This window comes from Bidens hawaiensis, unplaced genomic scaffold (genome assembly GCF_021521415.1).
Source record: "Bidens hawaiensis isolate Kalapana, Puna unplaced genomic scaffold, B.hawaiensis_p1.1 tig00041907_1, whole genome shotgun sequence".
In the NCBI taxonomy this organism is placed as follows: domain Eukaryota; kingdom Viridiplantae; phylum Streptophyta; class Magnoliopsida; order Asterales; family Asteraceae; genus Bidens; species Bidens hawaiensis.
In genome coordinates, this window is record NW_027505750.1 from 185 (window position 1) to 57,002 (window position 56,818).

The 56,818-nt window shown below is 38.5% G+C and overlaps 3 protein-coding genes and 1 pseudogene across 3 annotated transcripts; 2 read left to right on the top strand and 2 right to left on the bottom strand.

Annotated features, from left to right (window-relative positions):
* The first annotated feature begins 15,845 nt into the window (after window positions 1-15,845).
* LOC143615125 (protein FAR1-RELATED SEQUENCE 5-like) lies at window positions 15,846-16,540 on the top strand. The gene is made up of 2 exons (XM_077088346.1): window positions 15,846-16,022; window positions 16,103-16,540. The coding sequence occupies exons 1-2, from the start codon at window positions 15,846-15,848 to the stop codon at window positions 16,538-16,540; spliced, it is 615 nt and encodes a 204-aa protein (XP_076944461.1).
* A 15,155-nt stretch (window positions 16,541-31,695) lies between these two features.
* LOC143615126 (uncharacterized) lies at window positions 31,696-35,248 on the top strand. Its single transcript, XM_077088347.1, has 3 exons — window positions 31,696-31,767; window positions 32,964-34,274; window positions 34,985-35,248. The coding sequence occupies exons 1-3, from the start codon at window positions 31,696-31,698 to the stop codon at window positions 35,048-35,050; spliced, it is 1,449 nt and encodes a 482-aa protein (XP_076944462.1). The 3' UTR covers window positions 35,051-35,248.
* Window positions 35,249-35,275: 27 nt separating this feature from the next.
* On the bottom strand, window positions 35,276-42,577 carry LOC143615127 (uncharacterized). The gene is made up of 6 exons (XM_077088348.1): window positions 42,320-42,577; window positions 42,149-42,232; window positions 36,162-36,266; window positions 35,918-36,085; window positions 35,494-35,835; window positions 35,276-35,389 (listed from the first exon to the last, which is right to left on the bottom strand). Exons 1-6 carry the CDS (start codon window positions 42,575-42,577, stop codon window positions 35,276-35,278), a joined length of 1,071 nt encoding a protein of 356 aa, XP_076944463.1.
* A 2,687-nt stretch (window positions 42,578-45,264) lies between these two features.
* LOC143615120 (phytosulfokine receptor 2 pseudogene) lies at window positions 45,265-48,611 on the bottom strand (annotated as a pseudogene).
* Between the last annotated feature and the right edge of the window lie 8,207 nt (window positions 48,612-56,818).

The following is a 56,818-nucleotide window of genomic DNA, read 5'->3' on the forward strand; positions in this document are numbered from 1 at the left end:
GACATCATATTAAATGATTAAAAGGTATGATATTTTATTTTTATGAATATTTTTTTATTAGTTTCATGGATATATTATCAGTTATCTAGGGTTGTTATGTACTTGAAAAACCTTACTTGTCACACGGAAAAGTTATAAGCAGGCTTATATGTTACCTTATCAATAGTTATAAGCAGACATGGACCAAAGATTTTGGTTTATGATAAATAATGTATGTCGACCAACACAATCACAAATGTTGTGTACAAGAAAAGTTTTACTTATTTGTAACATATTTGTGTAATCTTAGTTATGTAATTTCTTTAATTTTAATGTAAATTGTAATTGTATTAACAATATATGACCATTTTGTTGACTGTATTTCATTTAATGACTAAAATTTAAAATTTTTATCGATTACCCGTGTAACACAAGGGCCTCAAACTAGTTTGGTAATAATCAGATGACTCCTTTTTTATTCGAGAGATTGAGAGTTTAAACCTTGCAACGTATGGATATAAATTATGTAAATGGTTAATGAGAGTAAAAGTGTAGCACATGCTCAAAAAAGAAATATTGTTAAAAGATAATAATAGAGCCAATGAGTTTTAGCTCAATTAACATGGGAGCGGTAGTGAAGATTTGGGCTGAAGGCCGCATAGTCGCAACTTTGAATTCCAACCCAAATGGGTTTTATTGTTGTTCGCTTTCGGGTAGCAGGTTTTCCCCGGAGCAGAAGATAGTTGGCTTGGGTTACTCAGTGTTGTTTGTAATCACAGGCGTATTATTGTATCAGGTCGTTTTTTGCAAGTGGGTTACCCCAAGTAATCACACTTAAATATTTCTTGGTTATTATAAAAAACTAGACGGGTGCCCGTGCAATGCAACGGAAAACACAAACTGTTGGTAGTGGTTCGGTTTCAATTTTCAATGATTTATATCGGTTTTCGATGACAAAAAACTGTTATCAACAGTTTGGCTCACGGTTTAATTTAAAAATCATCCGCTACATAAAATGTTAATTTTTTTAACTTAAAAAATATAACAATACCATATTCAAATTAAATAGAATAAAATGCTTATTTTTATGGTGCAATTTTTTTAAAAAAAATATAAATGTATGAAAAAATTATGACCGTTTCAAAATCGTGAGTGAAAGTTGAGTTAATAATAAAATTAAAAATAATACTTGGTTAAATTAAAGTTAAAGGGTCAAGGCTATAACTGTTTTTTAAATATACAAAAGGTTAGTAAAGTTTAAGGGACAATATTGTAACTATTTTTTTAACAAATTGAGATTCACGTGAACATATATTATATACTAGACAACTTTACCCCTATGTTGCATGCTTTATTTGATCTTACGTATTTTGATTTGCCAATATGTAGTGTATTATCTAACTATTATATTAAAGTAACATGGTTTTCATATGGTCTTTAATTAGGCTATCCACATAAGATTCCACTTCAATAATTTCTAAAATTATAATTTACACATAATCTAACTATTATATTAAAGCAACATGGTTTCCACATGGTTAGGCTATCCACATAAGATTCCACCTCAATAATTTCCAAAATTATAATTTACACCTAATAAGTTATTTAATTTTAATCTACTTATTTATATTATTAAAACAAAATCATTCTTCCATAAGGTATGTTATTATGAATCCATAAGATAAAAATATGTTATATTAAACATATTTTTAGACATATAAATATATTTTAATATGCTTTGAGACGGGATGGTATGTTATTACGTAATTTAACCTTTTTGCTGTATTTTTTTAACCATCCGTGTATTACACGGGCTATATCCTAGTATACAGTATAAATGATAATAATAATAATACAAAACCATTGACTATAATGAAATACTAGAGAAAGTAAAAGGAGTAGCATGCAAAACCAGGAACATTTAAGGTGGTAACGTCATGAGAGGGAGGTGGAGTTTACTCATAGTCACATAGTCAAAGTTGAAATAGACAACGTTGAATATTTTCTTCGCCTGAATCAAACTCACCGCCTTCACGTGACCACGCGTCTATTTAACACCTGAACTACACGCTCTTGCTTCACAAACTCACATGACCCGTTTTTAATTTTTTTAATTAATGAATTACAATCTTTGACTCATGTTCTTGACGGAATAAGTAAAATTATAAATTCTCTCTCTTTTGGTAAATAGATAAATTTGTAATTATGAATCCAGATATCCTAATTTTATTAGATCAAACAATTGATTACACAAGTACATTTGTTGAGTATAGTTAATCCATTATTGGTGTATGCTAACTCTAGAATATATGAAGGTGCTAAATTCACTTACGGGGTTGGCTAATAGATAATATGGCGGTGTCTCGTATCAAAATACGTAACACACTAGTTATTTGGGAACCCGACTTAATACTAACCTAATGTATTGTATAGATTTTAGGATGTTTATTGTAGGACCATTACATATGATCGTAATGTCTTCAAAATAACATGTATTGTATAGATTTTAGAATGTTTATTGTAGGACCATTATATATGATCGTAATGTCTTCAAAATAACATGTAATATGTCTTAGTATGTTCTAATTTTTGTTCATATTGATCTTCGTTTATCTAGTACATTGATTTGGCCTAACCAGATCGACACTTTAGTTCTTTGTCATTATAGGGTTAAATAACTAAGGGTATGTTTGGTTGGAGGTAATGGAATGAATAGGGAATGAAATGGGAGAAGGAATGGAATGGACAATGTAATGAAATGGTTCATTACCATTCCTTTGTCTGGTTTATTTAACCTATGAGAATGAAATGAATTATTACTTTATATTGTTTGGTATCCAAAAAAGTTGTAGGAAGGAAATAGAAATAATAAAAATACTCATATCTCAAAATATTTTTTTACCAAAATAAAAAAAACTGCAATGGCGACGGTGGTGGTAGCTCCGGTGACGAAAATGGTGGTGGCGGTGCGACGATGGTAATAGTGGCTATAAGGCGGCGGGGGCGGGTGGTTGTGGTGGGGGGGGGTAGCATTGGTAGTGATATCGATGGTAGGGTGGCGGCAATGGTGATGACGGTCAGGTGGTGGTGGTGGTCAGGCAACGACAATACTGATGGTCAGGCGGCGGCGGTGACAATGGATGCGGTGGTTATGACGACGATGGTGGAGATGTTAGCGTTGGTGGTAAGGTGGTGGTGACAGCAGCTGGTGGCGGTGGTGGTAAGGTGGTGGTGGCGATGGTAGTGGTGGTGCTTGTTGTTGTTAGGTGGTGGTGATGTTGAGAAATTAAGGTGAAGGAGGAATGAAATGAAAAAAAAGAATGGAGGGGCGAGGGGGGTGGAAAGAAATGTTTTTATGGAATGAGATTCTATGTGTAATGGATAATTCTATTCTATTGAGCAACCAAGTATCACTTTTTCATTCTCACGCAGTGAATCATTTCATTCATCCTGCCACTCATGCATACCAAACGCTACCTAAATAATGTTTCCTTTTTATATCATGAGTCTCAAAACTTAACCAAAAGTTATCGTAGCTTGTTTAAATCACACTTCCAATCTTATTAGAATTGCCTTGGAAACCCATGAACACATTTATTTTTTCTTATGCTTCAAAATCTTCTTGTAACTTTCACATTAAGTGATTATAAGATCTTATTGTGTGTTGGTAGCTTAAACTTCAAATCTATTACGTTTTCCATCTTATTGTATGTTGGTACCAAGATTTTTATTGGATCAAAATGACATGATGAATTTTGTTATCATTTTGGTTATAAAAATGGTGTTTTGCATCTTGCCCCACATTGATATGTAATGTTGCCATAAAGACTTAATGTCATGGCTTGCTTTTTAAACTTTACTGGTTCTAAAGGTTTAGTTTTCTCTAACCACGACTAGAGAATAAAGCAAGATATCATTGTCACAAGAGTTATTCTTCATGATTAAGTCACGACATGACAATGACGAGTTTTATAGAAAGAGCAAAAATATAGTATAAGTATATATTTATCCTCGGGTTAGTTAGTAGAGTATCATACCTTTCAATCCAGGGGAATAATATCGGTTGAAAAGGAGTTTGACCTCTACAGTGTTTAACTCGTTAGTGTAAGGATTGTTGTATCCGTGTGTTGTATTGTATGGACCATGAAGGGTGCAGGTGATCCAAGGCATGACTCATCGGGTAATGCCAATAACCAAAATTTAGGGTGTATGGGCATGCTACCACGTTTGTAATGTCACGATACATTTAATGTTTGATGTTATTGATCATATCTACAAAAATCATATCTACAAACCGCAGTTGACATGCCTAGTACATTTCGAAATTGATGAGCCGTAAATGACCACGTTATTAAGCTTCAATTCTTAGGAATGATTGTGCGGTATGGACGTGTGGGTTGCTCTAGTAGCCATTATGTAATCTAACTATATTTATGTTCATCTTTACAATCGATATTTGTATGCTAATATTATGGTATGACCTCAATGTTAAAGTGTTATGTAATAACAAAACAATGCAAAAGCCAAATATGGAAAAAAAAAACAAGAAATTAAGAGTTTATAACAACCATCATGAAAAATAAAAAATGTTGTGAACACAAAAGGCTTTAGTCATGGGTAGTTGTTGCTAACAAATTCTAGAAATAGCTAGGAAGTTTAATTTAGCAATAGCTTTTAGTTTTAATCTTATATTTGTTATCCTACCACTTGCAAAGATACTCACCTTATGATGTTATACTAGATAATCATTAGTCATACTAATTTTCATAATCAAGTTTTGATTCCATTGAAATGGTATAAGCGATTATCTTATCTTATAATTCTCAAAAGAGTCTTGATAATCTCATCTAGTAAATGTGTCATATCAAGGATTTATGTAACAATAGTATAACTAGGAAAACTTACAAACAAAGATATTAACATTAAATCTTCTACGCTCATTTGGATGTGTAGATAAGTTTAGCAAGTACGCACACCATTCGCATTTAACATATAAAGACAAAAAATAATTGCGTAATCACATACATTAATTGATTGTTACGTACCCTATCAAACACATTTTGATGAGATGTAACGTCATGCTCCTTAAACCTCTCATGTGCGTTTACCTTGTAACCTGACATAATAATGCTAAGGAACTACAATTTATTAGATCATCATAGCCAATGTAAGTCCCGTCGTCACTATAAGATACATCCACAACAAGTTAGTTTCAGGTGTTTAAAGTAAACATCTCAAATGAATTGACCTTGTAACCTAACGTGATAATGCTATTAGCCTATCATAATATCTTATTTTTATTAACATGTTCAATGTCATGCCGCCACAACAAGTATACACCCATTAATTATACGACTCTCACATGTCTTGAACTTGTAACATGACGTAATAATGCTAATGCAAATAATGTCACATTGCCATTAATTTCGTGAGGCATTTGACGTAAACCTCTCATGTCTTTACCTTGTAACTTGAAGTAATTATGCTCACGAGATATCAAGCATCCGATAATCACGCTCAATGTCAGGCCACCGAAACATCTATACATCCACTTCAAATTTATTACACGAGGAGTTTCCAAGTTTGATATAAACCTTGTCACACACGTAACTTTTATCACACAAAAACAATTACATCTATTCTAAAACTACATCAATCTAACCCTAAACGACTGTTTTCAGACTCGTACTGTCTTTTTTTTTTCACATAAACTCTTCTAAATTACATGTTATTTGATTGATTGATTGATTCTACAAAATCAACAAATATAAAATAGTTGACACCATAGTTCCCAAAATAGAACAACATCAAAGTGTGTAATACCAACACCCTTGATATAGCAAAATATTGGTGGCTGGTAAAACCTCTTGAATTTAGCCCTAGGCCACGGATAAGGACCCCTCACGCGCCATTTCTCCGCGCGTATCATTTCACCCTTCATTTTTTACAACTCTTCACCCACTATATAAACCCCTATATCCCACCCATTCATTCTCACACACCATGCTTCCTCACCGGAAACCTGACGCCACCACCGCCGCCGCCGTAACCGCCACTGCCGCCGTCAATGACGGCAGCGGCGAGACTCGCTACCGCGGCGTACGGAAGCGGCCGTGGGGCCGGTACGCCGCTGAGATTCGAGATCCAGGTAAGAAGAGCCGTGTCTGGTTAGGTACATTTGATACCGCCGTCGAGGCGGCGCGTGCCTACGACGCCGCCGCTAGACAGTTCCGCGGCGATAAGGCGAAGACGAACTTTCCGTCGCCGGTTAAATTCACCGGCGGCGACGGAGATAGCAGCACCGGCGAGTCGTCGAACTCCGCCGTCGTACCGGTGAAGGTGCCGGTACAGGCGGCGGTTGAGCTCAGGCTAACGAACGCTAGGTTTCCGGTGGCGCATTCGTTGTTTTTGTTCCATTCGCAGATCGATCAGCTGGCGAAACGGACGGCCGGAAAACCTAACGAGAGTGACTCCGATTCGTCATCGGTTGTGAATTTGCCGCCGCCTCCGTCGCCGGAGAAAGCGTTTGTGTTTGATTTGGATCTGAATTTGCCGCCGCTGCCGGAAGTCGCCTGAATAGTTTGTTGAGAATCCGTTACCATAACCGTCTTTCCGTTACCGTTATCTAATATTATTATTAGATATAAAATGTAATAGGATTAAAAATTGGAAGTCTAAAAGTTTAAACCGGCCTGATAATATGTTTTTGATGCGCTGGTAATGTTATATTAAATATTTAAATTTATATTAAATCTTACTTTCGATTGAACAAACGTATTCATGGTCTCGATAATAAAGTTTTGTGGTTAGACTCGGTTAACTTCGTTAATGTGAAGGTGATAATGATTATCGTGTAGTTAACGTGTGTGTTAATATTGAATTTTATTTAAAACGGGTAGTATAAGTCAAGAACTCGAAATAATGGTAATATATTTTTTTATAAAGAACCTTTAGTGTTCGGTTATTAACTTATTATGTACCAAATAATCTATAAAAGTAGTAATTATATTGAAACAGAAGACAAGCATGTAACAAACTGCGTCGCTATAAAGAACCTTCAGTGTTTGGTTATTAACTTATTATGTACAAATAATCTGTAAAAGCAGTAATTATATTGAAACAGAAGACAAGCATGTAACAAGCTGCGTCGCTATAAAGAATCTTCAGTGTTTGGTTATTAACTTGTTATGCACCAAATAATCTGTAAAAGTAGTAATTATATTGAAACAGAAAGCAAGCATTTAACAAGCTGTGTCGCTATCTTCTTTTGAATTACAAGTAGTGATATTGAATTTATTTAAACGAGTAGTGTTTACGTTGAAATAGAGTTACATCGAGATAGAGACAAACGTGTTGGTTGTACCGTACGTAATGGTGGTTGTACTTTGAAAATCTAGTTGACAAATGTTGTGTGCCAAGTGTAAGTGCATGCCGAAAGGATCAGACGGCTTGAGATAAATTGATGCTTCAAACGCCGTCTGCCTCCTAAAATAGACAACTTTATATTGTAGTGTTTGAAAATGTCAAATGATAAATTAAGAATAATATATTGAAATAAAATCTATTGGGTTATAATATACTAAAAGTGAATTGAATTAGGAATTTAGAATGTATGGAAAGTGATAATGGTGTGTTTGTTTTTTTAATGATGTTGACCTTTGTATTAAATCAAAGTTTGAATTTTGACACCTTGTAGTTTTTTTTAATAACAAGTCATAATCAAGGTGATACATGTACCTACTTTTAAATAAGTTCGTGAACCTAAACTATGTGATTGTATAAATACAACAAATTTTGTTTTAATGATATGTAATTTAACAGAGAGGAACCAAGTGAAGGTTAAGCGGATTTCGAGTTTGAAAAACTATTAGGAAAATAATGGGAAAATTCCCAAAATACCTTTTTTAGAGAGAAGATTCTTAAAATAGTTTTTTTTTTCTCAAAATAATTTAACATTTGGACTGGCAAGTCGCATTGGGAAAAGATAAAAAATATGAGGGAGCATTCCAAATTTTGAAGGAAAGTAAGGTAGGAGACGGGATTTGGGAAAACAATGAAGGTAAAGTCCAAATTATTTTGTAATCTTGGAGCAAAAAGTCCAAATTTTTCAAAATTTTTTCTTTCAAAAAACCATCTTGAGAGACTGTGTTTTTATGTTTCCTACTCTTTCCGTCCATATTTTCAAATTATTGAAAAAATATATTTTTTACAATTATACCCCTCAACCACCACCACCACCATCACCGACGCCGTCGGCCCCATCCCATCACCACCACCGTCAACCGCCACCACCATTTCATGGATCTCCGCCTTCGAACCAAGGCTGAATCTTGGACAGATCGAAGAAAACCCACATTTAAAACATATGCTGCAACTCTGTGGTTCCATATAAGCTCCAGTGGTTGCTTTTATGCTGCTTCATGTTCCTGTTCTTGTTCTTGACCCATGGAGAAAACATAACAAGATCAGATTTCCCACATGACTTTCTCTTTGGAGTTGCCACATCAGCATACCAAGTAATATGCTTTGCTTTTTTTCAATTTTATGAATTTATGTTTATGTGGTGTTTATGATGGCGGAGATCCATGAATTGGTGGTGGCGGTTGACGGTGGTGGTGATGGGGTGGGGCCGACAGCGTCGGTGATGGTGGTGGTGGTGATTGAGGGGTATAATTGTAAAAAATATATTTTTCCAAGAATTTAAAAATATGGACGGGAAAGGTAGGAAACATAAAAAACAGTCTCTCAAGACGGTTTTTTGAAAGAAAAAGTTTTGGAAAAATTTGGACTTTTGCTCTAAGATTACAAAATAATTTGGACTTTACCTTCATTATTTTCCCAAATCCCGTCTCCTACCTTACTTTCCTTCAAAATTTGGACTGCTCCCTCATTATTTTTATTTTTTCTCAATACGTTTTGCCAAATTCAAATCTTAAATTATTTTGAGGAGAAAAAGGGCTATTTTGGGAATCTTCTCTCTAAAACGGGCTATTTTGGGAATTTTCCCAAACTATTAACATGTTAAGCTTAATATTTAAACATTGAACTCATAAAATGTTAATGAGACTAAATTAAACGAGTAGAGCTCGAGTTTAACTGATATAACAGGCAATTTTTTAACAACCAAATATTGTATATTATAGGGATTAAATCATGGGGCATTTACATATTTTTCATCCATATTTTATTACGTATATCCCCAAATCTAAAAATTAATTACATATTTTCTCTTTCTAAAGCATTCATATTACATATTTTTCCATTTCATTAAAATTTACTTTATAAATAAATATTTTACCCTTCTTTTTAACTTAAATAATTTTACATATTTCTTCTTTTTATTGAACACATATATTACATATTTATCTATCTTTTCATCAAATTACTATTAAAAGTGTCATAATTCATGATTAATTTCAATAGATATTCTTACATAAACGAGACAACCATTTTAAACACATACACATACTTTATTTACTAAAGGTTTTTTTAATATTTCACTAGTCTAACACAATAATCATCGATAACCAAAGTTTAAAACTTCATTTTCAAAACAACAATCACCGGTCATCAAAAATACATCATGTCAAACAATAGCCAAAAAAAACAACTACCTCTACTCTCTAGATCTAATACACAATCACTTATGAAATGACACAATCCAACATCCCAACCAACCACTTATGAATCATGCCAATCAATATCCAGGATCTATCATGTCTTCAAATGGTTGTGGATGTTTTCATGTAGTTTTTTAACCACCTATTGTTGCATACCCCATGGATAAAACCTGATATCCTTATCAAGTCATTGGCTCGTGGGAACTGTGAGGTTTCTTTGGTAGCCTCCAAGCACCTTTCTGATCATATAATTATAAAAATACTATTCAATGTAAAGTCATTTAAACTTAATAGGGCATTTAAATTAAGGAATACACACAATGCATAGCGAATCACAAACAACCTTCTAACACCAATTGCAAAACATAATTTCACAAAAAAGATTGAGGCGGTGAGTTCAAATGTAAAAAGTTGAAATGTTAAGAAATATGCATAATAATACTCGCTGACATAGCGGATGCAGTCTCAGTGGAGTAACCATCAATGTTAATCATAGTGATATAGCCGCCGTAAAAATTCTTATCAAATTCAGGCCGATGTCGAAGCACATCATAGTATTGTTTTAACAAACTGAGAACCAACCTAACAAAATCAAACAAAAATAAATAAACATGAGGTAAATTAATTGCATAATGTTTTCAAGATTAATTAAACGAGCATAAAAACAAGCACATGTGAAGCAGAAAATGAGTATGAATCGCCATTCTCGTTTTTGATTGCGCGTTCTCTAGTTCAGGCCGACGTTTGATGTTTTCATTGCAAATAGAAAAGGGGCAAACGGGTTATTTCATACTATAAGGGAAAATATGTAATTAGAGATCAGGATTGAAGAAATATGTAATTAAAAGACTTAAGAAAAAAAAATATATAAATATTTCTTAAATCATGTACCTATAATTTCACATCCAAACTACCTTACTAAAAATTAGAAGGCAAGTGGTAGAATAGTCATACTTATTCATTTTAACAAACTTATTTACAAATAACGGAGTTTGTTGATACGACACTTGTTATTCACTTATCATATCCACTTGTCCCTGTTTTGAATTCAGAAATCCTTATTTTTATTTATTTCAACTTTCATTTCTATTATGTATTTATTGACACAAAAACTTATAACTACCTCGTATTAATTATTTGGGAATCCTGCATGAGTCCTGCTAGGGACACCGCTCCACCGTCACTGAAGAAACACTAATTAACCCCGGGCAGATTACGGATAATCTGGGGGTTAAATAGATGTTTCCCACGAGGGGTTAGATCCGGCAAAGATGGTTCTTCAGATGACCTGCAAAGCAGACACCGTGAGCTCGTCACTTAGAAGGGGGGGTACCTCCTTGTGACCACCCTCCGGCGTGAGAATCAGACTAGATTGCTCTTGAATATAAGTGTATATTAAGATATTGCTATAAAAGATAAGATGTGATAAGGTAATGTAATGTGTCCATACCATTCCAAGGTGTTGGAGCATTTATAGCCGAATGTAGGTTTCCAAGCAGGTACAGCCGGCTGAATAGTATTCCTGTTCTGCCAACTGTGGGCTACGCACGTGCTATGCTGGTGGTTGGTGGGTAGGCAGCGGCTGATAGTGACCAGGCCGGCTGTGTACTATTCCTGTTCCACCAACTGCAGGCTATGCACGTCCTCCGACAGGTTGGTGAGTAGGCAGCAGCTGATAGTGACATACAGTACAAGAGCGTGCTGCTCGTCATACTGTTGTCAGTGAGCTGTCGTATCTTTGGTCAGATCTTTTGTCCATACCTCGTCAGGTACAGTACAAAAAATCCTCCAGTATCATACGGACTGGCTCATTTGTGCGGGAGTGTTCCCGGCTTGCTCACTCCTTCTTCAGGTGACATTACTGAATAATTTAAGAGTTAAGTGCCTTGTGCGTGTAGCCTTGCTGCGCGGGTAGCCTTCCCTGATGGCTAGTATCCGTTGCTGCGGGAACAGGCGGAGTACGTCGACCATTGGGAGGCTTTTCCCGCGGGAACAACTTGCGTACTGCGCGTAAGGACGTCACGTCTCTGAGCATGGTGGGTCCTGCGGATCCAGTTGGTTTCTGCGCAGACGTCTCTTCAAGGTGAGTCTTGCGAGTTTAGCCTTTGCGCAGACGTCCCTGTTGAAGGTGAATCTTGCGGGTTCAACTGCGCAGACGTCCCTCTTTGAGGTGAGTCTTGCGGGTCCAACTGGGCTCTGCTGGGACCTACCTCTTCAATCACCCTATACGCCGCGTATAGGTCTATCGCGGCGTATTAGGGTACGATTTGACGTCCTAGCCTGACCTGTCATAGGGTTGTCAGATCGTACAGGCTATACGCGGCGTATTGTCTTTTGTATATTTTTGGAGCCCGGCTCCCTCCCCTCCCTCTCCACCATTTCTTTTTTCCTTTATTTTTTTTTCTTAACCCTCACCCTCTTCATTCAACCATCTCCAACAACCATATATGTTTCCGGAGTCGGACGAGGAGATGCCGGACAGGTAACGGTCTGTCGGAGTAAAACCATGTATGTTTCCGGAGTCGGACGAGGAGATGCCAGACGGCGCTAACGGTCAGTTGGAGTTAAGCCAGGTTTTGTTTTATCTTTATTTTTTACATGTTAGGACATAGTTGTAGATGTTAGGACAGAGATTTGGTGAATGGTTTACTTTAGAAATTTGTCTAGGCAGCGACCGTTTGACGGTAACCCTAATTCACCAGGCCTCCTAAACTTAAAATAGATTTCCCGTATTGTTACCGTTAGCGCTAAAATTTTTATTATATATTTACTATTAAAATACTAATATTATTATTAAGATATTGTTGTTATGAAAATATTATTTTTAGTAAAATAAAATACTATTATTGTATTTATTAAAATAGTATTATTATTATTAAAATAATAATATTTAAATACTATTTAAATATAAATTATTATATTTTTATTATTATTATTAAAATAATTATAGTAAAATACTATTAAAATATTAATTATATTATTATTATTATTATTATTATTATTATTATTATTCTAAACATATAATTATTATTATTAAAGCATTAATTTTTCTATTATTATTAGTACAAAAATATTATTATTATTAAGTACCTGATGTACGCCAGAGAGTCAGATGCCGGGGTTAGGCGGCGATGCAAGACTTTCGGAGGTACGTTTGTATATAATATAATATAATATAATATAATATAATATAATATAATATAATATAATATAATTATATTATATTATATTATATTATGTTATATTGTATTATGTTATATTTATGTTAGTGAGTTTTTCTAGAAAAGCCCACAAGTGTTGTCTTATTATGGTTTTTTTTTTCTTTTCTTTTGTTATTATTAATGTTATTTATGATTATTATTAATATTAATAATATTTAATTATCAATAACATATTATTATTGGAAATTCGATAAAGGGCGTTTAGTAGCAGGACTTATTTGGGAAAATTGACAGTGCGAAACGAACTTTTAAATTATTGGTTGCTTTCGTTATGTGAATCTTCAATCAGTTACAGTGGCTTACTTGGGAAAACTGACATTTCCAAACGAACTTTCAATTTCTTGGCTACTTTCGTTAGCGACATCTAAAATCTGGCTCTTCGATTTCTTCGAACTCCAACGGTCTTGAACGCCGGTCACCATTGACAACCGTAGTTGTGTTCATTTGAACACATATCAGTCGTCGCTAAGCTTAAGCTTAGGCTTGTTATTAGTTTTATTTTTAGTTGGGGGTATTCTAAGTTGTTCATGTTGCGTATATTAAAGAACTATTGGCTTATATATATACGTATATATATAGTAGATGTGCGGTATAAGAATTCATTGCGTCGAGATAACCAGCACCAGATCGATACGCTAGTTTGATGAGTTTGAATCTCTCGGATCTGTGGTATCCGCTAACGGCAGCGAGAACAGGAGCCCCTACTTTGGAGAGATAGGTGGAAATTCGGTCATTGCTCCAACATAACGAGAGATAGGTTGACACGTTTGCATAATACACAATGAAAGCACAAACTCAAACAACAATCCATACAATAGCAATTGTCTTCGTTATTTTTCTCTTCTTCTTGTTTGACTGGTCGTTGAAGAGAATTGCTATTGTATGGATTGTTGTTTGAGTTTGTGCTTTCAGTGTGTATTATGCAAACGTGTTAATATCAGCGCCAGCACGGAGCCTAAATCCACGTCAGCATACGTGTCAACCGGTTCAGGTAAGTCCCGGCTAATATCTCAGTCCGGTGCTCGTTGAGCTGGAGCAATGACCGAATTTCCACTTATCTGTCCAAAGTACGGGCTCACATTCTCGCTGCCGTTAACGAATACCGCGGATCCGAGAGATTGAAACTCATAAAACTAGCGTCTCGATCTGGTGCTGGTTATGTAGGCGCAATGAATTCTTATAACGCACATCTACTATATATGTATACGTATATATATACGCCAATAATTCTTTAATACATGCAACATGACCAACTTATAATACCCACAATTAAAAATAAAACTAATAACAAGCCTAAGCTTAAGCTTAGTGACGACTGATATGTGTTTGAGTGAGCATAACTACGGTTTCCGGTGGTGGCCGAAGGTCAAGACCGTTGGAGTTTGAAGATATCGAAGAGTCGGATTTGAGATGCCGATACAGAGAGCATCCAAGAAAGGGTTCGTTTGGCACTGCCAGTTTTTCCCAAGGTAATCACCGTAACTGATTCAAGATGTCCATAACGATATCAGCCAATAAATTGAAGGGTCGTTTTGCAATGTCAATTTTCCCATATAAGGCCTGCTACCGAACACGCTTTGCCGAATTGTGAATAATAATATATTATTCATAATTAAAATAATATTAATAATAATTATTATAAATAACAAAAAAAAAAGAAAAGAAAAAAAAACAAAAAACATAACAAGACAAGCTGGTGGGTTATTCTAGAAAAGCTCCTTTATACGCGCGTATAGACCTATACGCGGCGTATTAGTTTTATTCCAACCTGCCCTGCAAAAGCTGGGCAAGGTTGTCAAATCATACCTTATACGTCGCGTATAAGCCTATACGCGGCGCATTGCTTTTGCTGAATTATTGGAGCCCGGCTCCCCTCCCTTCCCTCATTTCCTTTCTTTATTATAAATGGAGACGTTGTATCTCTCAACGTTCAACAAAAAAACAACACAACATTTGTACTATATATACCCAGAATGTCTTGGTTTAATCATTTATTTCCAGAGGAGGAGCCGAGTTACGCCGCTAACGATCAGTCTGGCACGTCGTGGTTACCCGACTTGAACCAGGTTTCGTTATATATTTATTTAGTATGAATTTGGTAGTTTTTTTTTTACTAACACATGCTGCATTACGTTTTGTTAGGAGTATGTCGGGTATGATACCCAGCCCCAACAACCTTACTATCAGCCCGAACAGTTTTATGGTAACACTGGCTCGCCGGACTTGCCAAACTTGAACCAGGTTTCGTTATATAGTCTTATTGTAAATATATGGTTATGTTATTATTATTTTAATATTCTTATTTATTATTAAAATATTATATTTTATTTTTTTATAGGTATTATTATTATTTATTATTATCACTAGCACTGTTGTTTGAATTTCTAATTTATGTATGGTAGGAGTACTTCGTGTCGGATTTCGGTAGTCAGCTGTCGTACCCATCATCTGTCGCCTGGTCGGATTATGGAGGTCAGCCAACGTCATCGTACCCGCCACCGGTAGCAAATGATTCGTTTTATGGAACCGAGTCTTCATCGCACCACGGGCGAAACGATCAAGCCGGGCCAAACCCAAATAACGAAGATGTGTACAATGACGACTATATACGCGAGGTGAAGGTTTCGTATAAAACAGATGTTGTAAGACACCGTGTGTTTTGTTTAAGTTAATATTGTTTGTTTGTATGTTATTTAATAAACGTCTTAAGAATTAGCGTAAAATGTTTCAGATTTTTGAGAGCCGCAAGGAGCTGGATAAATGGGTAAAAATTAGAGGACAGGAGCATGGGTTTGTTGTTGTGGTCTAGCGGTCAAGGAAAAAGGCCGTGGACCTTGCATGCAATCGTGGAGGCGAACCCAAAATAAAGGCGACAGTGAGACGTACCGGCAGCATCAAAAAATGTCCGTTTAAGATCCTGAGCAGGTACGACTCGAGTGGTGCATGTTGGAGGGTTCAAGTGGTAAACGAGACTCACAACCACGATCCCGTTGAATTCAAGGAGGGGTGTGCGTCTTTTAGAAAAATGAACACCGACCAGCTGGTTATGGTTGAGAGTTTACACAGGGCCGGTGTGAAGCCGCAAGAAATCGAATCAGCTCTCCGCGAAAAGTTTCCCGGTGTGCAACCTGTAATAAAAGATATATACAACCACACCGCCAAGATTAAAAGGGATGGGCTACTAGGCAATACCCCTATGAAGGTAGTTCAAAACACTTGTAGTTTTAATGTGTACTTGTCGTGCTTGTAATATTTACCAAAGTTTTATTTCATCCAATGCAGGCGCTGGAAAACTTTCTCGCAGGCAACGGTTTCACGTTCTATACCCGAGAGAGTGATACTGACGACAGGACAGAGAAAATTTTCTTCTGTCATAGTAAGTCGCATAAGATGTGGCGTGCATTCCTCGAGGTGCTGATGATTGACACGACGTACAACACCAACATGTACGACTGGCCGTTGGTTCAGTTTATCGGTGTGACCTCGACATCACAGTCGTTTTGTATCGCTGCCGCGTTTGTGATCAGGGAACGGCAGAGGAACTTCAGCTGGGCTCTGGAGAAACTTAAACAAATGCTCGACGACTGCATGGAGCCACGTGTGATCCTGACTGACGCGGACCAGGCCCTCATGAACGCATGCGACGCGGTCTTCCCTAATGCCACCAAAAATTTATGCAGGCGGCATATATCCGAGAATATAAGGAGAAAATTTATATAACACGGAAATGGGACGGACTTTGCGTACTGGTGGAAGGTCCTGTATCAGTCGCTGACGGTGTAGGAGTATGACCACCGTCGCCTCAACATGGAGCGTCATTTGATACGAGACGATAGAGCCGGTGAGTCCTTCGTATCACCTAACAGTTTTTAATAGCCTAAACATACGTCTTAATAACGTGGCCTTTTATTTTTCAGAGGTCTGGCAATACATTCGCAAGAGTTAGCTGGATCCATACAAACACAAGTTTGTAGCCTGCTGGATCGACGAAAGCCGAAACTACGACGAACCGAGTTGAGAGCCAGCACGCAAATCTGAAAAGGTACCTCAATGGAAGCAACAACTCGCTCGACATAATTGCCAGGCAAATCCTTAAAATGGTCAACTCGCAGATGAAAGAAATCGGTAAATCTTTTGAAGCCTCCCGTTCGAAGGTCATGGAAGGACATCGACAGCACGTCTGGTTGAAGAAGCTAATAAACAGGGAGTCGATTCACGCTCTGGGTATACTTATGAACGAGTATGGGTTGATACACAAGATGCGTGACGGCGGCGCTTCATGCGATCACCATTTGTATTCGTCTTTGGGGCTGCCATGTGCTTGTTGGATTGAGGGATACATAGTTAACGACACGTGTATCCCAATTGAGGATGTTGACCCGTTCTGGAGGAGGCTTAATTTTGATCCAGCATGTCCGCCGAACGAAGAGCCAGACTACGCAGCAGGTCTACGGGACATCACAGATACGTTATCGTCCATAGATAACCTTAATCAAAACAAAAGTTTTTTCGCCAAGCTCTTGTCTGCTATTCCAGGGAGATCTAAAAAGAAGGAGCCAGAAAAAAGAGAGGATGCTCGGGGGCGTCCCAAAAAACCAGATCCCTCGAGGCACAGCGCATACACCCCCGCTCTAGATCTCCCCAGACACAGCTCCTACAACCCATCCTCGTCACAGGGGCCCAGCCAAGAAACCCCCACCCATCCTCGCTGACTTGTTCGTTGTCCCAGTCAGCGTCGCGGTTTAAAACTCCTCGTGGACGACCTAAGACATCGAAACCTACGGGAGCTCACCTCGGGTTTCCTTTGATGGTTTCGTCAGCGCAAGTACCGGCGATAGAAACGTTTAGGAGCGTCATTCCTAGCTGGGCCCAGCTGTTCGTCGCAGACATCAAAAGCGTACGCCCAGACGGTAACTGCGGTTTTTGATCAATCGCAGTGGGTTTGGGGATACATGAGAAAGTTTGGCCGGATATTAGGCGGGCGATGCAGAACGAGCTGGAAACGAACGAAGGGTGGTGGAGGGCGATGTTCAACAAAGAGGATGACAGATTGTACGGCTGGATGCATTCCAGCATTTCGTACTCCAACACGGTCAAACCGGCGCCGCCGAGTCGTTGGTTCAGCTTACCCGATCACGGGCACGTGGCTGCTCAGACATACGCGTGTGCGTTAGTCAACCTAGCTGGCAATCAGACCGAATCTTACTTCCCATTGAGAATCGGTCCTGACTTGGTTCCGGATCCACAGGTTATAGGCATCGGTAACAGGGGAGGTGATCATTGGATATATATCAACCTGGTAGGGGATTTCCCAATGCCTACTCCAAACCTTAATTGGGAAAGAAGCGCCGTACCGGCGGCGCTCGAATGGAAAATACGGTTCAGACAACGTTTGAAGGAGTACGAAGACATACGCTGGGGTTGGCTAAGGGAATCCTCTAACGTAGATCTAGACAGCTTGTAGAAGACATTGTATCAATGGACAAAAAGTCTATAATAATAATAATAATAAATATTAAATAATAAAAATAATAATTTTAATAATAATAAATAACAATAATTAATTAACAAATTAATATTAATATTAATAACTAAATAATAAAAATAAAAATAATAAAAATATTAATAATAATAATAAATAATAATAACTAAATAACAAATTATTATTAATATTAATAACTAATAAATAATAAATACTAATAAATAATGAAAATTAAATAAAAAAAAGCCTAATACACCGCGTATAGGCCTATACGCGGCGTATTGACCCCTTATATCAGTCGCCGGTAGCTCAACAGCCACATAATTTAAAATCTCAAACTCCCGCCCAATCAACCGAGTATCCGAGCATCCACACACGAGCCTATATCAGACGGACACGGACCGGAATACCAAAAAAGCCGACGAGATTTCACCCGACACCTACACGACATGGAGGTAATTTTTTAATATTATGTTGATGATGATGATTATGTTAACATGATGATGATGTATTGTTGATGATGTGATGATGATGATCCTGTTGTTTGGATGGATAAAACCGTCGGCCGGAGTCTGACCGTAAAATGGCCGGAGTACGGCCGTCGGTTTTTAATATTATGTTGATGATGATAATTTTTTTATTTTCTGTTTTATTATATATATTATTATTACTAATATTATTATAAATATTATTATTAATATTTATTATTAGTATTTATTATTATTATTGTTGTTGTTGTTATAATAATTATTATTATTTGTTATTATTATAGTTTGTGGACGACGAGATTGAGGTCGAGCTCGAGCAGGTGGGGCGGGGCCAGGGCCAGGGGCGGGGCCGCGGACCCCCCGAGGGCAACGACGTGTTGCTTACCTACCCTCATGTGCAGTTTGATGAGGGTTCTCCCGCCCACACACGATACATTCGCCTACGCCAGATGCACCCGTTTCCCAGCACGATTATATCATAGTCGTTTTTGGAGTCTTGTGACACGCACCAGCGGGCGGCTGCGTACATTGGACAGGATACGCCCTGGAGCCGATGCTTTAGTATGCCACTATCAGCCCACCGGGAGCTGACACTAGAGGTTTACAGCACGATACGCGTTACGTAAGTTTACTCCACATTGTTATGTTTTTAATATATTATATTATATTATATTATATTTTATTATATTATATTATATTATATTATTGCATATTATATTATCTTATTATATATTATATTATTGCAGGTCCCGTACGCCTGGTACGCCAGAGATTCAGATGAGGGTGCCAGGCACCGATACGACACAGTCGGAGGTTTACTTCCGCATGTTCGGGCATGACGTCTATTTCTCGATGGAGGAGTTCGCGGTTGCTCTGGGCTTATACACCGCGCAGGAGGTACGCAGCCCGATATACACGGAGAGCATCCACCAGATGTCGGAGGACGAGCTACGGGTATGGTGGCGGGCCATCAGCGATCACGACTTCGGGGATAGGACCTTGGACACCAGTTCCAAGGTCTCGGCTATTAGGGACCTGCTGCACATGTACGTTCTAAAATGTATTCTATTGTTTAGTATAACGTAATATATATTAGTAATATAATATAATATTATATTATATTATATTATATTATTATTGTTAATAAATTATATTATCTTATATTACACAGGTACCTTCACAGGCTGATCACGATGTCCATCGCGGGTCGCAATCAGGGCGCGGAGCACTCCAGCCTGCGCGACCTGTTTTTTTTTAGGTGTCTGCTGACTCACAGGCACTGCAACCTCGCTAGGGGGTTTGCAGACTATTTTGTTGGCTACCAGTTCAGGCAGGGACGAGGATCCTTGATGGGTGGCGGGTACGTCACCCAGCTTGCGATATCTCTGGGCCATGGAGCCCTGGTGGACGGCCTGCGTATCACTCCAACCCCTCCCAGCCCGCTGGATCACCTCCGTTGCGACGGCATGCACATTGTGCGTTCGTTCCCCGGGCCCAACGGCCCGCGGGAGCGATTGGTGGCCGAGGCGGGGCACGTGCGCCTTACTTCCTGGTGCCTTTAGTCGAGCCTCCCCCGCTCGCGGCACTGGAGGTGGAGCTTGTTCATGAGCCTGTCGACGCGGGGGAGGGGGCCGGCGGGGATTCGGACGACGAAGGTGCTAGACGTGAGGATCCGGGCGCATCTCAGGTACGTTTTAATTTATTAACGTTTTATCGTTTATTTTAATTCGACTTCGTATTAAACATATTTATGTGGTTTTGTTGTTAGGGGCCGACGCAGCACTTTCCACGCACATATCGCGCGGTGCGTCTGGGTCCCGCCATCGACGCTAGGTTGGAGGCCCTAGAGTTAGAGATGCGGCGGATGTCGCGCCAGATTGACTGGCGGATGAGCCAGATGTCGCGCCAGATCGACTGGCTTGTTGCCAGTCGGGTAGCGGAGCTGTCTGGACAGCAGTACACCATGCCACCGCCACCGCCACCACCCTCCAGTTTTGACCACGAGGCGAGCACGTCTGGCGTGAGACGCGGACGGGGCGACGACGTGGATGCCCCGGACGGTTCGGGGCCGAGGCGCAGGGGAGAGGACGACGCCGACGTTGGCGACGTGTTCGGGGGGCTCGTGGGCCACGACGACGACGTGGGCATGGACATGGGGGACCTCACGTAGATTTTATGTTCTAGTTATCGTATTTTCTTTTATTTGTACAGATTTAACAATGATTTTTGGTATATATACGTATTAACTGTTTTTCACCGAAAGGATATTAAATAATAAATAAATAAATAAATAATATATACTGATAATAATAATAACAATAACAAAATAACAAAGAAAAAAAAACATAATAAGACAAAATTGGTTGGATTTTCTAGAAACACCGGCATATACGCCACGAATAGGTCTATACGCGTCGTATAGGCCGGTGTTTTAACAATTGGGCGATGTCCCTAGAAAATCCGTACTGCATACTGGTTACTACCTCACTGTTTTCTTTTAATACTATTAACGATATACATCTTTTATTATTTTAGTTTTAATTATATATTTTTTATTACTTGTATACTTTAACTTAGAAGAAATATACGAGTACACAATTATATCATTTTGTCAACATTATGATATACTTTTTTTTATTGAAAATGAAGTTTTATTCAAAATAATGTATTTTTTGTTACTGCAAACCAAGAATTCACAATTTTATTGAATATCGGTATCGTACCAATGGCTACTAGACAACGTTTTTTGCTGAATACCGGTACTCTACCAATACCTACCAGACAACGCTGATACCATCATTCATTTTTATTGTTTTTGGTTTCCATGCGATTCAATTTCGGTATTAATGGACTTCCGGCATCGAACATGCGTGATACAGCCAATATTAGCACAATATTTGGTATCTGGTTTTACTAAATTCTGGTTAGTGTATTCCGGTATGGTAACATTGTCGGAGTTTTATTCAAAGTAACTAAAGATGATATAACTAAAAATATTATTTAACACATCTTAAATAAATTTATATCCATTTCTTACATATAACTTTTGCATTATACATTAATGAAAAGTACTAATTCATCTATTTCATAGCTTTTTTTTATGTATGTTTTCAACTATATCGAATTATTATTATGTTACAACCGGATTTTGTTTAATTGGTAAAAAAATAAAATATTTTGTTGGGTTGAAAGTACACGTGTGAGTGCAATTTATGTGGTGGGTTGAAACCAGAGGACTAAGCAGGAACCAGTGGCCGCCTATTATCAGATCCAACGGTGAGCATTAGCGGTCACATTTATTTATTACTAACAAATTCTGGCAAGACGGCACTGACGGCGACTCCTCTATCTATCATTAGTTTCTCTGTCTCCTTTCTTTATTTTTATAATAAGTGTCTTCAACTTTTTTTAAAAACGGTGACTTTTTTTTACGTGTAAGTCACCGTACTATTTAAATTTGGAGTGCTTTGTTGCTTCGTTATGACCAGACAATGTTATTTTGACTGGGCATACGCTGACTTCAGAGTTTGGCTTGATCATTTCTTCGAAACCCATATCGTCGGCTTCCACTTGACAGTCTTGTGCTACCACAAAATCATAACTCTCTTACATAATTATTTTTTTAATTTTTTTAATTTTTAAGTTATGATAATAATTTAATCTGTTACACTTTTCTTTAAAAAATAAAAGAGTTAATGGAAAATGGTTATATTTTCTTTATTTTCTTTCTTTCTTTATTTTTTTTATATACAAGTTTGATTCATTTAGGACGCGTTCGTTTCACGTACTTTTTTTAAAGGATTTGGAATTAGAATTGGAATTGAAATTGGAATGGAATGAAATGTTTGAGAATCCCTATCATGTGTTTGGTTGATTAATATGTATTGGAATTGAAATCTTCTTCATTCTCGGGTTTTTTTTAATAAAAACCCCTCCAAAAAAAATTCAAAAAAATTAATAAAAAAATCATAACTCAAAATATAAATCAAAAACGAAAAATGTAAAAAAACTAAAACGTATCCGCCTTTGCCCTCGTTCTTTAAAAAAAATAAATAAATACAACCCGACCCGAAACCCGTTTTGACCCGTCTCGACCTGGACCCGTTCTGACCCGAACCTTTTGACCCTAACCCGTTCTGACCGAACCAAAACAACCCTTTTTTTAGTTGACCCATTCCGACCCTAACCCGTTTCGACCGAACCAAACCTGATTAGGGTTAATAAAACAATCCTTTATTTTCCATAACAATCCTTATAAAATAGGTGGGATTTTAAAATCCCATGAAATGTGGGATTTGATGAGATTTAGTTTCCATTCCCATTTTTTCATTTAATGAAACGAACATATCAATTCATGAGATTTAAAATCTCATTCCTTAAAATTCCTAAAATTCCTTCCAAATCCTTGAAACGAACAGGACCTTAGGTCATTTTACTAAACAGAGCAAGCAAGTGAGTTTGAATCATCAAGCTATTCTAGGTAAAAATGGTTCTAATGTCATATAACTAGACGAGTCATTCATATCAACTTAACGGGTTTGTGGGTTAACCTACTTATATTTGTAGAATTGTAACAATAGTTTTATGTTAAACACTTGAAAATTAAAAAAAAAAAAAAAACGAGCCCGAAGCTTTGTAATCTATACGCGCAACCGCTTTACAAATATTTGTATGTTCTAGATCAAATGTGTAATTCTAAAATCTAAAGTAGTAATAAAGGATACAAAAGATTTATGCTTAGATGCGTCGAGTCTTTATTAGCACAAAGATTATTGGTTTTAGACTATATGTAGTGGATAACGCTCTAATGAGGGCGTTGTGCGTCATGACGCCACGTCACTATAGAGGCATTATATACAAAATGTGTGTAGTGGATAAATCCTTTCCAATTATTACCCCTGTGACATCCTACATCGGTTGGGGAGGAGAACTAAGCCTTCTTTATAAGGAGGTGGATACCTTCCCCATCATAACGCGTTTTGGGCGCTTAATGGTAGTGGATGAGAGGAGAACTCCACAGTTAAGCGTGCTCCGGTGGAAGTAGTATCAGGATGCGTGACCTCCTAGGAAGTCTCCACCTAGGCAACCAAAAGCAAATCCATGAGACGATGGTGGTACGTCCCGGCCAAAGCGGACAATATTATGGTGCGTCGGTAGCTGGGCTGTTACAGATGGTATCAGAGCCAGGGCCGGACCTGTGGTGCCAGGTCCCGCGAGGACGCTGGACTGACATCCCACATCGGTTGGGGAGGAGAACTAAGTCTTCTTTATAAGGAGGTGGATACCTTTCCCATCATAACGCGTTTTGGGCGCTTAATGGTAGTGGGTGAGAGGAGAACTCCACAGTTAAGCGTGCTCCGGTGGAAGTAGGATCAGGATGGGTGACCACCTGGGAAGTCTCCACCTAGGCAACCAAAAGCAAATCCGTGAGGCGATGGTGGTATGTCCCGGCCAAAGCGGACAATATTATGGTGCGCCGGTAGCTGGGCTGTTACAAATCCTATCCGTATCATATTTAATCATTCAGTAATTATATTAGTTGATATTCTCAATTGAATACCAATGTTTTCAGTATAATCTTATCTCTGATCAAAGCCTAGGTATACTTAAATACCTGATTCGCTAAGACTGATGGCTCTGATACCAACCTGTCTCACCCCGACTCAGGGCCTGGGTGCGACACCCGTTAGTATCTGTTTTGAAAATATATCAGAGTTGCGGGTTATTAGCGAAAGTTTTTTATAATATTCATTTATAAAATGTCGGGTCAGTATACCCATTTGAATATTAGCGGAAACCTTTGAAAAATATTATTATATTAAAATTGAGGATTTGAATACCCTTCGATATTTCAAATATCTGTCATTTAAAAATGTGATTCTTTACAATATTTAAATAAAATATCTAAGCCATTAGATCACCTTTAATGACTATGTCTCCAATCTTCTATCAGTCTTGCCTGTCAGTTCTATATTCTTACAGTTCCCTGAAATGTGGGAGAAAAATACGTCAGCACACAGCCGGTGAATGACGTTGACTCAATAATACCAGTGTGTAAACAATAACAATACCTTTGTGACAATACTTATTAGGCACCCAACTCAATTGGGTTACAATTACCCTAAGTACATGTACAATTAATCATATACACAATATCATTTCTCTAATCAGTCCCGTATACTACCAGAGGCGTGTTTGATGATATGCATGGCCTCGGGGAACTCCAAGTCACCATGTATGTATGAATCCAGACACATGTATACTCTTAATTTGAGTATGCCCATTTATCATTATTGTAACACAAAGTTTTAAGGATTCGTAAATCCTATGTAACCAGTTCAGACTCTAAAAGAGTTGTAAAAGTTTGGGTGTGAACCTTTTATGATTGTAAATTAGTTTTTGACATTGATCAGTTTCGGTTACTGACCCCTATCTGTAAATCAGTTTCTGTTACTGATTGATTGATTGATTGTTATCTCAGACCTATAGTATGAGAATAACACTTGTATAAATATCTAGATCTACGATCTAGCTTCAGATCTCGTAGTCTGTTTTGTATAGCTGTAACCTTGACAATTCGTTTGTTTGTACAAAACATGTGGACCTTTAGTCCCTTTGTTTATTTATTAATTATATATCAGGTTTCTTCTTCAGGAATAAACATTTATATCAGGTTTCTTTTTCAAGAAGAAACATTACTTGACCTGTGTGAATGAATAGTATATTTCTTAATCATTAAGAAATACTATTTAACTATAACCCTTGCTTATGAAAAGTTATATTATGCTTATCAGTAATCAAGGTTCGGGCTATACCTCCGACTATAGTCTAAGCTATTATAATAATAAAATAATAACTTAATCAGAACCTCTACCTCGTACGGGTATTTGGAGTTAAATGCTTATGATTGATCGAGCGGCACTTCTACTCTATATCGCGTAACAGAGCTTACACCGTCAGAGCTTCGGAGCTTGGCACGCTTCACGAGGTCGGTACGCCTTTCGAGGTCGGCACGCAAAACGATGCAAAACGTGTGAAAAGTGAAGTGGTTGGTGTGAGTTGGAATGTGCCAAACACCCCTCTATTTATAGCTAAAATTCTGCATCTTCGCGTATCGCGAATATGCAAGATCTGCAACTTCGCGTATCGCGAAGATGCAAGTTTCAGATTTTCATTTCCAGTCCTTGTACTATCCAAAAATACTAAAGCGGCCCCTTATCAAAAAAATGCAAGTGCGTCATCAAAACGCCAGATTACGCCCATCGCCCGAGTCCGTGTCCGTGCGCGTGCGTGTCGGGTGCTTCGCACCCTCCGCTAGGACTATGGAGAGTGATTAGCCACATTAAAAATTTCTATGGAAACTTGCTTCCTTATAAAGAGTTTCCATTCCTTTTCTCGTTTCCATGTGGGATGAAAATTCTATTCCTTATTTATACACACCCATAGGAATGCTTCTCTTTTTCTTCCATCTTTCCATGTGGGATGGAATTTTCTTCTTGTTTCCTTAACATGAAATGTTTATTTTTCTCATCTCATTTTCTCATGACTTTTCTTGAGAATATTTTTAGTCCTTCAACTTTCAAAGTTGACAACTTTAGTCCAAAATAAATATGGGTTTTTCCTAGATGTTACAACCCCATTATTATTTTATTATAATATTTTTATTAAAAATAAAACATAAAAACACCTCCTCCAATTTTCTCAACCCTCTCACCCCATCAATTAAAAGCCTTCACCACCAACGTTGTGTGGGAACCCCCCTCCCTCTCTTTCCAAACCCTCCAAGAAGCCCATGTGTGGGGTGGGGAATGCGTCTCACTACGGGTGTTCTTATGTGACCTGATTTCCAGGTCCTTGGCCTAACAACTTTTTAACAACCTCTGGAAACAAATTTGCAACAACCTTGCTTACAAAATGGACGAAATTTTTGTTGGTAGCTTTAGCGTCATCACAACATTTATTAACATTTATTATAATTGGGATTTCTTCAAGAACAAACAGAAATAAGAATGTTAATTGGAATAATTTATAAGGTGTGAAATATTCACTCATTAATGAAGAGCCACCACACTGTCACCACTTGAACGCCACCGCCGCAGCGGCTCCTCAAAACATATAACTCAGCGAGGGTTATAAAATGTAAACATTAAACGACCACAGGGTTGGCAAATGCAAGAATATAGCGGTCTTTCACATAAAAACTAATTATGGGTACACGGTAGAGCCCTTATTGCAAAAAAGCTAACCACGGGGTGATATCTACAAAATGACCATCACATGATTGATCAAGTCTCGATCGATAAAAAAAACATGAACTATACGACCAACTCTCGTTTATATTAATCAGAACAGAAAATATAACTCAAAAAACTGATTACAATCTGTCAAACTTTAACTCAGTTTGACTTATGATGAACCCTAACTTAGTTGCATCTAGATGAACCCTAACTCGATTGCATCTCACACGTTAATGTCAAATCATTACGCGGTTTATATAGACCAGTACAACTTATTAGCAAAGACATTACCAATTATAATTACAAAACAATTAGGAAATATAACCAACTATGACTGATTTGTCAATATCGGTCTCTCAAGTTCACCGACCTATGACTTGAAGTCCGAAATTACTTCCAACAATTGATTCCTGCAAAACGATATTGACCACAGGGGTAATTTCTACACTTAAATACTTTTAAAAAGCTAACACTGCATTCTTGAGTTTTTTATTTAAGGGTTTGGATAAGAATTAAGAAAATTTTTTCATTTTTCATTCATTTTTTTTTAAGAAAAGAAAGAGAATAGAAAGAAAAATTATGGCTTTTTTACTCCGAAACTTTCCATCCAAATATGGCATGATTGTGAAGGAAAAGTTGATAGTCATATACAATATTACTAATTTACCCTATCTTTTGCTTCTCATCTAACTCAAGAATGAGGACATAATTTGAGAGTTATAATTTTTTTCCTCTCTTTTTCTTTCTATCTGACTCAAGAATGTTATTAATTTTTTTTTCATTTTCTTTTATTTTAACTCAAGAATATTTTTAAGTACATAATTTTTTTTTACTTTCTTTCCCTATTCAGTTTTATTATTTATTTTTATCGTATTTTAAACCCGAAATGCAGTGTAAAGTAAACGATGTTGAATAGGATGTGGTGGGGTTAGATACTATGAGGTGTTTGAGGAACTCCATGTCGGGATTCCTCAAGTAGTCACGTGTAACTCCACCGACCCAATCTTTGTAACTCAATTCTCTTTCACGCGTTTTCACAATTTCACACTTTTTTCCCGACATTTTCTTTGGTAACGCAATATCTTAATTTATTCAAAGGCAACACCGAGAAAATGTTTATTATAATCTGATGGCATTAAATTTAAGGAAGATAAATAAGACAGCAATCACTTAGTTTATATATTTTTTTGGAACTGAATTGAATATGGTTGGTTTGGTTAGTGTGGTCGGAGTGTGGCATCGGAGCTATTCAAAATTTAGAAAGTATAATAGGCTAAATATAAAAAAGTCGTCGTTTTAAAAAAAAAGTTAGCTGTTAATCATTCAGCCCAATATTTTTTTTCTCTTTTTTTTCTTTTTTAAGGATTGAATAAGCAGCCCGAACCAGTTGAAAGATAAATATTATTATTATTATTATTATTATTATTATTATTATTATTATTATTATGTTGTTGTTGTTGTTGTTGTTGTTGTAAGATTATAACTTGAAAAAAAAAACATATAACTTTAGGTTAAGGGAGGGATATGCGATCCTTTCAAGTACCTTAACTTTCACCAATTGTGTTGTACGCTTTCATATCATTTACACTCTAAACTACCCTAAAAGCTGTTGATCACAGACAATACTTCTTTTAAATAGCCCAAAACCTTTTTTTTTAAATAAAGTAAATAAGGTGATTGCTTATTGAGTATGTGAGATTGAGGGCCCACAAACAACTAGAATGTCCAACTTCAATAGTTATATTCATCAGGTCACCTGATTTCCAAGTTAAATAGGCGGCGGTATTCTTTTTCCGACAGTATACCCGATCTAGGTTACCCCACGTGCGCCCCCCCCCCCCCCAAAGTGGACTTATTTGTGTCAACACGCAAAAAAACTTCTGTCATGTTCATGCTTATGTGTTTGACACGATTTTTAGACCATACTATTCTATTCTCATGTCAGTATCGACTCACAATGAACAGGAACCGTTTAATGCCTAACTTGGGATCTATGATACAAAGTACAAATCTAATGTAACTTATCTACCATTATAATTGTGAAACATATGTGTAGTATATACTGATGACTGTTATAGCTTAACCATCTTTGTATCTTTCTCCTATCTACACTTGGTTAAACTATAGTATATTCCTTCAAATATTTATTTTAGTTATTATTAAATTATTTATTATCTTGAGACAGGTCAGACCAGTAAACCACTAACGATATTTTTTACAAGGGTATAAGTTCCATGTAATAATATCTTATCAATTAGTTTTTTTTTCTGCTAGTTTTTCATTAGTTTTTTATGAAATTTGTCGTTCAAAAAAATATATAGATATACAATTTAGATAAGGAATCATGTTCATTGTTGTTTCTAACCAACCTACAATCCTAAAATAAGAGTTGCATGCCTTTAATCTATGATTGTCTGGTTCGATTTAGAACGTTTGCACAACCACTCAACATACAAAATCAAATAAACAATTAAAAAGAGTTGTAGTGTAGTACTGTTTTGTTTTGAAACGGATTATATAAGTGGCCCAATACAGGGCCCAACTAAAACAGGTGGACTCTTCACTTAGCTTAGATCCACTAAGGCCCTATCATTTTAACGACAACGGCGCCAATACCGGTTACTGGCCTCTAGCAGAGGTGCACAAATCAGGTTTTTCAGAAACTCGGGTTTAGGTATGGAATCGGGTCCGGGTATGACCGGGTATTGGAAAATCGGGTATTAGTAATATCCGGGTCGGGTTCGAGTCGGGTTCGGGTCGGGTATAGAACTAGTTATTCTAAAACCGAATACCCTATTTCCGGTTATTAAAAAACCCTATTTTTGGGTTTTTTCCGGGTTTTTCTCGGGTATAGATTGGAATTTTTTAAGGGGTTACAATTTTTAGGGGTACATTCGGGTAATTTCGATTATAGATCGGGTATTTGATAAACCCTCTTTCGGGTATTTTGGAAAAACCTAGTTCTGGGTATGGAACTGGTTCCGGTTTTCGGGTATTACCGGGTATATATTGGGTCTGGTTTCGGGTACGGGTTTTGGTACTGAAATGCATACCCTATCCGTACCCTATGGGTAGGGTCGGATACGGGTTCGGGTATAAGAAAACCGGTTCCGGGTATTTTTTTCGGTTCCGGTTCCGAATTCGGGTTTTTTTTGCACCTCTAGCCTCTAGTAGATGCTCCACAAATATCATGGGAAGGAGAAGGCAACGTTATCTCATTAATCAAAATTGTCATAACCGATAGGTTAAGGTTTTCCATTAACCGACATTTCGGTTATAGTTATGGTTATGTTTTGGTTTTAAGCTAAAACCGACTCATACACACTCTTATGTGGGGCCCGTGAACTTAACTCTCATGGATCAACTTAACTTGGCCTGCCAAGATTAGGCTCACACGAATTGGCTCTAACACGTTTGACTTTGGTCTAATTATGATTTAGGAGTGCATCTCTGTGACTCTATATATAGAATAGATGAAATGGCATCTAACTGCTATAAGTTTGATGATTCATATTACATTAAACTTTTAATATCATATAATACATTATATTTGCTAAAATATTACTTTTTTTCGAAATTAATAATGACTTGAATATAATTCTTGAGTCTAGTTCGATAATTGTAAGATGGTCGGCTAGATATTATCTACCACTTCGGTTAATTTTTATTAATTTCGGTTAGGTTTTATCGATTTTGTTTTGGTTAAAAGTTCGATTGGTCACCTGTAAGGCTGTAAGCGGACCGAACCAAACCGGACGAGACCTTGTCCGTGTTCGTCCGTTAAGATTTTGTCGGACAAACAGACGGTTCATGAACACTCTACCAAACGTAGATTCACGTCCATGTCCGTTCATTAAAGAATTGAGTTTGTCCTTATCCGTTGGTATTGTAAAAGGACACTAATGTCCAACACTAATGGAAAAACAAACGCCGATGAACACTAATGAACGTTAATGGACAAACAAACATAAATACATCAAAATACTTAACATGAACACTAATGAACATTACACCACAAGATATCGCAAAATACTTAACACTTAAACATAGTAACCAAACACATAATCATATCAAAATAATGTTTTAAAGTTCAAAATCCACAAACTTCTAATGTTTTATGAGAAAAAAGCTTCGAACCCTTCATCCTTCAAGGAATTTCCACATACACAACACCATTAAACGAACGTTACCGAACACTATCGAACGAATGCGACCTTTGTTCGTGTTCATCCGTTAACCTTACCGAACAAAATATTTTTATCCGTGCCCGATTCGTTTATTAAACAAACAAACATAAACAAAATTCCAACCAAACTGACAACCGGATGTCCGGTTCACTTACAGTCCTAGTCACCCGTAAGATAGCCCGTTAAAACATAGGTAAAAGTTAGAACCAAAGTTATAGTTTAGTCAAATCTACAGGGACTGCAATCGTAAAATCTCAAATCAACAAATCCACTTCTTCTAAACACCAATTTTATACCCAATTCATCCATCAATTGATAGAAATTAGGGTTTCATGTCGATTATAATATACTAATTCGATTGATTCATCGCTTACATCGTGCTAATCTAAACCCAATTTCCCAAGTTACCCCCTTTTTGTATTGTTTGTTATATGTGTCTTGATTGCAGGTGAAATTAGTGGGCAATTAGAAGCTTAATAATATGGGTCGTACCGATTCATCATCTAGAAGAAAACCCTCGAAGAAGAAGAAGAGCATCAAGGTTTCATTAGTAGTTTGTCAATTGTCAATTTTATACCGGTTTTTTATATCTAGGGTTTTGAGTTTATTGCTTCATAATATTTGATGTTTTGTGATATTATATGGTGGGAGGTAGAGGTGGGCATATAAACCGGTTAACCGAACTGACCCGAGAACTGAGCTGAAACCGAACCGGTTTGAAAATGATTATGTAGAAACCGGTTTGGAACCGATTGAAACCGTAGGTTCAGAACCGGTTTGTAATTTTCTCCACCAAAACCGGGCAAAAAACCGAACGGAAACCGATCAAAACCTGAACCGTAACCGATAGTAGCATTGTAAGAAACTGGTTTCAACCCGAACCGAAACCGTTCATAAACCGGTTTTGACTTTTGTTGACCAAACCGAACCGGTTTTGAGTTTTAAACCGGTTTGTGCACCTCTAGTGGGAGGTGCTTCATGCTTTTGGTGTGCACAGTTCGGGTCGGGTTTGGGATAAAACTGGATAAAAAACAAAACTTGGTTGTTTTGATTTTGAAAACTGTTCGGTTTCGGTTTTTTTAATTTTGTCATTTGTGAATGAATTTGGGCTGAAAGAGAATTTGGCCCGAAATAATGAATTTTGGCCTAATTCGTTTTGTTATTGATAGCTAATGGATTATTATACATTTGGGTTAAAAATATTTGAGTTACATGTTTATTAAATTCATATAATAAGCTACTTAAAATAATTAACAAAAAGTGAGAATCTATAAATTCGGGTCGGTTTTTTCAGTTGTTATTAGGGCATGTTTGGGATTGAGTTTGAAAAATGCTTATTGGCTTATTGGTGTTTTCAAAAAGCCAGTAAGTTAAAATGTGTTTGGCAATCCCGAAAATCTTTTTTATTTTAGCTTTTTGAGAAGGTTAAAAAGCAGTTTTCTAAAAGCCCCAAATCCTGACTTTTCAAAATGGCTTTTTGAAAAAGCCAATAAGCATTTTTCAAACTCAATCCCAAACATGCTTTTAGTTGCAAAACCAGAACCACATCGACAGTTTGCTTTTTACGAAAACATGAAACCAAACCGTCGGTATTTGTTTCAGTTTGGTCTGTTCGGTGTTTTTTTTTCTCCCCCGGTTTCATGCACACTCCTACTTTTGCTGTTGTTCTATGTATACAATGTGAAATTTCTGCTAATTTGAAACACTTTGAACTCTTGTTCAATTTTTTCTTGATTACAATGTTTATAGGGTTACAAGAAAAAGAAAAGTAGAAGTAAATCGAAAAAGCTTCGTCATCGTGATGATGATTCGTTTTCTTCTTATTCGGACGATGAATCCACTAGTTCGTCATTGAATTCATCTTCTAGTTCAGAAAGTGAGTATAAAAGCAAGCGGGCTCGTTCACGTTCCCGCTCACGAAACGAAACAAAGGGTAGTAAGAAACGGAGTAGAAAACGATATTCAAGTGAGGATAGTTATAGCAGTGAAGATTCGCCTCCCGTGAAGAAAAGAAAACGATCTAAAAAAAGTAAAAAGATCAAGAAAAAGACAAAGAGTACAAGAAGAAATGATTATACGAGTGATTCGAGAAGCTGCTCCACTTGTAAAGATGAAGATAGCGGTAGCGATGAATTTGGTTCACATAAGAGGTCAAAGGGTATAATTGGAAATAGTGAGAATGAAGAAGAGTTTGAGAATGTGACAATGGAAAAGAATCCGGTGAGGTTAAAATCGGTTATTACTGTTGCAAACTTACATAACGAAGACGAGGATAAGACAAATGACGAGATTAAAGAAGAGACGGTGTATGAATACGATGATTATCCGTCTAGTAAGAGTAATGATAGTATTGAGTTACCGGAACGTGTTAAAGAAGTAAACTCAGGTTCTAACGTTAATAAGGAAAAAGAGAGTAATGTTACTGATAATATTGTACCGGAAGCGGAGGATTTGGAGTCAGTTTTGAGACGAAAGGCGTTGGAAAACTTGAGTAGATTCCGAGGTGGGATTAAAACAAAACCGAAACATTTAGTTGTTGATGATAAACCGAAGACCGATCAAAGTGATGTTGACCAGTTGACCACGGTCAACACGACACCTGTGTCACAGCCGGTAGCACATAGGAGTCGGTTTACATGGAAACGAGATCCTTCTGTTACCACCGGGAAAAATGGGTCTTCGACGAGCAGCGTAGTTAATAAGTTTGTGAACGAGACGGCTGCTGTAGTCCGAAACTCACCTGCTACTGTTGTCCAAAACTCACCTGCTGTTGCACAAAAGTCAACCGCTGCCGTTGCCCAAAAGTCACCTGCTGCCGTTGACCAAAAGTCAACTGCTGCAGTTGCCCAAAAGTCAACTGCTGTCGTTGACCAGAAGTCAACCGCTGCAGTTGACCGCAAATCAACTGCTTCTGTTGACCAAAAGTTACCTGTTGCGGTTGACCAAAAATCAACTGCTGCTGTTGAAGGTAGTTCAAAGGAGCAACAGCATGAAACTAATGACAACTCACAGTTTGAGAACAAGACAATGTCTGTTATGAGAGGTGGTGAAATGGTGCAGGTAAGTTATTATTAATTAATGTTAACATTAGGGCTGTAAACGAACGGAACCGGATGAGATCTTGTTCATGTTCGTCCTTTAAGCTTTTGTTGGACAAACGGATGGCTCACGAACACTCTACTGAATGAAAATTCGTGTTCGTTCATTAAGGAATTGAGCTTGTTAATAGTGGTTCGTTGCCGTTCATTAATATTGTAAATGGACACTAATGAACACTATCGGACACGAATAGATGTAAACGGAGGCTAACGGACACTAATGGACAGGCGACCATAAACATCCCTAACGGGTGACACTAATGGACAAACAAACATAAATGATTACATATTAATTTGAGAATAATAATCATAAATCCACATAAATTCAACCACAAATCCGGAATTATGCCTAAAAGAATCCAAAAAGTTACATAGTAATCAAGCGTAGCAGTTTACATAGTAAAAGTGCAAAACAAATAAATGAATAAAAATACTAGTAACATATTAATACATGAACCTAACCGGACGGACGTAAACGAACACTATTGAACGAACGTGGCCTCTGTGCGTGCTCGTTCGTTAAGCTTAGTGGACAAAATACTTTGTTCATGTTCGTTCATCTGTTATATGGAAGGGCATAAACGAACATCCCGCCTTAGGTAACATGGTATGCAAATATACATGTCAAAATGATAACAATTATTGCAATTTTGTTTTGATTTTTGCTGCCAGGTAAGCTACAAGGTTTACATCCCAAACCGCACTCCTGCTTTAGCCAGAAGGCGACTGAAGCGATGACTTGTAATACATACACAGTTGGCATTTTTGTTATCATGTTTCATAAAGGCGTCAAGGTTCATGTTTTGGACATCTTTTCGGGTAATATGACAGAACATGCATGTTTTATCCTGTGAACAAATAAACTTTGAATGACATTATATTGGATTGACTTACATTTACTTCCATTATCAGTTTACTAATGTTTACAATATTCGAAAACAAAAACAAAACAAAAAAAAACTTCTAATCAGTTAACACAGTTTTCTTCTTTGTGCCGCGTATGCACGCCCAATCATCGATTTGTGACACAGTAATCCCTTCCAAAAGATCCGAGTATCGATCAACTACCGTAGGTACCTAAAACATGTCACCAGTTAGACCAAGTTTATGTGAGAGGAAAAAAAACGCGTCTGAAACATTTTGTCCAAAATTATATTAACGTATCGGTAGTTGAAACTTACCTGTTCCAAGATAATACCAGAGAGACCGACTACACCGCCTGGTTTAGCATAAGAAACAATATGATCAGCCAAATCGAGCAACGGGTTCAAAAGTATATTTGCGACAACCACGTCATACTTCTCTTTCTCATTAAAAATTTTCACAGCATGCTCTGTTGTTACACTATCATCATCATCCTTCATAGCCCATTGCCATTCATCGGTTGACGTAAAACTAATGTTACCAGGAACAACTTGCAGTTCCAGTTTGTCGAGTCCTATGTCGTTCAAAGCAGCGTTATGTCGTGAAGCTGTTATCGCTTGAGGATCTATGTCGAATCCAACGGCTGAGGCTGCACCAAACTGTACCTCGTCGTCACGATAAGATTGCAAACCGGTTGTTAAAAAATAATAAAAATAATAATAAGTTATATATAATATTTACCTTTAGTGCTGCAATTGCAAGAATCCCTGAACCTGTGCCATAATCCAAAACTGTTTCGCCACCTTTGATTAATTCTTGCAATAATAGTAGGCATAATTTGGTTGTCGGGTGGTCCCCGGTTCCAAAAGCGAGCCCCGGGTTTAGACTTATAATTGTCGCTTCAACGTCCTGTTGAAATTTTATCTAAAATTTAAAAGATGTTTTTGACCAAAAAATATAGTTATTAAAGCACATGAAGTCATACAGGCGGAGTTAACCACTCAGGCACAATCCAAAGTCCTTGTGTCACTTCAATAGGATGGAAAGATTCCTGCAACATAAGTTTATACCATATTAAAACTAATTTTGACTAGGTGTGCAAACCAGCCGAACCGCTCGCGAGCTACTTGAGATCAGATTAATAAAAACCTCTGCAAGGTAATTATTCACTGTTTATATCAAATTCTGATTATTTAAGCCTTTAAAAGTAGGAGTGTGCAAAGTCGGTTCAGTTCGATTATGAGGTCTTAACCATAACTGAACTGCAGTTATAGAAGATTGCTTAACCATAACCATAGCCAAATGGTCGGTTAACCATAGGCCCGTTAACTGTCGGTTATGGGTCCGTTTCGGTGAAGTTCGATTAATTCTCCAATGTATTTTTTTTGTTGTTATTTTTACGTTTGTTCCGGTTGAAAATGGTTTGTTATCGTGTTCAAAGCTCATTCATGAATTTCGAAGCTGAAATATACCGGTTCCAAGCTTGGTTATTGAAGAAACACTAAGTGACCCCGGCAGATTACGGATAATCTTAGGGTCAAGTAGATGTTTCCCACGAGGGTTAGGTCCGGCAAAGATGGTTATTCTTCTGATGACCTGCAAAACAGACACCGTGAGCTCGTCACTGAGAAGGGGGGGGTACCTCCTTGTGACCACCCTCCGGCGTGAGAATCAGACTAGATTGCTCTGAATATAAATGTATATTAAGAGAAATAGCTAGAGCAGATAAGATATGTGATGGTATAAGATAGTATATGATACCGTTCCAAGGTGTTGGAGTATTTATAGCCGAAGGTAGGTTTCCAAGCAGGTACAGCCAGCTGTATAATATTCCTTTTCTACCAACTGTGGGCTACGCACGTGCCATGCTGGTGGTTGGTGGGTAGGCAGCGGCTGATAGTGACATGGCCGGCTGTGTACTATTCCTTTTCCACCAACTGCAGGCTATGTACGTGCCACGACAAGGGTTGGTGAGTAGGCAGCGGCTGATAGTGACATTTTGTACTAGAGCGTGCTCCTCGTCGTACTGTTGTCAGTGAGCTGTCACCCTGTGATTGGTTCATGGGCTGCTTTGGTCAGATCTTGTCTATTTTGTCCATACCTTGGCAGGTATAGTACAAAAGATCCTCCAAAAGCGTACGGACTGGCTCATTTGGGCGGGAGTATTCCCGCCTTGCTCATTCCTTCTTCAGGTGACATTACTGAATTATTGAGAGTTAGTGCCTTGTGCGTGTAGCCTTGCTATTAGTGCGGGTAGCCTTCCCTGATGGCTTGTATCCGCAGCTGCGGGAACAGGCGGGGTACTTCACCATTGGGAGGCTTTTCCTGCGGGAACAGCTGGCGTACTGCGCGTAAGGTCTTCATCTCTCTGAGCATGGTGGGTCCTGCGGAACCAGTTGGTCTTTGCGCAGACGTCCCTCTTCAAGGTGAGTCTTGCGGGTCCAACTGGGCCCTGCTGGGACCTACCTCTTCAAGTCCCCCCAGTCCAATGTTCTTCTCATGAATTGTTAATAAGTGAGGTGAACTTTTGGACTTAAGCAAAGGGTTTTGAAAAGGGTTTTTAGTTTTAAGGTTTTCCGTGGGGATTCTTCCCGCGGTTTTCCTAATGTCACGTGCAGAAATTCCCGACTTTTCTGCTTGATCTTTGGGTATGATGCGGGTAGGTGTGTAACCTCCTCGCAAGTTAGGAGCGTTGAGTTTCACTTGTTTAGATTCTCCACGAGGTTTTGGTAGTTTTAGACATAGTGATCAATTATGTTAAACAACCAATTCCATCTTGGAGCTTCAAACAATCAACGTTCCCGCTATGCGGGGATGTTATTTCCCTTTCCACAAGCATGGCCCAGAAGATCCTTCTTGGTTTTAATTCCCTGCAAGTGCTAAGTATGTGAAGGGTTTCGCCTTGACACTGTACCCGCACTCGTCTTATAGTTACTTGACTTCCAAGGTATTCTTGGCTTCAATTCCCTGCAGGTGCTAAGTATGTGAAGGGTTTCGCCTTGACACTGTACCCGCACTTGTCTTACGGTTTCTTGGTTACCAAGGTATTCTTGGCTTCAATTCCCTGCAGGTGCTAAGTATGTGAAGGGTTTCGCCTTGACACTGTACCCGCACTTGTCTTACGGTTTCTTGGTTACCAATGTAAGGGGGTATATTCCCTCTTATTTTTGAATCCTTGTTTCACGCATATTTTAGTTTAACTTAGCAATTTCTTGAGTAGTTTGGATAAGTTAACCTTTCAACGTAGCAGATGATAGGTTAAAGTTTTGCTCTCTTTCGTGATTGTGCGGGTAAGACCGTCACTTTCACTTGGCTAAACTTTACCTATATCTGACCTGCGTGAAGGTTTTCCTCATCTTTTCCTTAGAAATTTTCTAAGTGTTTTAAATAAGTTAACCTTTCGACGCGCGGTTGTCAATAGGTTGATGTTCAGTTTCCTCTATCATGATTGTGCGGGTAGGACCGTCACTTTCATTTAGTGGGATGACCAAACTTTACCTATAACTGACCTGCGTGAAGGTTTTCCTCATTTTTTCCTTAGAAATTTTTGCCGTTTCTTGTGTTTATGCGGGTTTTGCCGCCTTCCACACGCAACGACTTACTTCCCCACTTATTTATGCGGTGAATACCGGCATATCAGTGTTTTGAATAAGTTAACCTTTCGACGCGCGGTTGTCAATAGGTTAATGTTCAGTTTCCTCTATCATGGTTGTGCGGGTAGGACCGTCACTTTCATTTAGTGGGATGACCAAACTTCACCTATAACTGACCTGCGTGAAGGTTTTCCTCATCTTTTCCTTAAAAATTTTTGCCGTTTTGTGTTTATGCGGGTTTTGCCGCCTTCCACACGCAACGACTTACTTCCCCACTTATTTATGCGGTGAATACCGGCATATCAGTGTGGTCACATCATAAGTATAAATGTAAGACCATCAGCGTCAATGTGATAAGGAGAATCATTTCCATTAGAAGTGGCTCTAGGCCTTTTCTTTACAAGTTTGGAATTGATCTACATGCAGCCTGTGTAATTGAGCTCCCTTCCATGTTCTTGGGATGGGGGTGTCATCGAGCCTTTCGAGCCGATATGCACCTGGTTCGGAATCTCGTTTTTTACGCAGTATGTAGTCTCCAACATTGAAGCTGCAGTTTCATCCGTGTTTTCCCCAACTGGGGTTCTCACGCATTAGCCTGCTTAGCGTCCATTACGCCACGAGGTGAGTGAGTTTCCCATTTCTGACGAATGCTTCGACGACGTCCTTCAAGGATACGCATTCCTCCGTGGTATGGCCTTTTGTCCTGTTGAAGTCACAGGATTTGCTCTGATCAGCGTTGTGACGCTGTCGGATTATTGGAGCCTTTGGCCATGGGAGCCTCTCGGTGGCAAATATTTCGGTGACGCTTTTGGTGAGTGGCGTCCATCTGGAGTTCCGGTTCGACGACTGCATGTTATCCCTTCCGCCTAACCGAGGGTGCGAGCCGGATGAGGTGTCAAAGTTTACCCTTGACTGCCAAATACCAAGCTTCCTCGTTTTGTTTTGTCTGGCAGTAAGGACGTTGTTTTCTCTTGTTTTTTGAGTGTAGAGGTTTGTGCTCTGGGGAAGATCTCTACCCAGTTGTTTTTCCGTTTCCGCGAAGAGTTTAGCTGCTGTCATGATGGCATCCCATGTGGATGGCATGCCGTCTTTACCCGTCAACGTGCGGATAAGCTCTGGGTATTCGGCGCCCTGGATGAAAGCGGCTGCGAACAAGATCTTCGCTTATGGTGCCCAGACTCAGCTTTTTCGAGTTGAAGCGAGTGATGAATTCTAGTAAAGATTCATCCTCTTCTCTAACGCAGTTGAGGATCGTCCACTGCTCTTCAGTATATTTCCTCTGTTGGCTGAAGTGCTGGCTGAACTTGTGTTGGAAGTCCGCCCAATCATAGATGTGGTGGACCGGTAAACGATCAAACCACGCCCTGGCCGCTCCAACCAGCGTCATCTGGAACATATAACACCACGTGGGTTCCGTTCAAATGCTGACGGTTGCCCCCGCTATGAATCTGTTCAAGTGATCATCTGGGTCGGATATACCATCATAAGTGCCGATGTTGGACATCTGTTTGGCACTCTTCGGGGCGATTGCTTCCGCAATGTCCCTTGCAAACTTGGACGTTCCCGCATTTGCAACAGTTGGTCTAAAGGTTTTAGAGAAGTCACGTGGGTTTCTCCCCGCGTTCCTTGGTTTGAAAGTTTCTCCAAAATTCCTTTTCGGTTGGAAGTCTGTTTCCTTGCGCTTCCCTTTCGCCCTATGACGAGGGTTTGCGTCACTGTCGGACTCCTCCCAATCATCGTCCAAGTACTCGCACTCATTGCTCATGTTGAGCTGTTGTCGAGTGTTCCCGAACTCGTCATTAGCCTGTTGGAGTGAACGTAAACGTTCATCCAACTCAGCTTGGAATTCTTTCTGACGTGCTTCTGCCCACGCTTTAACTTGATCAAGTGTTTGGCGGGGGAGCCTCGTTTGTTGTTTCTCCAACTGGGTATCAATGAATCCCAGGGGAGGATTGTTTACTGCACTTGCCCCGGCTTGGGTAACCGGGGTAGTGTTCGTAAAATTTGTGTACTCGCCGGTGTTCCCAGTGGCTGGGGTTTTGGTTACCGGGGTTTCTTGGTCACTCGCTGGCCTTGGCACTGGAGTAACCTTAACCATCTTTCCAGAGGTTTTGAAAAAACTGAAAAAGAATTAGTTCTAGCTTTTTCCCACGGATGGCGCCAATGAAGAAACACTAAGTGACCCCGGCAGATTACGGATAATCTTAGGGTCAAGTAGATGTTTCCCACGAGGGTTAGGTCCGGCAAAGATGGTTATTCTTCTGATGACCTGCAAAACAGACACCGTGAGCTCGTCACTGAGAGGGGGGGGTGCCTCCTTGTGACCACCCTCCAGCGTGAGAATCAGACTAGATTGCTCTGAATATAAATGTATATTAAGAGAAATAGCTAGAGCAGATAAGATATGTGATGGTATAAGATAGTATATGATACCGTTCCAAGGTGTTGGAGTATTTATAGCCGAAGGTAGGTTTCCAAGCAGGTACAGCCAGCTGTATAATATTCCTTTTCTACCAACTGTGGGCTACGCACGTGCCATGCTGGTGGTTGGTGGGTAGGCAGCGGCTGATAGTGACATGGCCGGCTGTGTACTATTCCTTTTCCACCAACTGCAGGCTATGTACGTGCCACGACAAGGGTTGGTGAGTAGGCAGCGGCTGATAGTGACATTTTGTACTAGAGCGTGCTCCTCGTCGTACTGTTGTCAGTGAGCTGTCACCCTGTGATTGGTTCATGGGCTGCTTTGGTCAGATCTTGTCTATTTTGTCCATACCTTGGCAGGTATAGTACAAAAGATCCTCCAGAAGCGTACGGACTGGCTCATTTGGGCGGGAGTATTCCCGCCTTGCTCATTCCTTCTTCAGGTGACATTACTGAATTATTGAGAGTTAGTGCCTTGTGCGTGTAGCCTTGCTATTAGTGCGGGTAGCCTTCCCTGATGGCTTGTATCCGCAGCTGCGGGAACAGGCGGGGTACTTCACCATTGGGAGGCTTTTCCTGCGGGAACAGCTGGCGTACTGCGCGTAAGGTCTTCATCTCTCTGAGCATGGTGGGTCCTGCGGAACCAGTTGGTCTTTGCGCAGACGTCCCTCTTCAAGGTGAGTCTTGCGGGTCCAACTAGGCCCTGCTGGGACCTACCTCTTCAGTTATGAAGCTCGAAATATCCAAATATAGACAGTTGTAGAAGCTGCAAAAAGTGGTATTTATATAAAACTAAGGTATAAAATTAGGAAAAACACAAACATAAAATGCTCAGTTCGGTTTTGGTTAAAGTCGGTTAATAATTACATATTAACCATAACCATAACCGAATGGTCAGTTAATCATATTCACTTAACCATAACCGTTCTGTTTTCGGTTATGATTTGGGTTTGTTTACCTCATCGTTAGCGTCGCAGGCGTCCGGTTCGAACACACTTGTTGAAACCGCACCGGAACTTAACAGGGCTTCTTGAAACATATCCTGACAAAGCAAATTGAGTGTTACTTTCATGAAAACTTATTAATTAAAGAACCCAATTGTATAAAGATTGAAGCTTTTAAATCTTACGGCAACATCTTGAGGGGTTTGAATGTCAACAGATAAGTATGCACCAGTGGTCTGAGTTTCAGAAGCTGAAGATGTTGAAAGTGCTGCAGTAACTGAGGTTGGGTTTAAGAAACTTGTTGATGGGTAATATGTTATGGGACGAATTAGCTTGAAAATGTGATTGGGAGTGAGGTTTTGAGTGGTTCGAATGGATGAGAATGAAGTGCACACCAAGTGTTTGATGAAATGCCTGTGAAGAGAACCCAGCAGCACTGACATTGTTGGTTTGTGTTGAAAGGCCTTCTTGATAGTTGATAACTCGAATCCTTTTGACATCAAAAAGTTTTTTTTTTTTTAATTATTATTAATAACATAAAAAATTAGTTTTTTAAAAAGTAAACTGTAGTTTTAATCCAATAGTTTCAGATTTGTGATTTTCGTCTATGTGGTTTCATTTCACTTGCATTTAAACCCGAATTCCCTAATCCTGTTAAGTCTGGCCGTTAAACCTATCAGCGTGTCTTTCATGTGAGGTCGGTTTTGTCCTTTTTCTCCCCAAATAAACCTCAGTCCTAATTCGCAACTTGGGTGTATTTTGAGAAAAAAAAAGGACAAAACCGCCCCTCACGTGAAGGACACGCTGATGGGTTTAACGACTAGACTTAACGGAATTAGTGAAATCGGGGTTAATTGCAAGTGAAATGAAACCACAGGGAATAAAATCGCAAATTTGAAACTATTGGACTAAAACCACAGATTTGAACAAACCACAATGACGTAAACCGCAGTTCACTCTCTTTAGAACAACTAACAAAACTTTTATTTATATAAACAATCTAGCGAAGAGCTAGAAACACTCGAAACAAATACCAAGGACTAGGCATACCAACAAACAGGTATAAACACAGCAATTATTAACGTTCCGTCTGATCAAGGCATTCCTTTTTTTCCACAAGCTTCAGATAATTTAGCCTATTAAATCAATTAATTATTAAGTAACAAAAAAATTTAGGCTCAAATTCGCTATTTTGGATCAATGCTTTTTTTTGCCGACATATTTCAAGTTCATATGGAAAAGCCGAACCAAACCTAATCCAGCAACCGAAAATTTTCAAAACCGAACGATTTTTAAAAACCAGTACACATCAATTTCAATTTGATGTGCATTTCAGTAAACAGTATACCAATGATACAGAAAAAAAAAAAAAAAAAGCATTGATCCAAAATAGCGAATTTGAGAAACCAATGACATTGTTGGTTTGTATTGAAAAGGCCTGCTTGATAGTTGATAACTCGAATCCTAACTTATTGACGTGCGTATAGAAGTGAACCGTATAGTATAGACTCTCTGTGAGCTGTATAGGTTTGCTAACTCGTATAGCTCACTTGACTCGTCTGACCTGTACGAGTCTTATAGGATCTATACGACTCATATAGACAGCATGTGATTAGACAAGTGTCGCCAATCCCAGTACATGTGGATGATACATTGCATGAGCTTGTTGCTACCACTCGCCTTATAGATGCTAGGGTCGTACGGTTCCAGCACAGTCGGACATACTTGGTTCACCACCGCTAGAGGCACAGGAGCCCCCCGCCACAGTAGTCGTTATTTTATTATCGGGTGTTTAGATGCTGATGTATTTTGGACGTTATGTTTTGGTCCTTATGATTACATGTTTGGTTGCTTATTTGATTATCAAGTATGGATTATTATAACTTTTCTTATTTATGTTTTCTTTACAATCGCCATTAATTATAGTAAAAAATTGAAGATAAAATCTTTAAATACGTTAAATAATTCGTCACCCAACGACTTCTATTTCATTCGTCATGTATGTATAAGGCATTAACGACTATAATTTATTAAAGACTATATTTCAAAAGCTGAGTTAACAAGAGTCAAAACATCTACATAACAAACGAAATTATTTTTATAACAATTATATTTCAAAAGCTTTGATAACTCATACAGGTGCCAACCAAAATGTTCGCATGACCATATCTAAAAAACTGTTACACTGAAACGCTTAGGTTGTTCGTAGGTTGTTTGGTTACTATGGAGAAAATATTTACTTTTAAATTACGTATTTTTGTTTTATAACTAACTCGAATGTTATTTTTAATATTTTGTAATTTTAAAGTAATCTAAAGTAAAAAAACACCTATGCGAGTCAAACAGACTTTATACGAGTTGTATAGCCCTATACGGCTCGTATAGAGGTTATGCGGTATAAATGAATAAAACCTGACACTCCTGACGAAAAATGACTTGACTCTGCACCTATACGAGTCGTATAGGCTCTCCTGGTGTTTGAATAACATCCATGATGTGTGTATAACCCAAGCCTTTATTTATATAAAAAATCTAGCGACGAGCAACAAACACCCAAAACAAACACCAAGTATAAAGCATACCGACGAACCGGTATAAACATATCAATTATTAGCGTTCCACCTGATCAATGCATTCCTGTTCTTCCACAAGCTTCAAATAATTTGGCCTATTAAATCAATTAATTATTAAGTAACAAAAAAATTTAGGCTCAAATTCGTTATTAAATGCTTTTTTTGCCAATATATTTCAAGTTCAAATGAAAACCCGAACCAAACCTAATCCAATAACCGAAAATTTTCAAAACCGAACGATTGTTAAAAACCAGTACACATCAATTTCAATTTGATGTGGATTTCAGTAAACAGTATACCAATGATACAGAAAAAACAAAAAAAAAATCAAAATAGCAATGCCTTAATGTAATCCTTTGGTCACATATGTATGATTAAATTGAGCTGTATATACAATTATACATCATACAACTCTACCATACAAAGTAAAATAAACGAGAATGTTAAAAAGACCAACTTTTTAAACATATAAATTAAGGCTATATTACATCTACCATCAAATAAACCATAGTCTAACATAACAACAAAACACTATAATAAACTTAAATCCAAAAGACTAAAACACTTGTATAATCAAACTAATTTACACTTGACACCTTAGTTAAAACTACCATTCATTTCAACATGAACCATCCACAACCTGATCGAGCCATAACACGACCTGGTCAATCGACGGTCTTCGTCTCGGATCTTGATCCAAACACCTGCAAGCCACACCCAAAACCTCCAACATTTCATTCTCACAACTTTTATCATATATCAACAAATCAAATATTTCACCGTATAGCGCTTCACCTTTCATCTCAAACACCCATGTAACCAGGTTCCTGCAGTTCTTCCCTTTACCAACTTCAACGGGCCGACGGCCCGTTACAAGTTCCAGAAGCACGACACCAAAACTGTACACGTCGCCTTTATAAGTCGCAGTCAACGTTTGACCATATTCAGGCGGAATGTACCCCAAAGTACCCACCAAATCGGTTGTAACATGTGTGTCGTATGGGCATAATAATCTCGAAAGCCCAAAATCAGCTAAATGGGCCTTGAATTTTTCGTCGAGTAAAATGTTGCTTGTTTTGATGTCACGGTGGATTATTTTGGGCTCGTTGTGTAAGTATGCGAGCCCGTGTGCAGCTCCTTTTGCTATCTTTAACCTAACGGGCCAATCTAACGGTGGCTCGTCATCGACCCGTTCATGTAACCAGTAATCCAAACTACCGTTTTCCATATACGAGTATATTAATAACTGATCTGGCCCGTATTTGCAGTACCCTTTTAGGGATACAAGATTCTTGTGTTGGGCCCGTGACAGGGCTTCAACTTCTGCATGAAACTCACGTTCCATTTGACCGCAATCGCCTGAAAGACGTTTGATTGCTGCTTTTGACCCGTTTGGGAAAATGGCTTTGTAAACGAGCCCGAACCCGCCACACCCGATAATATTAGCTTGACTGAAGTTATTTGTGGCTTCGACTATGTTCGTAACCGTGAGGTCTTTACAACCGGAAGCCGGGAAGAAAATGGGCTTTGGCCCGTTAAGCATACCCAATAGCCCGTTTGTGATGGGGTAGTTCTCGTCTTCTATTTTCTGAAGCGAATCTCGGTTGTCCTTTCGCGACATTTTTAGAAGAATGATTCCTAGCAAGATTAAGATTCCGGCTCCGATCCCGAGTGTGATTCCGAAGATTCCGTTTCTACCTAATTTTCGATGGGAACTGGAACGAAGAGACGGGTACGTTTCTGGCGCGCACGAAGGAAGAGGTTCCCCGCAAAGCCCGGGATTCCCTTCGAAGCTCGAGGGTAGGAATCCAGAGAATTGGGTTCCAACAGGAATCGCACCTTCCAAGTGATTATTAGCAACCGAAAACTTTGAAAGAAACGTGAGCTTGTTTAACGAACTCGGAATCGACCCGTGAAGATCGTTTGATGACAAGTCCAAAACTTCAAGATTTCCCATTTCAGATATTGTGGTCGGGATCGTTCCGGTTAGATTATTCTTGCTTAAATCAAGAACATGAAGCTGTATCAACTTCCCGATTTCGGGCAAAATCGACCCGTTTAACTTATTGTGGCTGAGGTAAATTGAAGGCGGAAAGCTTGCAACTTGATTGTATTGAAGACCTTTACCGCTTTCGTTTCGTTTAACGAACAATGGGATTCCGGTAGTTGATCCAAGTATAGTAGAACTTATGTTTAAAGAAACCAAACTCTTCAAATCAGTCAAATTCGTCGGGAGTTGACCCGTGAGTGAGTTATTTGAAAAATCCAAGTAAAACAGTCTCTCCATTTGACCAATCCAAGACGGTATGACCCCGTTTAACTCGTTCCAAGATAAATCAAGCACTTCGAGCCTTGGACAATCGCAACCAACTCGGGATTTGACCTTTGAGTCCACAGTTTGCAATGGCAAGAACCATTAGTCTCTCAAACCCGTTAACATTAACGGGAACGTCTTCCCCATGAAAGGTTTTAGTCAAAATAAGAGTGGTGAGATTGCTGCAGTTTTGTAAAACAGTCAACGCACGTGGCAGATTGGTCAACCCATTGTTTGAAAACGAGAGAAACGAAAGATTCGAAAGATTCCCGTAGCTAACGGGAATCTCGCCATACAATCTGTTCTTTGCAAGATTCAAGATTCGCAGTTCGTAACAACTTGAAAGCGAGTTTGGCAAATATCCATTGAAATTATTACTACCAAGATCAAGAGTGCATAAATTAGGAAACAGAAATCGGTAGTTAAAACACCCGAAAACGTATTGTTACGAAGATCAAGTATCCTTAATTTAGAGCATGCTTCAATGGTGGAAGGTAATGCCCCGGAGAACGAGTTAGTATGCGCAATTAACTGTTCTAAATGTGTCAAGTTCTTGAATACATTAGGAAGCGGACCTACAAACCGGTTCTCGAATAATATTAACTATTCAAGGTTCGAAAGCTTACCAAGACTCGCACTGAGCGGACCCGAAAAGTTGTTGGAAGATAAAGATAGCCACTTCAAAGACGAACACGAGTAGATAAACTCGGGTATAACGCCTGAAAACGAGTTGTAATCCACATGGATTTCTTGAAAAGATTTGCCACAAGTGATCAAAGTTTCAAGATTTCCCGTAAACCGATTCATCGACAGATCAAGAAACCGAAAACTCTTCGACGAGTTGCAAATACGCGAATTAAACTCACCCGAAAACGAATTGTTGCTCACATTAAAAGCAATAAGATTTGGGAACCCCCCAAAAGCTGACAAATTCCCAGAAAAATAATTGCTTGACACATTAACAACTTCAAGATTCTTCAAATTCGAGAGATTTTTCGGCAATTCACCTTCGAACCGATTAAACGAAAGATCAAGAACCCTCAACTTCTGTAACCGAAACAGAGAATCCGAAACCACACCCTTTAAATTCAAAGTTAAACCCTTTGCAGATAAGTTCAACTTGGTGACTCTTGACACATTTCTCGAATCCTTTTCGCAACCGACACCATCCCATTGACAGCAGCTGGCATCACTGGACCAAGATGCAAACACAGACCCATTTTTAAAACTTGCAGCAAACTCATTTAAAGCTAACAGATCATCCAGATGACATGTTTGACTTAGGGCTTTGACACTCAAACATGAACAAAATATATATGCAAACACCACCCAAATGTTAGAATTCATTGATCACTAAATCATAAACTTAATATTGCAAAACCATCAAACTGCAAAACCCTAATTGTGAATATTAACAAGTGCACAAAAAGATAGATAATTTAGGGATTGAAGAAAGCTTGTAAATGAAGCAAACCCTAAAACACTCAATGGCAAGGCACATGAGAGAGTCTTTAATGATTTACAATCTCTAAAAACAAGAAAGTAAACTCTTTTATTGATTCTTGAAACAGACCCACACCACAGTAGCATTTATATGATCACTTGTGGCTGAAGCAAGCAGTAATCATGGGCTTGGCTTTTTATCAAACACTTGGTGTGCATATTATCAAAATGAGGGATTTTGAAAGAAAGTGCGAGGAAGATGCAAAGTAAAAGTGTGTGTGTATGTATAGATTGTAGTGGTTAGATCTTGATATTAGTTGTGTTTGTGCTGCAAGTTGTGTTGTGTTTTGACTTTGTGTGGATATGTGGCAAGATTTTCTAATGTTTACTCCCACTTTTCAAAGCTCTCATCTGACTTATCTCATTATTTGTCTCCTCTGGTAATGAAAATATTATTATTAATGCCGCAAAAATCTCCCATATGGGATAATATATTCATGAAATTAAATGTTGTTAAATTAATAATTAATCTAATATAGTATAGTATAGTATAGAAAAATGTTTATACTTGACTTGCATATTCTTTTCCTACCTTCTTTCAGTTTTAGTTTTGTCTTATTATTTAAGTAGGATAGATCTGTGTTATACGCAGGTGAAAAATATTTAAAACGTCACATGCAGATACATGGGTGAGGATCATAAGAGAACTTTTGAAATTTACAAATTTGAGAACCATTTTTTATCACAAAAAACATCTTCAAAAAATATTAAAACATATAAAACAAAAAAATGAAGATTTTAAAAAAGTAAAAAATCAAAACATTTATCTAGCATCCCAGGTCCATTAAAAAGGAAAAAAATTACCAGTTTTGCTAAATTATACATATATGTATATTATCATTTAATTTCCAGTTACATAATATGCACATATGTATATTATCATGTATCTTAATTGTACATATGTGTATAAAAACAACATGTATATATACATATATGTATATACCTATTTATAAATATTATACATGTATGTATAATTTAGCAAAACCGAGATTTATTTATTTTTTTATTAAACTGGTATGCTAGATAAACGTTTTAGTTTTTTTTTATTTTTTAAAATTTTTGCATTTGTTTTGGTTTTATTATTTTTCTTATTTTTTCTAGAAAGGTTATTTTATGGTCCAAAATGGTTATCAAAGTTTGCAATTTTCAAATGTTTCTCACACGATCTCAATCCTATATATGTAATGAAATACAAATGCCATATTTATAAAAAAAATAATAATTTTACATGAGTTATAAGGCATTATATTGTTACTTTAGTTCAAATACAAATCATACATAGACTAACAGAGATAAATGAAAACTTAAAACATCTTTATAACTTATATCATGATTACAAAATGTCTTGTCTTCATTAAAAATTAATTATTTAATTAAATCAACATCCAAAATATCTTGCTTTAATTAAAAATTAATTATCTAATGAAATTAGCATCCAAAATGTCAACTAAAATAGGTAAAAAAATAAACATTATGTAAATTAAAAACACAGATAGATAATAAAAAATAAATAAATATTACCTTTAACATAAAAAGTAAATAGTTAAAACAAAAACTTACACTCTCTAAGTAATGTTTAAACATGCATTGAGTCTAAGATCTGAAAGCTTATAAAGCATAGTAGAGACTTTGTATTGCACGGGCTAAACATATAGTAAAATGCTAACATGAAGAGATGTTTATAATTTGAACAATTTGTAAATTTTTAGATGACATCAACAGACAATTTTACATAAATCTTATGCTTTACGAATGAAGTTAGTAAATACCTACTACACTTGTATAGCTTATAATACAAAAAACTACATATTCAAAATGATGTTTATTCGGTCGATAAATCCCGGGCATTACGGTGACAAGTCTACTTGAATCCAACCATATCGGTTACGTTCGTTGCGGTACAATAACTTAAAATATGTCAACGCCAAAAACAAGAGATTACATAGTTAAAATGAAAAAAAAAACACGCAGCGAAAACAAACCCGGCATTGCGGCCGCGAATTGACGCGAATTTGCCCGGTATTGACGATTTAAAAAAACAAAAATCGTGCAACACAATGGCAAACTAGCGTGCATTCGGTCGGTATTGGTTTACGGTACCGAAACTAAACCAAAAAAATTACAAATGTCCAAGTACAACAAATTAACATATTTAAAGAAAACGCAGTGAAGACAAAACTCACACATTAATATTGCATCCGCGAACCGACATAAATTCAGTCGGTATTGACGATATCGACACTTCAAAACCTATTTCAAGAAAAGGGTCATTAAAAAATCAACTAACCTTATGAGACTAGATGGACCAATCACATAGTTACATTACCAAACTATGATTTTTTTTTTCATCATATGATGATGGTAATTGTTCTAGTGCATGTACTTATTTCATGAATGTAAAATTGTAACATAAACAAGGATGATAGGTGTAAAAGATACCATGATATTTCGAAGGTGGCTATGCCAGCCAGCTACTTAGGTGTGCGTTGGTAGGTCACCAACTCCACCTTCATCCATGCATCCATCACTGCCATGGTACCACCTTCATAAAGTAGAAAAAATATATACCACATGTAGCTACTTTAAATATTATTATTATTATTATTATTTGTATGGATAGTTAGATACCAATCGTATTCAGTCACAGATAGTGTTTGTTATCCTATAAAGGTTAAAGGAAACACGAGTAATTATTGTACCAAGGTCCGTTGATAGCCAGCTAGGATTGTATTAATTTGTATATATTTACAATGATCAAATTGTGTAGCATCATCATGTATTCTTAGTCTTTCATTACCACGAACGCATGCATGTTCAACTGATAGACCATTGTCAATTATTAATTTTAAGTTTACAACCATTTTAATTCTTTTATACATGAGCATCCATATCAATACGCTATTCATCATCATCATCATCATCATCGTACTCAGTATATCCCACCAGTAGCAAAGCTATGGTAGGGTATGAGGAGGGTAAGATGTAGACAGTCTTACCTCTACCCTATAAGGATAGAGAGGCTGCTTTCGGTGAGACCCCCGGCTCGATAGTAGTTTTGCATCAAGCCTTGGACATAAGGCACATAGCACTCAATCATCGGGACACCGGCTGATCGGTGCATGTACCCTTGTCTTTCGGCTATCAACGCCACTACATGATGCCTGATTAACCGTCCGTCACTTTTAACGTTATTTTCACGAGATTAGTAAAATAACGTCAAAATTAGTGCAATTTCACTTTTGCCCACCCGAGAGTTCACACATATATACATCATATGTGCGCACCACAAGCAAGGCTAATATCAATACGCTATTAAATATACTTATGAAGCTACAAACAACATATAAATACCGCTATAAAGTCTTACATTGACCATACATGATCAAATTGTATAGCATCATCATGTATTGTTTGTCACACTACTAAGACGTAACAAGACAATGTCACGGTGATTTTTTGTGTTATTGCTGTATTTGTAGTATATTAGCTTTAGTTACCATTATAGGCATTGTTATGTATTAATGATTTATATTATGCTAAAATAAGTCATTTTTAGGTTAAAACAAATCATGTAGATGTTAATGAATTGTGTTTGATGATACTTCTACCAACTCATTGGTCTATGCCTTATGTGTTGATAATTTGTATGAGATTAAACTTATCTATTTTAGGTTTGATGCTTATTATGTTAATCACTTATATTTGATGATACATACTTAAGTCACCGCTATAAGACTCAGGAGGCTAATGTGTTATTATGTTGATAATACATGCATGATGATTTTATAAATGCACATATATATCAAGCGTGTATTTTATAAGTTTACGTGTGAATTTTCTAGGCTTCAAGTGAAAACGAGTTGAAACAATTAGTATACGATCAAGTCTAATGCTAATTGTATACATTTTTATTTTTTATTTTAATTAAGTTAAATCTAAATAACTAGGACGATACAAGATAAATGAAAAGGGCAAATAAATAAAAAGAAAAAGAGTTGAATTCTTTCATAACCGGAAATAAATTAAGATGTTGGTTGGGTCAATACTTAATAGTCATTTTGATTATGCTAAAATGATTAATGAATGTATGGGCTCAACTATTCATTGAATCCTTTAATTATTGGATTTTATAGCCCATTTAGAAAAGAAGCAGTGCGAGGTTCTAAAGACAGCAACTTAAAGAGGACAATAAAAAGAAAAGGTTGGACGGCAATTTGAAAAAAAAAAAAAAAAAAAAGGCAGAAGATCTTGTGGTGGGATAGTGATCGAACAAAAGACAAGTGTGACGGCTACGTGTAGAAAATCAAAGAAGTGGATGGTTGAGAAAATTAGAAAATCAAGCAAGCGCGTACCAAGCTCAAAAACTATTCACCGTTATCACAATGGTTAAATAATTTAAGCTTCACATAACAACTAAGTTATTCTAAGCTAGCATGCTGGTAACTAAATTATTTTCTCTCTTTTTTGGAGAACCATAACTCTCATTTTGTTGGTTGTGTTGTTGTTGTTGTTGTTAGACAAACTTTTTAACTAACTTATTTGACATATTTTAGTTGTAAAATCATCGATTTCAACAAAGATTATTATATATCAACATACATAAACATGAGCATGATTGAATGAAGAATGTAAAAGGCTCACAATGTAAATATCGACAAATACTATTAAAATTTAAAAGAAAATTTTATCTTTGTAGGGGTATGGTACTAAACCCGGTTTTACGACCCTAAATTTATTATGTTTGGCTTATTTTAATATATGGACTAATACAATGTTATTGGGCTGAGGGGGTTTTGTGGAGGTAACCCTAACTGGGCTAGGCCCATTAGGGTACCATGATGGTGGCCATGAGGCTCCCTATATAAGGAGGTCTCCACCTCCTTATTAGGGGTTGGTCATTCTCAATAAGAGCCACCACCATATTTTTGTGTCTGTGAACAAGAGATCCTGGAGATTTCTTAGCGGTCACCTCCACACCCCCAAAAAGTCATTGCAGATCCCAACCAGCCGGAGAAGAAGATCAAGACGTGGTTCGTTCATCTTGAAATCCGTGGAAACATCGTCATGGATCAGGTCAGATTCATCTCGTGCTTCGACATTGGCGCCATCCGTGGGACGGCAATGAACCACGCTTCGCTTCTCGTCTCGGCCCTCCGATCTGTTCATCAATATCTCGGGTCTACGGTTTCTTCTTTCAGATATGTTCTATGGAAATCCAAAAATCCGTAGATCTAAAAAATACTTCCAGATCTGAAAATACACAGGAAGAAATACCACCGAACTTTTGGGGAAAACCCTTAGATCTGTGTTTTTTCTAAGTGAAATATACCAAATCTAGTTATGATTTTTTCAGATATGGGTTCGTTTGAGCAACAGTCACACTTCATATTCATAGATATATAAATCCTATTAGATCTGTTGGTTTTACATAAAACCTACCTGATGTGGATATTCAAAATCTCTAGATCGTGCGCACCACCGCGGATCAAAATCGCTCCCTGTGGATCAACTTCGGATTCCGTATGCGCGCTCCCGGCGATCACTCTACGCCACAGCGGGTCGCATGCGCGCTCCCGGCGATCACTACACGCCACAGCGGGCCGCATGCGCGCTCCCGGCGATCACTCTACGCCACAGCGGGTCGCATGCGCGCCCCCGGCGATCACTCTACGCCACAGCGGGTCGCATGCGCGCCCCCGGCGATCACTCTACGCCACAGCGGGTCGCATGCGCGCCCCCGGCGATCACTCTACGCCACAGCGGGTCGCATGCGCGCCCCCGGCGATCACTCTACGCCACAGCGGGTCGCATGCGCGCCACCGGCGATCACTCTACGCCACAGCGGGTCGCATGCGCGCCCCCGGCGATCACTCTACGCCACAGCGGGTCGCATGCGCGCCACCGGCGATCACTCTACGCCACAGCGGGTCGCATGCGCGCCCCCGGCGATCACTCTACGCCACAGCGGGTCGCATGCGCGCCCCCGGCGATCACTCTACGCCACAGCGGGTCGCATGCGCGCCCCCGACGATCACTCTACGCCACAGCGAATTGCATGCGCGCTCCCGACGATCACTCTACGTCACAGCGGGTCACATGCGCGCTCCCGGCGATCACTCTACGCCACAGCGGGTCGCATGCGCGCTCCCGGCGATTACTCTACGCCACAGCTCACGCATATCACATGCTCATGAAGACAGCCAAAACCTATGCTCGTGGCGCATATCACATGCTCACGCATCACGCATGCTCACGCGTATCACGTATGCTCACGCATACCACATATGCTCACGCATCACGTATGCTCACGCATATCACATGCTCACGCATCTCATATGCTCACGCATCACATATGTTATTGGGCTTCACGTACGCTCATGCATATTGGATGCTCACGCATCATGCACGCTCACGCACCACATCTGCACGTGAGAATAAAGGAGACATTGCGCAGGCCGCGCGTAAGCGACATAACAAATGAACAATCTAATCCAAATCAGGATAAGAACAACCATGATTGTACTCATATGGCTACGCGCCATACTTAAAGGTTGGGAATCCTCATAATATCCCATATGGTTACGCGCCATACTTAAAGGTTGGGAATCCTCATAATATCCCATATGGCTACGCGCCATACTTAAAGGTTGGGAATCCTCATAATATCCCATATGGCTACGCGCCATACTTAAAGGTTGGGAATCCTCATAATATCCCATATGGCTACGCGCCAAACTTAAAGATTGGGAATCCTCATAAACCCATAGGCCACGCGCCAAGCTTAAAGGTTGGGCACACCTCATAATTTGCCCGAGGATGGGAACCATGCAATACATCCACTTTTAGTTGACATGTTTTTGCAGGTTCGGCTACGAGCCGCACAAACACCTATGACATCATTATTATTATCTGGCCATTTGTGCCTCCATTATTATTTTGAAAATAGGCCGGGATATTCATCCTGCGCGGAGGAGGCCCTTGTGGGCCAGTCATTATCATCATTTTATAGCTCGTAAGTCGTCTCGCGCGCAAGCTTTTATTATTCTTATAGCTCGTAAGACGCCTCGCGCGCAAGCTTTTATTATTCTTATAGCTCGTAAGACGCCACGCGCGCAGGCTTCATTATTCTCATAGATCCGTAAGTCGCCTCGCGCGCAGGCTTCATTATTTTTACAGCTCGTAAGTCGCCTCACGCGCGCAAGCTTTATTATTCATATAGCTCGTAAGACGCCTCGCGCGCAAGCTTTTATTATTCTTATAGCTAGTAAGACACCTCGTGCGCAAGCTTTTATTATTCTTATAGCTCGTAAGACGCCACGCGCGCAGGCTTCATTATTCTCATAGATCCGTAAGTCGCCTCGCGCGCAGGCTTCATTACTTTTACAGCTCGTAAGTCGCCTCACGCACGCAAGCTTTATTATTCATATAGCTCGTAAGACGCCTCGCGCGCAAGCTTTTATTATTCTTATAGCTCGTAAGACGCCTCGCGTGCAAGCTTTTATTATTCTTATAGCTCGTAAGACGCCACGTGCGCAGGCTTCATTATTCTCATAGATCCATAAGTCGCCTCGCGCGCAGGCTTCATTATTTTTACAGCTCGTAAGTCGCCTCACGCGCGCAAGCTTTATTATTCTTATAGCTCGTAAGTCGCCTCGCGCGCAAGCTTTTATTATTCTCATAGCTCATAAGTCGCCTCGCGCGCAAGCTTTATTATTCTCATAGCTCGTAAGTCGCCTCGCGCGCAGGCTTTTATTATTCGGCGTGCTATATCTTATTCATGCTAGTGCACCATCATTATCATAAAAACCACAAGACGTCACCATCATGAAGAAAACCTCCCAAAACTCAAAGACAATAAAGATAAGGCCGAAGAAAAGGGAAAAAACCGCCTCACGCCTTAACACACCTCATAAAGTCCAGCGCTCCACCTAAACGCTTGCGCGCCCAGGAGCAACGCTGGACTTGGGGGGGCTTGTAGGGGTATGGTACTAAACCCGGTTTTACGACCCTAAATTTATTATGTTTGGCTTATTTTATTATATGGACTAATACAATGTTATTGGGCTGAGGGGGTTTTGTGGAGGTAACCCTAACTGGGCTAGGCCCATTAGGGTACCATGATGGTGGCCATGAGGCTCCCTATATAAGGAGGTCTCCACCTCCTTATTAGGGGTTGGTCATTCTCAATAAGAGCCACCACCATATTTTTGTGTCTGTGAACAAGAGATTCTGGAGATTTCTTAGCGGTCACCTCCACACCCCAAAAAGTCATTGCAGATCCCAACCAGCCGGAG

Bases quoted from the DNA above. Each gene is read 5' to 3' on its own strand.
- LOC143615125 (XM_077088346.1), top strand. From the start codon at position 15,846: ATGAACACCGACCAGCTGGTTATGGTTGAGAGTTTACACAGGGCCGGT. The intron at 16,023-16,102 runs GTAGTTCAAAAC...CATCCAATGCAG, and splicing joins TAGGCAATACCCCTATGAAG to GCGCTGGAAAACTTTCTCGC.
- LOC143615126 (XM_077088347.1), top strand. From the start codon at position 31,696: ATGGGTCGTACCGATTCATCATCTAGAAGAAAACCCTCGAAGAAGAAG. The intron at 31,768-32,963 runs GTTTGTCAATTG...CAATGTTTATAG, and splicing joins GCATCAAGGTTTCATTAGTA to GGTTACAAGAAAAAGAAAAG. The intron at 34,275-34,984 runs GTAAGTTATTAT...TTTTGCTGCCAG, and splicing joins GAGGTGGTGAAATGGTGCAG to GTAAGCTACAAGGTTTACAT.
- LOC143615127 (XM_077088348.1), bottom strand. From the start codon at position 42,577: ATGTCAGTGCTGCTGGGTTCTCTTCACAGGCATTTCATCAAACACTTG. The intron at 36,267-42,148 runs GTAAACAAACCC...TTGCACACCTAG, and splicing joins CCTGCGACGCTAACGATGAG to TCAAAATTAGTTTTAATATG. The intron at 36,086-36,161 runs GTATGACTTCAT...AAATTTCAACAG, and splicing joins CTGAGTGGTTAACTCCGCCT to GACGTTGAAGCGACAATTAT.